Source organism: Castor canadensis, chromosome 4, assembly GCF_047511655.1.
Source record: "Castor canadensis chromosome 4, mCasCan1.hap1v2, whole genome shotgun sequence".
NCBI lineage: Eukaryota > Metazoa > Chordata > Mammalia > Rodentia > Castoridae > Castor > Castor canadensis.
In genome coordinates, this window is record NC_133389.1 from 14233926 (window position 1) to 14306014 (window position 72089).

General features: G+C 38.7%; 1 protein-coding gene and 1 pseudogene across 1 annotated transcript; both read right to left on the reverse strand.

Annotated features, from left to right (window-relative positions):
* Window positions 1-872: 872 nt before the first annotated feature.
* Window positions 873-44886, reverse strand: LOC109693399 (serpin B6-like; annotated as a pseudogene).
* A 13362-nt stretch (window positions 44887-58248) lies between these two features.
* LOC141422434 (melanoma inhibitory activity protein 2-like) lies at window positions 58249-59601 on the reverse strand. The gene has a single exon (XM_074069583.1). The coding sequence runs from the start codon at window positions 59599-59601 to the stop codon at window positions 58249-58251; it is 1353 nt and encodes a 450-aa protein (XP_073925684.1).
* Window positions 59602-72089: the final 12488 nt, after the last annotated feature.

Here is a 72089-nt window from a genome sequence, read left to right on the forward strand (position 1 = left end):
CACATCACTACAACTCACTGATCTTTGCAATGTCATTACATTTTGCCTTTTCCTGATTGATACACTGATGCAACAATATAGTATATAACTTTTTTCAATAGACTTCTTGCAGTTAGTAGTATTCATTTAAGTTTCCATCTTGTATTTTCATGGCTTTATGGCTCTTTTCATTTTGATACTTGTATTAGATTCCTTTCTGTTTTTGTGACAAATGCTTGAGAAAAAAAACTTAGAGGGAAGAAAGATGTATTTTGGCTAATGGTTTCAGAAATTTCAGTACAAGGTTGGCTGGCTCCATTGCCAAGGGCCTGTGGTGAGATAGAATTCATGGAAGCAGGAACCTGTTGCAAAGGAGGCTACTCCCCTCACAGCAGCCAGGAAGCACTGAGGTACAAAGACAGAATGGGCCAGGGAAAACACATATACCCTTCAATATAAACATTATTTTCTTTAGAAAGAAAGAATTTACAAAGGAAACAATCTTACTAAATTGTAGAGCAAATCATTGATGCTGATTTGGCCACATCTGAGCCCAGAATAAGCATATCTTATAAATACCACCTAGATCTCTCAGAATATCATGATGCTGCATTGAACTATAGCAATAGGAAAGGGCATGTGGCTGAATATGTTAGAAAACATCGACAAAAGCAAATGGCCAACATTTTTTTCTACAGGAATACTCAAAAATTTAACATGATTAAATGTAAACTTTGCATCTTCATTTTCAAGTTGGTGTTTTCATCTGTAAGCATGATGATTATATTCAGCTCCCCTCTAACACATGGACGCTCAAGAATGTTGGTGAATATTCCCTTTGAGTAGGACATTTTAAAAGACGATTTCTGACACATCACTTGCATGGGTATTTTCTAATTCTAGAAGGGAAACATTTTAACATTAAATCACCAGGAGAAAATGTGAAAGCTTATTTCAGAACAAATCCAAATATAAAATAGATTTCTTAATAAACTGAAATTTCAGGTTCAAATCAACATACAAGATTTAAATAATACTCAATAAGCAAGAATAAACTTAATTAATCCACTCTGTTTACTTTTCTACAAAACGCTCTATAGTTAAAAAAAATAAAGAATAAACCAGATTCAGAGAAAGACAGACCTTTTGCAAGTTGTAAGGGGCTAACTCTCTGTCTTGTGTAGGCCTCCTTTTTCTCACCTAGGTTTTAAACAAACATTTGTGCTCATCCATCTTTATTATCAAAAGAAGACTGACCATCATTGATTCTGCGTTTATGGCACACAAGGATGTCCTAGGAACTTGTAGGACAGCATTCTCTTCCCTACAATGTAGATGAGCAGAATAGCAAACAGCCACTTCATTTTTTAACAGCAGTGCTACCAAGGAGACAGGCACTCCTTGGTGACCACTTGGAAGAGGAGTATCAAAATGGTGCAGAGAAAGTGAAGAATCAAAAAGAAGGCTTCCCAAAGGGGACACTGGAGGTAAGAATGGAACATGTAGGTCTGATGAGAAATGAAGATAAGGAACTGAATAGGAATGATGCAAATTAGGAAGAGACTTAAACAACATGCTATGCAATTTGAACTTCATCACAAGTGTTTGAAAAGCTGAGAACTACATGGTCAAATTTGTGATCCAGATAGTATACAGTATAGATGATCTGGAGATCTGGGGAAAGAGGCCCAGGTACCTTTGATCACATACAAAGTGTGAAAAAGGAGGGCTGGAGGCATGGCTCAAGGGGTAGAGCATCTGGGAACAGTGTGATACCCTGAGTTCAAACTCTATTACCACCCAAAAAAAAGTGCAAAACAACAAGGGGTACACCCAAGGTTTTGCAGGGAGTAAAGCTGCTGGACTGGAAAAACCATGCAACATCAAATTTTCTGAAGTGATGCATCTTGCATGTTTTAAAGGGAATGTGAACAAAGGAACCAAGAACCACTATTGATAGTGCAAAATACATACCTGGCTGATTTTAAAGGGCATTTCCTTGGTCTGCTTTTTCTCAAACTGAGTATCCCAATTCCCTTTGATGTAGACGGAATTCACCAGAATCAGCTTAGTCAGTGAATCCATTGGATGTGGAGGCACGAAGTTTGCAGTTTTACCTGTAAGGAAAAAATTTAAAAGCCATTAAGCTAAGAGTGTCTGCTAATGCATCTACCAGGAAGATCTTCAAATTAATTACTCTCCTTAGGTGAGTTGGCAAGGTGAAGGAAGTTCATGATATCTCTAAATACAACCATGGGAAGAGATGCTTCTCCTAACAACAACAGTACAAACACTACAACAAAAATAGGGTGTAAGGCAGGGGGCAAGCAATGACTCACATTTATATCCCCTCCTACACAGCAGGCCTAAATAGAATAAAGAAGCTCCACGGACAGCCTGGGAAAAAGCAAGAGATTCTGTCTGTAAAATAACCTAAAAGCAACAGGGCAAAGGCATGGCTCAAGTGGTAGAGCACCTGCTAAGCAAGAGCAGACCTGAATTGAAACCCCAATACTACCAAAAATAGACTAACCATACACCCATGCAATTATAAATACAGTGACGGTCTCATAGGGACAATGGACACAATTACAATAAAATGCATAAAACAATCAGTAGATATGAATAGGTAGAGGATAAACTGTTAACATACTAGATGGAAAGGATTGGTTAGTGCCTATGGTTCAGATAAGGGGAATTAAAGTGTTGCTCAGAAAAGTGAATTGTTGTGTTTAGTTTAAAGAATAATTTATACAAAAAGCCTCAGGTTAAAAAGGGTTTTTGAAGCATCTTGCAACATTGTGTAAATACACAGTGTAATGTGGACAATAACAGAAAGACAACTAGAAATCTTTAATTTTATATTTTAAGCTATGGTAAAAAGAAACATTAGCTAATGTTAAGAATAAAAAATTGAAGTGTAGATATTTCTAAAGAGATGCACTGAATATTGAGAAGCTTTCAAAGGAAAGACCTGGGGCCAAAGCTCATTGTACAGAGCTTGACCCACTTGGACTAGGTCCTGAGCTCCACCCATAGTACTGAAAAAAGAAAAAGAGGCACGTAGGAAAAAGTCTATATGTACCCATTATTTCAAAAATGGATTTTAGAATTTGCATAGAGAAAAAACTCCTTTTCATAACAGACAATCTTTTTGAAAACACTGAAAATCTGACTGTTTAGAATACTATCTACTAAATAGTATTCTAACAGTATACATTCACCTGTAGTCTTATCAGCAACCCAGGTGTTTATGTGTTTTCTGGATGTTTCTGCCTCTTAACAAAGCCGAGCTGTTCCATTTTAGCTAGGTAAAATTTATAACAGGAATCTATAAAATGTTAGGTTAAATGGAGAGACTTGATCTTACAACAAAAAGTAATTAACAACAGCTTTCTTTTTCATAGTTTACTAAGAAAAAAATCAATAACTTTATGATATATCATATATAAAAAATAATAACATATAAGGAGTTAACATGAAGTCCTAATTCTTTTCAGATACACCTATTTCAGCTTTTCAACTAATTAAAATTATAATGTGTATATTTCACAATTTTCATGAACTGCAGAATCTGTTGAAAGAGGACCAAGGAAACCATCAATGAGATAATTCACTAGGCACTGTGAATTCAGCATAAAGACAAAGCAACTGTTAACATTAGGTGTTATATGCACCTAATGACAGAGCATGAAATGCATGAGAAAAAATTGATAGAACCCTGAAGGAAATAGCCGAATCCACTATTATAATTATAGATTTCAACATGCTTGTATCAGAAATGGACAGATTCAGCATGCAGAAAATCAGTGAGGATGAAATTGACTCAACAACACTTTCAACTAATTGGATATAATTGGCATCTCTCCACTAATTCATCTAAAGAGAGCAGATTAGGCATTCCTCTCAAGCACATAGGCAATGCATCTTGTGCCATTAAATTCACATTGACAAACTATAATAATAGAAATCATGTATGTCTGTTCTTAGTTCACTGTGGAATTAAACTACAAATCAACAAGAGAAAGAAGTCTGATAAATTTCCCAATACTAACATTAAAAACATACTTCTAAACAAGGAGTGAGTCAAAGAAGATATCCAAGGAGACATTTAAAAATACTTTGAACTAGTGAAAGTGAAACTCTCTGAAACACCATATTGAAAATGGGGAGCCTCAGAAACTTTCATTCATTGCTTTTTTTTAAATGTAAAATAGCATAGCTTGTTTGGAAGACAGTCTGGCATTTTCTACAAAACTAAAAATACCCCTACTATACGATCCAGTATTGTATTACTTGATAATTACACAAAATGACATGAAACAAAACCTGAACATTTATAACAGCTTTCTTCATAATTGCCTAAATTAGAAATATCCAAGAGGCCCTTCAGTAAATGAATGTGTAAATAAACTCTTGTACATCCAAAAAATGGAGTATTATTCAGCACTGTTAACTCCAAAACATAGAGTGTTATTCAGCTTGGCATGAAGTGTCCTCTCAAAAGGCTTTGCTGAAGGCTTGTGCCCAGCTGGGAGCGCTGCCGAGAGGTGACTGTTTCATTGCTATGCTGAGTCACCAATGGGTTAATCTGTGGATGAGCTCTGCCTCACCACTGGCCTTTAGCAATGGGGTCTACTCACCATGTTCTAAACTCTCTGTGACTATTAGCCAAAATACATCTTTCATCCCTGTAAGGGGAACCCTGTCTCATTTAAAAATCATTAGTGATTGGGTTCTGGGAATGGGCAGAATAGGTGGGGCACAGGGAATTCTTAGTTTACTCTGACTGCCACTATACTGCTTGATAGATGTCACTGTACATTTGCCCACAACCACAGAATATTCACCAAGAGTGAGCTTTGATGTGAACTATGGACTCTGACTGATATTGTGTCAGGTATTCTCTTCAGTTGAAAATAATATAGTGTTCTGGTGAAGGATGCTATTAATGGGAGAGAGGCTATTCATTAATTTGATTTTTATATGAGCCTAAAAGTAGTCAAATAAAAAAAAGAGCTTTGAGATGCACTAACTGCACAATAGGTCAGTCCTGAAAACAACTGAGCCTGTTGAGTGAGCCTTCATACAATAAGTGCTATGGCTGAGTCTGTGATTTAGAACCATAGACGATCGACCAGTGTCAGTCATTCCATATTATACAGTGAAGTGTGTACTTCTAGATGAGTCCTCTGTGCCAGAAATTTCTGTGACTGTGAGAACGTTGTAAGTCTGCAGTGTCAAAAATGATGCTTATGGCTATTGGGCACTTGAAATATATTCATGGGACTGAGAAATTAAACATTTACTTATCAAATTTCAATTAATTACATTAAAATTTTAACGAAGACTTATAGCAGTGGCTACCACTCTGAATGTTTTGGAATATCATCCAAAAAGTTCAAATGATATTTATTTGTTTAATATATGCTATGAAGTTATAATGACATTAATGAACACTTATATTTTGCCATATAAAAGAAAAATGAAATGGAAATTGAATAGATTGAAATAGTTACTTTTTGGTTGCACACTATGGTTTTCCAAAATTACGTTCAAATTGCTTATAGCTAAAATTTTAATTCCTTTTTTCCAAATTCTTTTTGATATGAGAGAATTTTATATTTCTGTTTCAGTATAATAGTAGAGAAAAAATTGTGACCAAGTAGTTATGACACAAGTTTTGAAATTTGTTAACGGTGTGACCTTGAAAAAATTGCTTTTTCTCCTTATAACTCTGTGTTGTTTACTGTACAATAAAGAAGTAGTAACAGCTACACCTTTTGGGTACCTGATGAATAATTTTCACTAATCCTGTTTCAGGTAACAGGACTGAATTCTCAGTATGTTTTGACACTGTATTAATTCTTATACATCATCTCATTATTCATGCTTTGCCATTTAAGCTGGTTCTGTTTATTTGATAATGGTAGTGAATGTTCTAAAAACTCTCACTTAAATAAAATGACAAGAAAGTATACAGACCACTCACATATTGAAGACTTGCCCCAATGCTCCTGTGCCTTTTCAATTTTTGAACACACTTAATATAATTTCTGCTATTTTTGGTTGCCATTTTATGACCATAACTAAACTAAATGAACATCTAATTATATATTGCTATAGGATTTTTGGAAGAATAAATTCATGAGATATAATTAAGATATTCATCACCTCTTGATCACATAATCCATTATTCAAATAAAATTTAAATATAAATGCTTTTCTTAAATTACCATCCAAAGAGATACATAAGAAAAGAAAATTGATCAATTCTTGATGTTTGCTAGATGTTTAGGGAACTAAACAAGACTGATAAAAATATGTAAAAGGAATTATCCAATCACACTCACATGTATAAGCCTTACCCATAATTGACCTTGCCTGATGACCTTCACTTTATGCCATTTGTTATGAAATGATTAGTTTGAAAACCAGTGAAATATCAAATGGTAATGTTTTGATATTCTAAACATGTAAATAATTCTTACAAATGAGTAAGAAAAAAGCATAGAGACCCTTAGAAAAATATACAAAGAGTATAGCTACAGGAAATTCACAGAGAAGATATAAATGCTAGATAAATATGAGAAAAGCTCCTCATTTCCATTAATAATTGAAATTTAAAAAGATAACGACAGGCATTGTTGATGGTAGTGGAAGAACTAAGAAATTTATGAATGCTCTGGCAGGAACACAAATGACTACTGCATTGCTCAACGTAATTTGACCTTGGTGATTGAAAGTGAAAGTTCATTCCCTTCCTCCCTCTAGAAATCCATCTCAAGGAGTAACATATGCACATAGGTGCAAAATCCTATACAAGAACATTATTGTTTGTAATGGTCCACATTAGATACAATCCTAAAAGCTTATCAGTTGAAGGCTTTGCTGCATTATGGTGCATTCATATTTAGAAATGTCAGACATTGGTTTAAAAAAGAGTGATGTTTATCCACTATATATGATGGATAGGATTCAATTTGCATTATGAAGTGAAAGGAAACAAATTGCATAATAATCTATATGATATAATACTAATACACTGGAAAATACAGACACCAAAATTTCTATTCATGAAGGAGGAAACATCACCTTTTTCAAGGCTCTTACGTGGGTATCTATAGTCATGGGATTGTAATAGGTTGATGAGACACCTGTTAAATCTCCTTTATTTGCATCTTCTTATAATAAGAAATTACTTGACCAAAGCTTAGAGTTCAAACCCCAATATCTCCAGGAGAAAAGAAACTACTTGAGTAGATATTTTTTAATTGACGAAGGCCGAAAGCACAGCAAGCAAATAGATGCAGTTTAACCATCCAAAAATAAACTTCAAAAGATTTTCATTGTCTGAAAAAACATTCATTTAAGTGTGTAAAGAGTTTAAATAAATTTGAGAACATACAAAATAATCAACAATAGCTGCAAAGTAATGACTCAAAATCTTCATCCTGACCAACGCTTTGTTTTGACTGATTCACATCCAATTGCACTACCTCTGCATTAGTCCTTTTAGAAATAGCATCTTTCGGAAGGTTCAGAAGGCTCTGAACACGATTTGCTGCAACTCCACTTGACAGACAAGAGCACTGACACAGAGGAGCTATGCTAGGTTAGGGAATGGAGACCTGAGTGCAGGACCACCTGTGTGAGTTCATAGCGCACAGTCTTAATACCACTCCCACCACATGGCTATGTTTATTTCCTTAGTGAAAAGCAAGAGTGACTCATCGAGAGGAAGTCATAAGATTTTCTCCAAAGAGCCTGTTGGCAATCCTAAGCAAGTACTGAGTGTCAGTTTTGTTAATTTCAGTAAGAAGCAACTGGAAACTTTGGCCAATATCCCCACATTCACCTCTGACTTGATAAAAATTAAGTGCTTGAAATAAAAAAGAAAGAAAGAAAGAAGGAATAACAATACATATTTTCAGGATTCCTTGTCTTCTTAAAGAAATGACTACAACAGCAACGTGAGCACTTAGAGCTTTGTAGATCCATACTAGTGCTTAAAAGATGACTGATTAAAGATGTGAAGTGTCTTGAAATCCACTGTCAAAATATGAATTTTAATGCTATACCAAGATGCCTAAAACTGGGTAGTTTATAAAGAACAGGAATATATTTGTCATAGTTCAGGCTACTGAAAGCCCAAGATCAAGATGCATCAGGTTCAATTGCCTGGATTGAGCTGTGTCGTCCCAAAGGGAGGAACACTGTCCTCACCTGGTGAATTGCAGAAGGGTAGCTAACCAAACACTGCAGGAAGCCTGTTTACCCATGCACGAAGGAGAAGCCTTCATAGACTGTCACCTCTTAAGGACTCTGCATCTTCACACTGTCACATTGGTACCACCTACGTTCTTAAAGTACAGCCGACACTTTCATGGGGATACATTCAAACCTTAACAGTTCAGTCTCCCTACATAAACCTCCTCTAATAAATCCCTTTATTGAATTCTTAAATTAATCAGAAATTACTAAGTATCAGCATAAGTGGAAATGCAATTATCCATAATTACCAAAGTATCAGCATAAGTGGAAATGCAATTATCCATAATTACCATTTCAGGTTTGAAATGCTTGCTAACTGTGGTAGTTCGCCAGCAAGCAAGGGTGCCAACCATAAGTCTAAACTTGCATCCAATTCACTTGAATAGGGTGATTGAACACAAGGTGAGAAAGAGAAAGGGAGCAAGTGCTATAGTTGGATCTGAAGATGCCCTTTGTCATACAGTATGATATACATGTGTTGCTTCTAATACCAAAAGATGGGGTCTAGAAGGGCATATGGCACATGCCTATAATTCCACTACTTAGGAAGCTGATGCAGGAGGACAGTAAGGAGGAGGTCAGCCTGGATTGTACACCAAGACACTTTCTCAAAAAAAAAAAAAAATCAAAAGACAAGTAAATAATGGAATCTCCACAGTTTCCTTGGACCTGACTTAAGACTTAATACTTGCTCTGAGAAGTAGAAAGTAGAAGTGACACTTGTCTAAGCTGAATGTTTAAAAAAGTCAGTCAGCCTTCTACTTTCACTCAGTTGTAATTCAACTACCCTGGCATAAGGAATTCCAGGCTGACCTAGGAAAGGCCACACAGAAGGGTTATAGAAGAATGGAAAGACTTCCTTATTTCATGCAGGAGGACAGAAGCATCAGCTGTCAGCCAACACAAAGGCCACAGACTTAAGCAACTTTCATCCAGCTGCCTACTGCAGCACCCACATGAGGGAGCACAGGCCACGAAGAATGGCTGGCCAGTGTCTGTGTCCAGCAAGTGCCCATCCTCATCCCTGTGCCTGTAGCAGAGTTGTGCATGCATAACCATTTCTTTGGGATTTGAAATGTAGAAGGTTATGTAAATTGACAAGTTCATTGTAGTATTTATTGTTTCTGGAAATGGTTTGAGGTACCTGTGTCATTTGGGCAGCTGTGGTTCCCTTCGCCCTCATGTTTGCCAAGGTTGAGAAGATGCTCAAGGGTGAAAAAATACATTTTCTGAGTTGTTTGCACACAGCTTTTTCAAAAGGTTCATGGCAAACTTGCCATTTCCTTCTGACAGATCATCCATGGTGTCAAATGTAAAACACTGAACTTGAAGACTGAATTTCACAAATACAAGTTTCCATGTCTTGAATATTCACTCTACTTATTAATAGCTATAGTTGATAATTTCATTCAATGAGTAAATGGGTACATAGGAAAAACTAAATTTGTGTGTGTGTGTAGACCTAGGTCTATAATGTATGTTTTTAATGTTAAAATTAAAAACTGACAAATAATATTTATAATATAATCACATTTTTTCATAAAGCTATAAAACAGGGTCACATAATTAATACATATTTGCAAGCATAGGGAATGTATGGAGGAATACAATACGACAGTTTGTTTCTTTAGGTGAAATCTGAAATTACGTTAGAGTTGTTACTTACATCTTAGTATTATTTGATTTATTGTATGGAATTGTATGAAGTTATAATTTGAAAATAGTTCAATATGATAAATTCCGCTAACAAAATCTAAGTGATTGAATATTTTATAATGTTCAACGAAGACCCATTTTTCAACATGCTGTATTCATTTTCTAGGACTTTAACAATAACTTATCACAAAATGAATTCTTTAAGGCAGGAGGTTTCTTTTTCGCATTATAGAAATCTGAAATCAGTGTGTGAGCAGGATGGACACCTGGTGGAGGTGCTGAGAGAAAGGACATCCCTGTCTTGTCCCAGCTTCTGGACATTGCGCCAGCAATACATGGCATTTCTTGCCTTGTAGAAATGGAGTGACACTGGCTTCCTCCAAATTTTACCCATCTTCACATCATCTTCTTCTCTATATTTTTCCACTTCTTAAAAGGGTTTTTGTTACTGGATTAATGGCTGACACTAAATCAAGTATGATTTCATCTTGACCCTACATCAAAATAAAGTCTCATTATGAGGTTCCACATGGATATGAGTTCTAGGGAGCAGTATTCAATCCACTGGAACTGGTCTGTAGAATGCATGACCTTCTCCATCTCTACCTTATCAGCCTCGAAAAGTCAGAGATCCACAAGTCCGTGTAGCCCTTGCCATGCTAGCCATTGGTTTTTGCACATGGCTGCCAAGCAGGGTCTCTGTCTGGTAAAATTGAGCAGTCAGGGATGGAATGGAGCAAGAGAGTCATTAAGACCATTAGCAACAGCAGAATCATAAGATGGAAGGGCAGAACAGGTGTTTAGAGATAAGGTCACAAATTTCTTACTCTACTTGTTGAACTTAAAGCAGAAGGGGCACTCTCACCAATGCCCTGTCTTTCCATGGCTGCTCAAGTTGTCTTGACCGGAGGAAGGGCTGGACAGGTAGGGTAGAACCTAAATGAGAGAACAAGTGATGAACAAAGAGAAAGTCAGCAAGCACAACAGAGCAGGCCCAGGACCCAGGCAGGGAGTTCTGGGAGCAGCGCTGTTGGCTCTGGCATCTTTCATAAACACTTACCACATCAACATTTTAACAAGGCACTGAGCACTGTAATACATTCCCAGTGACTCATCTAAAAATGACAGAAATTGAACACACTTGAGTAAAAATATTTGATTTCCACATATATTAAAATTCTGTAAACAATAACAGATGAATAACAAAATAAGAAAACATTTACAAAAACAACTTCAAATGCCAATTCAAGAGCTCAAAATGCATATGCTTGAAACGCAGACTCCAATAGCTCTATTAGAGAGACATTTGCAACTTTACAAGAAAAACATCAATAAACGTTATTTGGAAAACTTTTAATATCAAAGAAAATGAATAAATACTATTTTTGGAATAGAATGTTTTAAATGGTGCACTAAGGCTTCCTTCCCTTGGCAAAGACCAAGTGGAACATATTCATTTATAAATGAAATCCTAAGTATAAAAGGTATTCATTTGTAATCCTGGTAAAGTAGGCATTCTTCCCTGCACTCTACAAGTATGAGTTGGGATGCCAATATTTCCAGAGTTTAATCCACAGTTATGTTTTCAGAAGGAAACAAGACTCTTAGAAAAAGGGAAGAAACTGGGGAGAGCTGAAAGAGAGCAATGAGAATATATAGTTATTTTGAATCAAAAGCTCTATTTCAAAATATTTCCCTAAAGCCAAATCTCAAAAGTACGGAGACAAATACAATGCATGAAGATGAATACAAGACAAATCTGAAATTCACAGTAATAATCTTACATATCTGTCACATTCATGATTGAATACTAATGAAAGTTTTGAATTCCAAAATTCCATAGGAAAATATAATATTAAGAATAAATTAGTAATAAAATTACACATAATACACTTGGTTTTCTGCATTATATTTTGGTTAAGAAATGTTTGTTTTCTTCTTGATGTTGTATTTTTCGCATTGTGAATACTGGGAATCTCTTTAAGTTGGCTACCATATCTGTTTGCCTTATCACATCCATCCTTGATCAGGAAGGAGGTTTTACCTATTTGATTTTTTTCTAGCTCAAAAATGATACCAGCTCCTGTCCTGGTATCTTCTAAGTGGAAAGAGTCATAAAATAAAAAATCAGAATATTCAGAAAGTATATGAATGTTGGTAATGATGAAAAATGTAGCTGCTATTTGTGCATGATACTAGTGACAAAGCTAAACAAAACATGTTGCATAGGTGATTGTCATTTAGATTGCACTCACCTTCTGTTTCTAAGACATAGAGCATTTACAGGTTTTCACTTGGAATCCAACTGCATTACCCTTCTCTTTCCCAGTTTTCATGCATTGCCTCAAGTCCTGTTGATTGCTCTCATTATTGACACTATGCATTTCTGTACCTGTTGCTCTTTAGGGTGCTGCATATCTGTCTCATCTGAGATAACCCTGTGAGGATGTTCTTTGCTTTGAATCCCAATCGTTTTCTGCCTTATGACTTATTGCCTTGTTTTGATGGGAAGAATGAGTCACAGGAATGTGGATTTGATGAAGAAACATGGCACAAAGGGTTTTCCAGAGATGAATCTTCTGGTGGGACTATTGGGCTTTCTGGAGATAGGGGAAATGGGGCTTCATTTAATCTTTAGCTCCTATTTCCAGCCCACTGTGGCCCCTAATGGTCCCTATGGAATCCCAGTTCAAGATGGAATTCCAGCACCAGATCCTGTAGCCGTGAGGCACAGAAGCCAAGGGTGGAAGGATAGCTAATGGAGGGTCATTTGATGGCCAGGACTGGGTAACAATCCACTCATTCTGTGATGGGACTTTAGACCAATGCGCCTATTTCCTTCCTGCCTTTTCATTCCTAGTGGTAGAGGGAACTTCTCACTCCAATATTGAGCCTATTGCTCCTCGTGAGGTGTTTCCCCTCCACAGACACAGGGATAATCTTCCTGTAGGCACTCCTCCACCTGATTTCCCAGAATTCTGCTGAAATCTGTGGAATCTTTGACTCCTCCCTTAGTTTATTGTAAATCACAGTGCACGTTACTGAGCCCAAAGGAAAACAGACACATTGTTTAATATTGGTGTCATTTTCAGATCACATCATCTCAGTCCTTCAACCACACGGGGAAGATAGTTTTGAGTCACACTTTTGTTATCAGACACAATCAGCCTAGAAGCAAAAGTCTCGGACAGTCTTCCCAGACATCAAAATATTAATTTCCTGCAAGTTTTTTTCCCAAAAGCTGAGTTTTACAGGATTAGAGATAAGAAAGTAACTTCTGTGCTGAATTCATCTAGCACACCGAAATTCAAACATGATTTAATGTTCCTCATCTCCTCTTAGCCTCAAGATAAGAGATCATAAAGTATTTACCTACACGGATTTTTACTAAAACAAGATAATCATGAGATCTTATGACTTTCTGTGCATGCCTGAATAGATTGACAGTGTTGAGAAATGGCCAAAATCAGGAGATCAGGGCAGGATGTTGAATCCCATGCACTGTTCTTCAAAAAAGCACAGAGAGATCCTAGGTCAGCTTTCTGTGAGACCCACACCTCTCTCTGGGTGTCCCACTGCCTTGAGGATTTCCAATGCCAGGCTCCCTGCAGTGTCACTTGTTACTATGCAGCCCAGATACTCAGCATTGGATACCTGGGTGGATCCCCCATCCTACTATTATTCCGGCCCTCTTTCTAGGGTTCCAGGTGAGCACTCCCAGTTCTGGTGGTCCCCAGCATCACAGTCACTCTGTTAGGCGTACCTGAGAGAAGGCATCGCCTTCCACATAGGTTTCCTGGCTGGAGCTCCTGAGGACATTCCTCCCTTCACACAACAATCCCAGCTTTTCATCCACTTTCCCTGCCAGACCTTCCTGCAACTGTTGCCTCAAGTGAGGCCATGCTCTTTCCCTAGAGAGCACCTGCCCATTAAAGACTGGTGGGGGACCCACAGAAATTGAAGAGCTTGGGGAAAGGATTTCTCAGACTCTTACACTTTCCAAAGATGCTGGAGCACGTAACTGGATGCCTGCTGCTGGAGCAGGTCCCAAAGCCAGGTATTAACCTCGAGTTATGTGTCAGGGGAGTAGTATGTAAACCACAAAGCAGTGCTGCTCTCTAATATTACCTGGTTGGGGAGAGTGGAGTCCTGAAAGTTGGAGAGCTCTAAAGGAGGCTGGGTTTCCAGATACACAGAGTTTTCTTGATTTGCAGAGGATTGCAGATTCTTGGGCAAGAGGAAACAGACCCCAATTTAGGGGAGTTTTCTCTCTGCAAGCAGTTAAACTCCTCTCTCTAACCTAGCTTCCTTTGTCTTTGCAGAGAACTGAATTGGAGCTTCAGTAATCAAAACATTGCCAGCTCCTAGTACACCCACAGAAGCTGCACATTGCAGAAGTGAAACATAAAAGGAGCAATACTACTCACTTTGTAGTATGGTGCTGACAAACTCACCATCCATTGTGAAATCCCTGTCTACCACTTTGAGCAGTCACTATGGAAGTGGGGAGAATCCTAGACAAACTTTTAAAACTGGGAAGTTCCTCTTAGGAAACTTAAATCCCTAGCTTGTGCCCACCTTTCTCAGCATCAGTGTTTTAAGCAGATAACTCCATGATAATGGAGTTTCCCAGACTTTTCTGAACATGTAGCAACATCACTGGCCTCTACTCACTGGAAGCCAAAGGGGATTTTCTTCATTAATTTTATTTGGCAGCAGTCAAACATGGAGGAATGCTCAGAGATACCTCACTTCCTATCCTCTCCAATCCTTTTCATCCCAGGTTTACTAGTTTCAGATTTATCTTTCTAGTCTTTTTTTCCCAAATGAAGTAACATTAGATATATCCAATTTCCCTACATTTTTTTTAAATCTAAGAACACGTGTTTATCATTTTCAACTTTTCTTTTTCTTTAACACAGGTTTTGTAACTTATTCTAACTTCAGACGTAGACATCTTCCTTATTCTTTTTTCATGGCCTATTTTTTTGAGGTATGAGGGTAACTATGTATACCACTAATAGATAATTAAAATGAGTGATTTCCAAACTTGCCTCATTACAAATAATGCTACAATGAGAGTGGAACTTATCAAACTTTGCATAGAAATTGTCCACACTTGTTAAAATGCAGATTCCAGTGCTGATATTCAATATTTCTAACAAGCTCTCTGGTAAATGATGTAGCTTGTCTGTGATCCACACTTTTTTGTTGTTGTTTTCTTCTTTTTTAAATTAGGATATGTTCATTGTAAAGGGGGGATTCTTTGTGACAATTTTGAGTAGGCTTACATTGTATATTGGTTAGACTGACCCCACCGTCCCCCTAAACCCTTCCCTGCCCCATTTATAGCACTTGATGAGGATTTGTCATTCTATTTCATATATGTATATGATGCACATCAACCGTATTCCCTCATCGTCATCTGCTCCATTCCCCTTCCCCTTCCCATAAGTACCCTCCACACACACTGACTTACTGTGCCTCAGGGAAGGAATGAAACACAGAACATGGAGTGGCACCTGACAAAGTGAAGAAACAAAAGAGCTCTGAGTTTAAATGCATATTTGTGGAAGTCATGGTTGTGAGAACAATACCAAGAATCACAAAGAGTTTGCTAAGTGGCAGTGCCACCACAGCCAAAATGACCACAAGACCCAAGGAAAATGATAAATTCAGACTCTAGAAAACATTTACATGCAAACACACACACAAGTATGGAATTTCAAAATGAGACCCTAATATCTAATTTCCTACCACTACAAGGATATGTTCAATTTAGGGTGCAGGCACATTTTAAGGTGTCAGAGGAAAAGCAAGTCAGTAAAAGAAAGGAGAAGGGTTATATCCAAGGTATATGACTATTTTCTTAAGGAGTGCAGTCTCAGCCACAGAGTCAATACCACTGGCTTTGCTGTGCTGGATAAAGAAAAGGAAGGGATGGTCAGTACAGAACTTGGGAGTGACTGGAATGCGTGCACAGAGAGTCCTGGCATGGGCAAATGTGGCTGCTGCTGCTCCTGTACCTTCCTCAGTCACCTCCACAAAGGCCTTGTGTATGACCATGGATAAACACAGCTATTTCTTAAGCACATTCCAGAGAAGTCAGCCCTGGCTTGTTCAAAGACATCAACCATGTTCCAATCTCGAAGGACATCTTCTATGTTGTAATTTTCCTCCTGTTTAAATCTAAAAGGGAAACTTCTACTTCTCTTTTCTACATATTCTCTAGCCTTCTCAATTCTATGAGTTTCTCATAAGAGAGATCTTTTTTCCTCCTAGAAAAGAAAGTTGGACATTTTAATGTCTGGACTAGTGTTGTCCAATTCATTTTTCTTCTCTGATGTTAGTGCTATTCATCTGTGCTGTACTATTAGAGTAGCCACTAACCAAATATGGACACTGAGGGCTAGAATTGTGGGTAAAACAAGAAATGAGCTGAAGATTAACATTTTACTGAATTTGAATGCATACAGTCAGTGGTGATTAGTGGCAACCTTATTGAAGAGCACATATCTGGAAGAAAGCATAATACAGCTTGAAGTAAGTGATGATTTTACATTTCTTTGCCTTTATTCCTAAATTCCAAAAAGTTAGGAAAAGAGTATTTTCTGAGGCATAAACATATAAGTGAGGTCGTGCTTGGACTGCATTTGTGACAGGATGGTGGTCCTCTTCAAGTATGGGGTTCTATATTACTGGAAGCATGTCAAGGTGGGATTTTGCTTTCATCTGGACTCACTACTAATGGATCCATCACCTTTCTATGTTTGTTTAACTTCCAAATTCTCCCCAGTCTGGCCCTTTCTCTGTCTCCTTTACCAGTGTTTTTGTTATGAGTTGTTGTAAGGCCAGAGCATCCTCCATTCTGATTCAGTTCCATTCTCCCTTTTCTACTTAATTCCTTTAGCCATAGGGCTTGGCTTTCTGAAAAAGTCAATCACTGACCTTCTAAAAGTCTTCACTGATTTCTACAACCTTGTTAGTCAGACTATGGTCCATGGGCCATGCTTCTGCATCACCTGTTAGGTCGTTACGCATGCAATCTCCCGCACCATCACATGCCAACTAAATAAGAACCTAAGCGTAGTAATATTCCCAGAAGATTCATAGAGTCACTGGAGTTCTGTGTCACATGACTGCTTTAGAGCACAAAGCCATGATGCAACGCCTTTGGGAAGAAGCCACTAAAAATAGTCACAGGAAAATCTGTGCTTTGGAATGAATATGTTGTATATGTCATCTTTTTTAATCCTACAATAACCGTTATAAATAATGTATGGTTTGGGTTTTAATGTCCTCCAAAGGCCATACACTAAAGACTTTTGAGAATTGATTGGGTTATGAGAACTCTGACTTCATCTATGGATTAATCCATTAGTAGATACATAGTTTTAGGGCAATATTTGAAGGTGTGGAAATTTAGGATTTAGGACCTATTTGAAGAATCCTTTGGGCATGACTTTGTGAACTGAATTTTGCCCCTGGTGTCTCCTTCTGTTTCTCCCCTCTTCCCTGCCCCTCATTTTCCCTCTGTCCCTTTGCCATAAGGTGGGCAGATTGGTCTACCTATATACTCTCTACCATGATGTTCCACCTTGCCCCAGACCCAAAGTTTAGGAAGAAGTGACCATGAACTGAATCTTCTGATGTCACAAGCCAAAATAAATTGTTCTTCCTTTTAAGTTATTTATAATAGGAAATTATCACAGCAATAGAAATGGTGCTGACACAAAAGGGTACTGCCATTATTTTCTTTAGCAAGAAGCAAGCTGAGGGAGGAAAACTTACTAATTTGTAAAGCAGGACATTGACCCTGATTTGGCTACATTGAGCCCAGAAGAAGTGAATTTTCTAAATACCTGCTCAACATTATGAATACCATCACACTGGATGTAACCATAAGAATGAGAATGGGCTTGACATTAAACATGTTAAGAAAACAGCAATAAAAACAAATTTCTAATAGTTCTTTTCTAAAGAGCTACTCAGCCATTTCACATGATTGAATGTAAACTTTGCACACTCATTACCATTTTCAAGGTGGTGTTTGCATTTGGAAGCTGATGACCGTATTTGGTTTCACCTCCGAAAAAGGGAAACACAAGAATGTTGGTGAATATTTCTTTTACATCAGACTACTTAAAAGACAATTTCTTTTTTTTTTTTTTTTCATTTTTCTTTTATTATTCATATGTGCATACAAGGCTTGGTTTATTTCTCCCCCCTGCCCCCACCCCCTCCCTTACCACCCACTCCACCCCCTCCCGCTCCCCCCCTCAATACCCAGCAGAAACTATTTTGCCCTTATCTCTAATTTTGTTGTAGAGAGAGTATAAGCAATAATAGGAAGGAACAAGGGGTTTTGCTGGTTGAGATAAGGATAGCTATACAGGGCATTGACTCACATTGATTTCCTGTGCGTGGGTGTTACCTTCTAGGTTAATTCTTTTTGATCTAACCTTTTCTCTAGTTCCTGGTCCCCTTTTCCTATTGGCCTCAGTTGCTTTAAGGTATCTGCTTTAGTTTCTCTGCATTAAGGGCAACAAATGCTAGCTAATTTTTTAGGTGTCTTACCTATCCTCACCCCTCCCTTGTGTGCTCTCGCTTTTATCATGTGCTCATAGTCCAATCCCCTTGTTGTGTTTGCCCTTGATCTAATGTCCACATATGAGGGAGAACATACGATTTTTGTCTTTTGAGCCAGGCTAACCTCACTCAGAATGATGCTCTCCAATTCCATCCATTTACCAGCGAATGATAACATTTCGTTCTTCTTCATGGCTGCATAAAATTCCATTGTGTATAGATACCACATTTTCTTAATCCATTCGTCAGTGCTGTGGCATCTTGGCTGTTTCCATAACTTGGCTATTGTGAATAGTGCCACAATAAACATGGATGTGCAGGTGCCTCTGGAGTAACAGTCTTTTGGGTATATCCCCAAGAGTGGTATTGCTGGATCAAATGGTAGATCGATGTCCAGCTTTTTAAGTAGCCTCCAGATTTTTTTCCAGAGTGGTTGTACTAGTCTACATTCCCACCAACAGTGTAAGAGGGTTCCTTTTTCCCCGCATCCTCGCCAACACCTGTTGTTGGTGGTGTTGCTGATGATGGCTATTCTAACAGGGGTGAGGTGGAATCTTAGTGTGGTTTTAATTTGCATTTCCTTTATTGCTAGAGATGGTGAGCATTTTTTCATGTGTTTTCTGGCCATTTGAATTTCTTCTTTTGAGAAAGTTCTGTTTAGTTCACATGCCCATTTCTTTATTGGTTCATTAGTTTTGGGAGAATTTAGTTTTTTAAGTTCCCTATATATCAGTCCTTTGTCTGATGTATAATTGGCAAATATTTTCTCCCACTCTGTGGGTGTTCTCTTCAGTTTAGAGACCATTTCTTTTGATGAACAGAAGCTTTTTAGTTTTATGAGGTCCCATTTATCTATGCTATCTTTTAGTTGCTGTGCTGCTGGGGTTTCATTGAGAAAGTTCTTACCTATACCTACTAACTCCAGAGTATTTCCTACTCTTTCTTGTATCAACTTAAGAGTTTGGGGTCTGATATTAAGATCCTTGATCCATGTTGAGTTAATCTTGGTATAGGGTGATATACATGGATCTAGTTTCAGTTTTTTGCAGACTGCTAACCAGTTTTCCCAGCAGTTTTTGTTGAAGAGGCTGCTATTTCTCCATCGTATATTTTTAGCTCCTTTGTCAAAGATAAGTTGCTCATAGTTGTGTGGCTTCATATCTGGATCCTCTATTCTGTTCCACTGGTCTTCATGTCTGTTTTTGTGCCAGTACCATGCTGTTTTTATTGTTATTGCTTTGTAATATAGTTTGAAGTCTGGTATTGTGATACCTCCTGCATTGTTCTTTTGACTGAGTATTGCCTTGGCTATTCGTGGCCTCTTGTGTTTCCATATAAATTTAACAGTAGATTTTTCAATCTCTTTAATGAATGTCATTGGAATTTTGATGGGAATTGCATTAAACATATAGATTACTTTGGGGAGTATCGACATTTTTACTATGTTGATTCTACCAATCCATGAGCATGGGAGATCTCTCCACTTTCTATAGTCTTCCTCAATCTCTTTCTTCAGAAGTGTATAGTTTTCCTTGTAGAGGTCTTTCACATCTTTTGTTAGGTTTACACCTAGGTATTTGATTTTTTTTGAGGCTATTGTAAATGGAATTGTTTTCATACATTCTTTTTCCGTTTGCTCATTGTTAATGTATAGAAATGCTAATGATTTTTCTATGTTGATTTTATATCCTGCTACTTTGCTATAGCTATTGATGATGTCTAGAAGCTTCTGAGTAGAGTTTTTTGGGTCTTTAAGGTATAGGATCATGTCATCTGCAAATAGGGATATTTTGACAGTTTCTTTACCTATTTGTATTCCTTTTATTCCTTCTTCTTGCCTAATTGCTCTGGCTAGGAATTCCAGTACTATGTTGAATAGGAGTGGAGATAGTGGGCATCCTTGTCTGGTTCCTGATTTTAGAGGGAATGGTTTTAATTTTTCTCCGTTAAGTATAATGCTGGCTGTAGGTTTGTCATATATAGCTTTTATAATGTTGAGGAACTTTCCTTCTATTCCTAGTTTTCTTAGAGCTTTTATCATGAAATGATGTTGGATCTTATCAAAGGCTTTTTCTGCATCTATTGAGATGATCAAGTGGTTTTTGTCTTTGCTTCTGTTAATGTGGCTTATTACGTTTATTGATTTTCGTATGTTGAACCACCCCTGCATCCCTGGGATGAAGCCTACCTGGTCGTGGTGAATAATCTTTTTGATGTGTTGCTGAATTCGACTTGCCATTATTTTGTTGAGGATTTTTGCATCAATGTTCATTAAGGAGATTGGCCTATAGTTCTCCTTTTTGGAGATGTCTTTGCCTGGTTTGGGGATAAGTGTAATACTGGCTTCATAAAATGTGTTTGGCAGTTTTCCTTCCCTTTCTATTTCATGGAACAGTTTAAGGAGGGTTGGTATCAGTTCTTCTTTAAAGGTCTGATAGAATTCAGCAGAGAATCCATCAGGTCCTGGGCTTTTCTTTTTGGGGAGACTCTTGATTGCTGCTTCAATTTCATTTTGTGTTATAGGTCTATTCAGGTGATTAATTTCCTCTTGGTTCAGTTTTGGATGATCATATGTATCTAGAAATCTGTCCATTTCTTTGAGATTTTCAAATTTATTTGAATATAGGTTCTCAAAGTAGTCTCTGATGATTTCCTGGACTTCCATGGTGTTTGTTGTTATCTCCCCTTTTGCATTCCTGATTCTACTAATTTGGGTTTTTTCTCTCCTCATTTTAGTCAGGTTTGCCAGGGATCTATCGATCTTGTTTATTTTTTCAAAGAACCAACTTTTTGTTTCATTAATTCTTTGTATGGTTTTTTTGGTTTCTATTTCGTTGATTTCAGCTCTTATTTTTATTATTTCTCTCCTTCTATTTGTTTTGGGATTTGCTTGTTCTTGTTTTTCTAGGAGTTTGAGATGTATCATTAGGTCATTGATTTGGGATCTTTCAATCTTTTTAATATATGCACTCATGGCTATAAACTTTCCTCTCAAGACTGCCTTAGCTGTGTCCCATAGGTTCCGGTAGGTTGTGTTTTCATTTTCATTGACTTCTAGGAACTTTTTAATTTCCTCTTTTATTGCATCGATGATCCATTCTTCATTAAGTAATGAGTTATTTAGTTTCCAGCTGTTTGCATGTTTTTTGTCTTTACTTTTGTTGTTGAGTTCTACTTTTACTGCATTGTGGTCAGATAGTATGCATGGTATTATTTCTATTTTCTTATATTTGCTGAGGCTTGCTTTGTGCCCTAGGATATGATCTATTTTGGAGAAGGTTCCATGGGCTGCTGAGAAGAATGTATATTGTGTAGAAGTTGGATGAAATGTTCTGTAGACATCTACTAGGTCCACTTGATCTATTGCATATTTTAGGTCTTGGATTTCTTTATTGAGTTTTTGTTTGGATGACCTATCTATTGATGATAATGGAGTGTTAAAGTCTCCCACAACCACTGTGTTGGCGTTTATATATGCTTTTAGGTCTTTCAGGGTATGTTTGATGAAATTGGGTGCGTTGACATTGGGTGCGTACAGATTGATGATTATTATTTCCTTTTGGTCTATTTCCCCTTTTATTAGTATGGAATGTCCTTCTTTATCTCGTTTGATCAATGTAGGTTTGAAGTCTACTTTGTCAGAGATAAGTATTGCTACTCCTGCTTGTTTTCGGGGGCCATTGGCTTGGTAAATCTTCTTCCAGCCTTTCATCCTAAGCATATGCTTATTTCTGTCAGTGAGATGAGTCTCCTGTAAGCAACAAATTGTTGGATCTTCTTTTTTAATCCATTTTGTCAAACGGTGTCTTTTGATGGGTGAATTAAGTCCATTAACATTAAGTGTTAGTACTGATAGGTATGTGGTGATTCCTGCCATTTAGTTATCTTAGTTGTTTGAAGGCTTGATTGTGTGTACCTAACTTGATGTTACTCTCTTCTGTCTTGCTTTTTCTTATCCTGTGGTTTGGTGCTGCCTGCCTTTTCATGGTTAAGTTGGGTGTCACTTTCTGTGTGCAGGATCCCTTGCAGAATCTTTTGTAATGGTGGCTTTGTGGTCACATATTGTTTTAGTTTCTGCTTATCATGGAAGACTTTTATTGCTCCATCTATTTTGAATGATAGCTTTGCTGGGTAGAGTATCCTGGGGTTGAAGTTATTTTCATTCAGTGCCCAGAAGATCTCACCCCACGCTCTTCTTGGTTTTAATGTTTCTGTTGAGAAGTCTGCTGTGATTTTGATGGGTTTACCTTTGTATGTTACTTGTTTTTTCTCTCTTGCAGCCTTCAATATTCTTTCCTTAGTTTCTGAACTTGTTGTTTTAATGATGATATGTCGTGGAGTAGTTCTATTTTGATCTGGTCTGTTTGGTGTCCTGGAGGCCTCTTGCATTTGTATGGGAATATCTTTCTCTAGATTTGGGAAATTTTCCGTTATTATTTTGTTGAATATATTACGCATTCCCTTTGCTTGCACCTCTTCTCCTTCTTCGATGCCCATGATTCTCAAGTTTGGTCTTTTGATGGAGTCAGTGAGTTCTTGCATTTTCTTTTCACAGGTCTTGAGTTGTTTAATTAATAGTTCTTCAGTTTTTCCTTTAATTACCATTTCATCTTCAAGTTCTGAGATTCTGTCTTCTGTTTGTTCTATTCTGCTGGATTGGCCTTCCGTTTTGTTTTGCAGTTCTGTTTCGTTCTTTTTTCTGAGGTTTTCCATATCCTGGCTGTTTTCTTCTTTATTGTTGTCTATTTTTGTCCTGAGTTCATTTATCCATTTATTCATTGTGTTCTCTCTTTCACTTTGGTGTTTATACAGTGCTTCTATGGTTTCCTTTATTTCTTCTTTTGCTTTTTCAAATTCTCTATTTTTATTGTCTTGGAATTTCTTGAGTGTCTCCTGTACATTTTGGTTGACCCTATCCAGTATCATCTCTATAAAATTCTCATTGAGTACTTGTAGTATGTCTTCTTTTAAATTATTCTTGTAGGCTTCATTGGGTCCTTTGGCATAGTTTATCTTCATTTTGTTGGAGTCTGGCTCTGAGTTTCTGTTCTCTTCATTCCCCTCTGGTTCCTGTACTAATTTTTTGCTGTGGGGAAACTGGTTTCCTTGTTTTTTCTGTCTTCCTGTCATTGTCCTTGGTGTTGTTACTGTCCCTGTACTGTGTGTAATTAAGTATTTTCTAGCTTGTAATAATAACAATGGTAATATTGAGAATGGAAGAGTGAGCTGAGATGGAAAGCAAGAAGTTAAAGAAAAGGGGAAAACAAATATACAGACAAGAGGGAGAAAGCAGAACAAGGTATCAGACAAGAGAGTTTCAAAGGTATAAACAGGGAGTGTTAGTGTACTAATCGACAGTAAGCTGAACAGACAATAGAGAGACAGAGAGAGGATTGAAAATCAAAGATAAAAAAAGATAAAAAATAAGTATATGAAAGTAATATCTATTTATAAAAATGATTTAAAATAAAATGGAAAATAGAAAATTAAAAAAAAAAAAAAAACCAAAAAACTTCCAAGTTTATATGCAATGCAATTTCAGTCTTAATAATTTGGAATGCCGTCTCAATCTCCAGTCCTGGAGTTGGTGCCTCAGATGTTGTTCTGTAGTTGTCTCATCAAAGGGGATGCATAAAGTAGAACAAAACTACACTCACACACACACAGAAGAAAAAAAAAAAACCCCACCAAGTGTCCCCAGTTCAAATGCAATACAGTTTCAGTAAGTTTTTCGGCTTGCAGGTGTAATTCGGTTGTTCTCTCATGAAAGGTAGGGAGAAAAAGAAAAAAAAAGCGTCTGGAGGCAGTTCTGAGAGTGGTATCTGCAACTGTGGCTTGCCTGCCTGCTGCTCTCAGCCTGTAGCTGGCGGCGTTATTTATGCAGATCTCTGGGGTGAGCTAGCACTCACCTGGTCCCACAGGCTTTGTTTGCTCAGAGTTCTCCTGTGCTGCGGCCTCTGCCACAGGCTTTCCCCTTTCCAAGCACTGGGAAAGGTGCCACTGCCCCGCGTTGTCAGGCCTGCGTGTTTATTTACAGTTCACGTGGGAAGTGGGTCTTCCCTCCTCTCACAAGCGTCCCCGCTCCTGGTTGCTGGGCGCGCGCCCCGCTCCTGCCAGAGCCTCTCCGGCCCGCCCGGCTCGTTTATTTACAGTCCCGGGAAGGAGTATATTTCTTTTACATCAGACTACTTAAAAGACAATTTCTGAAACATCATTTGCATAGGTCTTTTCTCATTCTATAAGTGAAACATTTAAACATTAAATTTCCAGAAGCAAATGGGAGAGCTTATTTCAGAATAAAGCTTAGTAGAAAATAGATTTCTTAAGAAACTGAAGTTTCAGTTTTAAATCAGCAAGCAAGATTTAAGTAATACTCAATGATCAAGAAAAAATTTAGTTAATCTATTCTGTATACTTTTGTACAAAAATCTAGAGTTAATAAATAAAGGATAAGAATGAAATTCTTGTAGCAATTCAAACATTCAAATTGTAAGGGGAAAACTCTGTCTTCTACAGGTCTCCTTTTTTAACCTAGGTTATATACAAACATTTATGCTCCTTGTCTTTGTTATCAAAAGAAGACTTTACATCATTGATTCTGTGTTTAATGTACACAAGGATGTTCTTGGCTCTTATAAGATAGGATTCTCTGCCCTAGATTGTAGATGAGCAGAGTAGGGAAAGAGATGCTTCATTCGTTAATGGCCATGGTATCACGGAGATAGGCAGAGGCACCATAACTACTTGGAGGAGGAACATCAAAATGGCACAGGGAAGGTGCCACAAAGAATAAGACATCCCAAAGGTGACAGTGGTGGTAAAATGGAACATGCAAGTACTGATGAAAAATAACATAAGGGTATGTATACATGATATAAATTACGAAGAGCCTTAAACAACTGGCTGTGCCATTTCAACTCATCACAAGAGTTTTGGAAAGTTGAGAACTACATGGATAGATTTGTGATCCAGACAGTATACAGTATAGATGATCTAGGGATCTGGGGAAAGAGGTCCAAGTATCTTTGTTCAGATACCAAAAGATGAAAACGGAGGGATGGAGGTGTGGCTTAAGTGTTAGTGCACCTGCCAATAGTGTGATGCCCTGAATTCAAACACAATTAATGCCAAAAAAAAAGGTGTAAAACAGGAAGATGAAGGCCCCAAAGCTTTACAGGAATTGCAGCTGTTGGACTGGAAAAGACAATGCAACATCAAATATTCTGAAGTGATTAATCTTACATGTTTTAAAGCTAATGTGAGCCCAGGATCCAAGAACCACTTTTGATAGTGCAAAATACATACCTTGCCATTAAGCCATGAAAAGACAGGAAGGAAACTTAAATGAATACTGCTAACTTCAAGAAGTCTATTGAAAAAGACTGTATTAGGTATTATTCCAACTGTATATCATTCTGGTAAAGGCAAAATGTATTGATTTCAAAAAGATCAGTGAGCCATAGTGATTTCAGCAAGAAGCAACTGGAAACCATGGTGAATATCCACCTTCAACCTCTGACTTGATTAAAAGAAAGTGCCTAAAATAAAAAAGAAAGAAACCAAAAAGGAAAAAGTACACATTTTCATTTTTCCCTTACTTCAGAAGTTCTAGGTACAACTCTAAACTCAGCACGAAGTGTATTATCAATCCTTACTAGTGCCTAAAAGATGACTGAATTAATTGAAGATGGGAAGCACTTTGAAAGCCACTGCCAAAATCTGAATTTTTAACACTATAACAGCATACCTGAAACTGAGTAGTTTATAAAAAGCAGAAATATACTTGTCATAGTTCAGGAGACTGGAAGCCCATGATCAAGATGGTGTCAGGTGCAATTGTCTAAATTGGGCTGCATCTTCCAAAAGAGAGAACACTGTCCTCACCTGGTGGATTGCAGAAGAACAAGCTAACCAAACACTGCAGGAGCTTGTTCACCTATGCATGATGCAGAAGATTTCATAGCCTGTCACCTCTTGAGGACCCCACATCTTAACACTGTAACTTTGGTACCACCTACACTATTGAAGGTAGCTCCACCTAAACAAAGGGGCATACAAACCCTTCAGTTGAATCTCCTTACTTCAAACCCCTCTGATGACTCCCGGTAATCACTCCTAAGTAATCCAGAATTTACTAAGTAAATACAGACCTACCTCAGTTAATTAATGTTCACTATTTGTGGTAGTTTGCCTGCAAACAAGGGGGCCAACAATAAGTCTAATCTCTGTGCACACATGGCAGTCCTAACACCAAAAGGTAGCTTCTCAGCCAAATGTGGTGGCACATGCCTGTAATGCCAGCACTGTGGAGCCTAAGGCTGCAGGACAGGGAGTTAAAAAGATCACCCTGAATTACACAGCAAGATGTTGTCTCAAAAAAAAAAAAATCAACAAATGGAGCCTCTCAACACTCTTCTTGGACCTGATCTGGCTTTGTAACTTGCCATTAAACAAAAGGCAGAAAAAATGACACTTGTCTAAGCTGAATATTTAAAAAGCCAGTCACCCCCCACTTTCAATATATCTTAACTCAGCTACCATGACATAAGGAAGTCCAAGCTGACCTAGGGAAGGTCACAAGGAAGGTTCCCAGAAGAAAGGAAGTTCTTCCCTTGTCCTTGCAGGAGGACAACCAGTACTAAGACCACAGACCTACACCAGAGCCCTTCATGCTTTTCCAGCCTAGCTGCCTGCTACAACACCTGATGGGTGAGTCCTGGTCACATAGGATGGCCTGGTGGTGGTACCATGCTCTCTCCTGACAACTCCACATCCTCCTCCTGTGACACTGCCATATTTATGTTTTCATTAAAATTCCTTTGAGATTTGAAATGCAGATGGCCATCTCAATTGGTAAATTCACTGTTGCATTCATTGTTCCTCAAATCATCTTGAGTTACATGAGCCATCTGCTTCCCTTTACCCCTATGTAGGCCATTGCCAAGGCTGAGGAGTTGCCATTTGCTTCTGAGAGAGCACCCATGATGGTAAATCTGAAACACTGAACTTGAAGACAGACTTGCATATATACAGGTTTCCATGACTATTCAATATTCACTCTACTTATTAATAGTTTTAGCTGAAAAGTTCACTCATGAGTAAATAGGTTCATAAGAAAAACTATTTTTTTGTGTGTGTATGGAGTCCTCAGATTTAGATTGCATGCTGTCAATGTCAAAATGAAAAACTGACAAAAATATTTTCAATAAAATCTCACTTTGTCAGAAGAATTTAAATCCCAGACACATAATGAATACATATTTGCAAGCATAAAGAATGTGTGGAAGAATTCATTTCCTTGCAGTGGAATTTGAAATTAAGTTATTAGTTGTAACATACATCTTTGTATTATTTGGGTTGTTGTACAGAATTTTACATATTTTTAATTTGGAAGTAGTTCAATATGAGAAATTAAATCACACTTACAAAGTCAAAGCAATTGAATATTTTACACTGTTCAAGTAATTCTGAATCAATATAAAAGATAATCATGGTGTATTTCTAGGGCTATCATAATAAATCATCACAAAACGAATGGTTTAAGACATAGGCTTCTCTCTCAAATTCAGGAAGGAATAAATCTGAAACTAGATTTTTAGCAAGATTGGCTCCTCCTGGAGGCATTGAGAGAGACAGCATCTCTGCCTCTGTCCTAGCTTCTGAATGTTACCAGAAATCTATGCCTTTTCCTTGCTCACAGATGCCTCACTCCAAACTCAGCTTCCATCTTCACATTCCTTATTCTCTTTATGGACCATCTTCTTAGAAAAATATTTATCATTGGAGTAAGGACCCACCCTATATCCAGTAAGGTTTCATCTTGAAATCTTCAACAAGTTATATCTGCAAAGATCTTCTAAATCTCAATAAATATCATTGTGATTTAGTTATAAGTACATTGTATACTTCTAAATAAAATATCGTTTTGTGGTTCCATATGCACATGAATTCTGGGGAGCACTGATCAACTCACTAGACCTGGTCTGTGGAATGCATGACCCTCTCCATCTCTAGATTATCAGCCTCCCAAAGTCAAGGGATCCACAGGGCTATATAGCCCCTGCCATGCTGGCCATTGCACACTGGGCATGGCTGCCAAGCAGGGTCTCAGTCAGGAATAAAACTAACAGATATGGCAGGATGCAAGGTAGTACTTACTGCAATTAACAGCAGCAAAACACAATGTTGGTACTGACCAAAAATATTGCTGTTATTCCTTGGGCCATACTAATGACAACGCAAGACGAGAAAATTTATTTAAAAAATACACCATGTTACATAGGGAATTGTGTTTTTGTAAATTGTAATCAACACTCTTTTCTAAGACATGGTCTTTTTTGAGACTTCTACTTGGTAAACAACTGCATTGCCCTTCTCTTTCCCAATTTTAATGTGTTTGCATCAAGTCCTGTTGAGACTATGCTTTTGTGAACCCATTGCTCTTTGGGATGCTGCATATCTATCTCACCTGAGATAACACTGTGCCAGTTTTCTTTGCTTTGAACCCCAATTTTCTTTATGGCTCATGGTTTATTCCCTTCCTTTGAAGAAAGAATGACTCATTGGAATGTAGTTTGAATAAAGATACACGGCACATAGAGTTTTCCATAGATAAATCTTCTGGTGTGACTGTTGGGCTTCCTGGAAATAGGTGGGGTTGGGAAAATGCAGGGGGTTGGGTGGGAGTTGGAGTTTCACTTAATCATTAGCTCCTATTTCTACCCCAGTGCAGTCCCCACATCCCTTACTGTACCTATGAATACCTAGTTCCAAATTGAGTCCAATTAGATCCCATAGCAGTAAGACACAGAGGCCATGGGTGACTGGGCTGGGATGGGAAGGTTGCTTGATTGCTAGCATTTAGTAACTATCTATTCATTCTGTAGTAGTATTGTAAACTAACACACCTCTTCCATGCCTGCCTTTCACCACTGCCTGTCCAGGGAAATTCTGACTCCAATTTGAGCTTATTGCTTCTTATGAGGTGTTTCTCCTCCATAGGCAGAGGGAGAGTCTTCCTGCAGGTGTTCCTCCACCCATTCTCCAGAATTGTAATGGAATCTGTGGGCTGCTTCACTCCTCCCTTAGTTCTTGTCAATCACAGTGCACATTACTGACCCAAGGATACAACACACCCATTTCCCTTCATACAAATGAACTGTTCCTCAAATCCTAAAGGGAAGAAAATTTGCTGTCACACTTTTTCATCAGGTACAATCAGTTCCCAGAAACAAACGTGTCAACACAGCTTTCCCAAACATCAAAATATTGATTTCCCCTAAGATCTGTTTTCTGAAACTGAGTTTTGAAGGAGTAGGGAAAAAGAAATAAATTCCACATTGATTTTATCCAACACAACAAAACTCACATATGATTAAATGTCCCTCATTTTGTCTTATACAATGATTGGTAATCTTGAATGCGTTGATTTAAATAAAACAAGAAAATAGCAAGATGTGAAATGTCCCTTGTGATTCTCTTTGGAGGACTTAGAGATCTCAAAGGTGTCCAGAGCTGGTCAAAATTGGGAGATCATAGCAGGATGTTGAACCCCATGCACTGTTTTTTCAAAAGGCGCTAAGGGAGCCTGGGTCAGCTGACTTTGAGACCCACAACTCTCTGGGACTTCCCATTGCCTGAGGATTTCAATGCCAGACTCCCTGCAGGGTCACCTGTGACTAGGCAGCCCAGAGCTGAATCACTAGGCGCTCACTGAAGATCCCATATGCCATCGTCAAAACCTTCTCCTTGGGAGCCAGGTGTGCACTCAGGACTTGGTGATCCCCAGCATCACAGTCACCCCTGTTAGACATACTTGAGGGAAGGCATCGCCGTCCACATAGATTTCCTTGCTAGATCTCCACAGGACATTGCTCCCACTCCACCACAATGCCTTCTGTGCACTCGCTTTCCCAGACCTCATTCAGGGGTCCAGTCAGGTGAGGTCACATCCTTTCCCAAGGGAGCACCTGCCACTGCAGAGTGAAGAATGGGACTTCTGGGAACTTGCAGAGTTAATGAAAGGATTTTTGAAGCTTCTGCACTTTCCCAAGGAGTTAAAACAGGTAACTCTATGCCTGGTGTGAGAGAAACTCCCAAAGTCAGATACTCACCTCAAGTTGTAGATCAGAGGTGCCAGGATGGAGACCACAGAGCAGTAGGGCTTTCTGATACTATCTGGTTGGGGACAGCTAAGTCCCTAGGGTGGGGCAGGTCCTGAAGCAGGTTAGGGTTTCCAGATGGGCAGTCTGGTTTCCTCCTTGCAGAGGACTGCAGATTCTTGAGCAAGTAAAAACAGACCTTGATCTAGGGGAGTTGTCTTTTGGTAAGTGATTATATTTCACTCTCTAACCCAAGTTCCTGTGTTTTTGCAGAGACCTGAATTAGGACTTCAGTGACCAAAACAGTACCAGTACCTAGTACACCTGGGAAGCTGCACACTGCAGAGGAGAAATTTAAAACGAATGATCCCATTCTGGGTGCTGACAAAGCCAATATGAAAATTCTGTTTGCCACCTGGAGCAGAAACACTGGCTATGGGAAGAATGTTAGACAAACATTTAAAACTGAGAAATTCATCTTAAAACCTGAAATCCTTACCCTGAGTCAGTTTTCTCAACACAGCACTGTTTTAAGGCAAATAAATCCAAATCGTGGAGGCTCCCAGGCTTTACTGAATGTGCAGCAGCATCTCTGGCCTCTACTCACTGGAAGCAACTTGTGATTTTCTTCATTAATATTGTTTTGCAGTTGTCAAAGTTGCAGGAATGTTTACTGATACCTCACTTCCTATCTTCTCCATTCCTTTTCATCCCAGCTTTACCAGTTTTAGGTTTACTCTTCTAGTGTTTTCTTTTTTCTAAAATTAAGTAACATGAGGATGTATAATCTAATTCTCCTTTTCTACCCATGACTATTTGTGTATCATTTTGAATCATCCTTTGATTTCATAGTGAGTTTTGGAAATCCCTTGAAGTTCTTATGTAGACAACTTTCTTACTCTTAATTTCTTTTTTATAGTCAAGCTATGTATTTTTTGGAGGGCTGGGGCAACAGTTTTTGTTCCACTGATGGACATTTGGCTTGTTTCCAAATTATGTCACACATTGCCATGAATGTGAACTTATCAAGCTTTACACACACACACCATCCACATTGCTAAAAAGTAGATTCCAGTTGCACAGATGCTGAGATTCAGGATTTCAAACAAGCTCACAGAAACACTATGCAGCTGACCTATGGCTCACACTTTCAGTAGCAAAAACTTAGCATGAGCACTGTTTTGTATGCTTGGAATAGTATTTGATGATTAAAATTTACAGAAATGACATCATTGGTTTCAATGATAAATGCACCTAATATCTGGCTTTTTGTTGGCCCATTAACATCCTTATGGATTTTATCATTTTCTTTTTCTCACCAACTGATGTTTTTCTTTTATTGCTTTTAGATTTTAGATCAAAGTTGGAAGATTTTCTCCAGATTACAGAACACATCAATGTTTCCTTCCAGTATCATATTTCAATTGCTGTTCTATTGGACTTTTCTACTGACTGGAAAATATTAACCTAATTTTAATTCATTTTCAATGATTTTTCATTAGGTCTAATTCTATTTATTAAAACTTCATCTTCTTTTTCTTTGTATACTTGAATCTGTTTCTGAATTTGATATTCATTTCCATTGGTCACACTGCTTTAATTATGGAGTTTTAAAAAAATGTATTTAGGTAATTTTAGATTCATAGCAGAAATGTGAGGAGATACAGAGATTTCCCACATACTTCTTGGCCTTGCACCCATTTAGCCTCCCCTATTACCAATTTCCCACATGACAATGGTACATACATTACAATCTCTAAGTCTGTTGAGGAATTATCCTCTAAGATCTGTAGTGAACAACAAGGTTCAACCTTGGTGGTTTATATTCTATGAGTTTGGACAAATGTTTGATGTCATATATCTACCAATAAAAAATATTATAATTATATGTATAAAAATCCTGTGCACTACCATTTTTTTCTTTTATTATTTATATGTGCATACAAGGCTTGGGTCATTTCTCCCCCTTGCCCCCACCCCCTCCCTTACCACCCACTCCGCTCCCTCCCTCTCCCCCCCACCCTCTCAATACCCAGCAGAAACTATTTTACCCTTATTTCTAATTTTGTTGTAGAGATAGTATAAGCAATAATAGGAAGGGACAAGGGTTTTTGCTGGTTGAGATAAGGATAGCTATACAGGGAGTTGACTCACATTAATTTCCTGTGCGTGTGTGTTACCTTAGAGGTTAATTCTTTTTGAGCTAACCTTTTCTCTAGTTCCTGGTCCCCCTTTTCCTATTGGCCTCAGTTGCTTTTAAGGTATCTGCTTTTGTTTCTCTGCGTTAAGGGCAACAAGTGCTAGCTAATTTTTTAGGTGTCTTACCTATCCTCACTCCTCCCTTGTGTGCTCTCACTTTTATCATGTGCTCAAAGTCCAATCCCATTGTTGTGTTTGACCTTGATCTAATGTCCACATATGAGGGAGAACATACGATTTTTGGTCTTTTGGGCCAGGCTAACCTCACTCAGAATGATGTTCTCCAATTCCATCCATTTACCAGTGAATGATAACATTTCATTCTTCTTCATGGCTGCATAAAATTCCATTGTGTATAGATACCACATTTTCTTAATCCATTCATCATGTACTACCATTTTGAATCCCTCGCTTCTTTTCCCCCAGCAGCTAGTAACTGTTGATATTTGCTCTCTCTATAGTTTTGCTTATTCCAGAATATGAGATGTTTGTTTTGAATATTTCAAAGATACATCACTAACAAGTTTACAAAAGAACTGTTTACAGCACTTTACAAAATGAACCCAAGATATAACTTAACTTCAATCAAAGCATTTCCTTTGTCCTGTCGTACCCTATTCTTGCAATTTTTTACTTATCATGGAATTCAGGATACTAATCTAAAAGTAACCCATCTAAAATTTGCTGTTTACTTTTTGAAAAGGTGGATCCATATCAAGGGCTGATCTATATCTTCTCTCTTTGTTCCTTTAACTAGTATACCTATAGTAGGTTTTCCAGGGCTCCAACCTATACTTCTGTATCCACATAACCAGGTGTAACAGCCCAGGATTCTGAATACGAATTCCACTTTTCACTGCAGTCACTCTGACGAACATTTGATGAGTAGTGACTTTTTTGACATAAATCTGGCTTTACATTTTTCAGTCCTCACTGAGAGATTTTCTGTTCCACCACAGGATTCCTTCTTGTTCCCAGTGGGATTAAAGAATTATTTATGTCTTTGCTTTTTTCCTTTTATTTCTAGGGTTTGGTTGGTCTGAGTCTTTGAATCTGAAATGTCATCCAAAGACTCAGGTGTTGAAGGCTTAGTATCCAGGTGGCAGATTTAGAGAAGAAGGGAGGAAAGGACCCTGTAGAGTTTTCAGAGCCCAAACGCCCTTGACCTTGGCTCCACATCCTCAAACCTCTATGAATGAGCTAAGATATATATTTTTGGTGCAGGAAGGTTCTAAGTCTCACCTTCTCCATGTGAGGAAAGAGCCAGAGAAATGAGACTTCATGTTAGAGACAGACCTATTCCTGTTCCCTTCTCCTCGTGCACTCTCGTGCACTGGGCTAATGGCTGCCATTCCTTTAGGAGCTGAGGTAAGTAGCACATCCCCTTAATGAGAATCCAGTCATTGGATTACCATACCTGTCACTGCATTCAGGTATATACCTGACAGCCACTAGAACTCATTACTTAATTCCTGAGCCTCAGATATATCTGGAGTTTTCTGTTGTTGAGATGAAATAAAGTAACTTAGGTAAGATTCCTAATAAGAAACAAAAGAACAATAAACATGCCAGACAGAAGCAGGTGGCAGTTGCAATCAGGAATAGGATGAACCAGCAGAGTGTGGGAAAGGTAGGCTTCCAGTAACAAGAGGGACAGGTGTTCCCTGGATCCTGTGAGAGGATGTGAGAGATTTGTGTGAACAATTTTTCAAGATGGCAAACAGAACTGGTGGACTACAGCTAGCCAGCTGATGGGGAGCTACATGATCAAGGAGGCTTTCTTGCTGGGTAGAAAGAGACATACACATCTGTTGAGAGCAAGGGACTGCATGGCAAGGCATTTGGGACCAGAGAAGTTCAGAGATTTTTTTTTTTTATGCTGGAAGGTTTCAAGCCTCACCTTTTACTTGTGAGGACAGAACATGTGATTTCAGGGACCTGGTATTTCAGGCCTTACAACAGACTAGCAATTGATAACTCTACAAACTGAATATAACATACAGCTAATTTGACAAACAAAGAGCACTTAAGACAGAATGCCTATCATAATTTTCTGTGTGTGGAAACTTACATGGTGAAGGTCTTATTGTATTATAGGTCTAACAGCTAAGAGCATGAACCATTCATCTTCATAAGCACTATTGATATACTCTGAAGGTGCTTTTCCCAGGTGAAGAGAAGAAAATACTTTCATGCTTGGATGGTTAGAGGTTCCCTCAATCTACCTCCTAACCTGCACTGAACTGAGTCCATCACCATTCTGCATTCAGTAGGGGCCTTCCTCTGTCTCTATCACCATGGCCTTTGCTCAGACCTTGTCATGTCTTATTGAAAGATCACCGAAGCCTTCATTCTATCCATCTGCATTCTCATTCCTTCACAGGCATCCATTATAGCCATTGAGATTGACCTTTTGAAAAAGCCATTCACAGACATTCTAAATGTCTTCACTGATTCTCTACCACCTTGCTACTCAGAGGACAATCCATGAGCCAGCAGACTCAGCATCACCAGGAGAGAATTAAAAATGCAATCTCAAGTGCTACTCAAGACCCACAAATTTAGAACCTAATTTAGAATTTTTAAGAATTCCTTGGTGAGTCATAGAGTCACAGAGTCACTCACTCTCACAACTGCTTTCTGAAGGACAAATGCATGATTTACAAATGTTAAGGAGAAACTACTCAACATTTGTCAGTGATGTACTCTGTACATTAGAATAAATGCATTATATATAACTCCTCCTTAATCCTACAACAACCACTATAGAGAGTGATATGGCTTGGGTGTAAAATGTCCCTTAAAGCCCATGTACTGAGGGCCTGGTTTCTAGTTGATGTGCTCTTGAAATGTGATTGGATGTGAGAGCTGTCACTTCATTGATGGATTAATCATTTGTGAATCCATAATTTGTTGACATTATTGGGAGGTGTTGGAATCTTCAGAAGTAGGGCCCAGTTGAAGATGTGGGTCCTGGGAGCAAGCCCTTGGTGATTCTAGGTTTTTACTGACTTCCCCATCTCCCCTTTCCCCTTTATTCCTCTTTATCTCCTCCCATAAGGTAAGCAACTTTAGTCTACACAGGAATTCTCTACCATGATGTTCAACACTGACTCAGGACCAAAGTGATACGAACAAGTCATGAACTAAATCTTCTGAAACTGGAAGTCAAATTCTAACTTTCCTCTTCTAAGATTGTTTTTATCTCAGATATTTTGTCACAGCAACAGAAAGCTGCCTAATCCACATATGTGCTGCCATCATTTTTCATAGGCATAAAAAGTTGAAGTAAGAACAATTATTCACTACTAAAGTAGGATATTGAATCTGATTAGGCTCCAAATTGATCCCAGGATGATTGTTTTCTGAGGTTTGTTCAATATACAGAATACCCTCAGCTTGGATGTAACAAGAACAAGGGAAAAGGGCACAAGGCTAAAGATATTAGAAAAAACTGCCAAAAGCATATTTCCAAAGTTACTTTTCTACAGGGCTCCTCAGATCCTTTAATATGATAAAATACAAACTATACACACATTAACATTTTCAGGTCGGTGTTTTCCTCTGGAAGCACAATGACCATATTCAGCTCCCCTCCACATATTTCTTCTACATAGGTCATTTTAAAAGTTGCTTCCTGAAACATCATTTGCACAGGTGTTTTCTCATTCTATAAAGGAATCATGTAACCATTAAAGTGGAAATCAACCCAGATGACACACAAGACACACTCAACAGTCAGGAACTTCCTGCCCCAAGATTTCTCTCTCCCATTCCTCTCTTGAATATCAAATGACCTTCTTTTGCTGGCTCCTCTCATTACCTCAGGTCTCAACCATGTAGAACCCAGGGATTAATCCTGAATGTTATTTGCTCGTGGTGAACATCAAGCTGATCAGCATGTGCTACCAAAAAGGCCTAAGAATTATATTGAGGAGAAGGCATACCAGATCTGGAAATCTCATAACAGCTCCAAGCAGAACCTCCCAAATGGAATAAAAATAACTCAGTTGTCATGAAAACCCTCCACAGAAGCAACTCTAAGTATCTCTTCAGACACAAAATGTCTGCACCACATTCTACCAGACATTGTCCCGAGACCATTACATCCCCCTTCCAGAGGGCCTGTTTATGTTTCCAAAACGTCATTTGCTTTTCCATATGTTCACTTTCTCCTTCCTTCACCCTACTAAGTGGTATCCTTCTCCCTTCCTCTTGGCTGAACAGCAGATGGAATGCATGAGCTGTCTTGTGATCGTGACTAATGAAGTTAGGTGTGAATGATGACAGAGAAGGAACAGTGCTCTTTCCTTGATAGTCCCATCCGCATCCCATATTAGTCCTAGACTCTGCTCATTCCAGAAGCCAATCCAATTTTCTATAAGGAGAGATGACATTTGGAGTTTCAATGACCATATTCTGGGTTTTCTGCCACTTACAATGGAATGAAATCCTAATGTACATCTTGTTGAATTTCAAGGAAAGAAAATACTTACCATAGAAAATAGGAAGATATACTTCAGAATAAAGTTAGAAAGAAAATTAATTTTTTGAGAACCTGAAGTTTCAGATTCAAATCTTTTTAGAAGATTTAACTAATAGTGAATGATCAAAAATAAACTTAATCTGTTGTCTGTTTTATTAAAAATGTGTAGTTAAGCAAAAAGAGTAGATTCAATCAGATTCAGAAAATCAAAGACCTTCTGCAAATAACTTGTGCAAAGTTAGAAGGAACTAAATTGTCTGTAATTGTCCCTTATACTTACCTGGGATTTAAATTTTATTTGTGCTTATTTATCTTTAATACCAATGAAGAGTGAATACCATTGCTTCAGTGTTTACAGAATATCAGGATGTCTTGGCACTTATAAGACTGCATTCTCTGCCCTAAAATGGTAGTAAGCAGGTGGGAAAAGCACTTCAGTATCTGTAGTGCTAACATGTAGACAGGCAGAGGCACAGGGACAGCTGGGTGAAGGGGCATCGAGATGGCACAGGATGGTGGAGAATGAAAGCAGGTCTCTGAAAGTGACCTCTGGAGCATGAAGGTGAGGATGAGAAATGAAGATAAGGAAACACATAGGCTTGATTCAAATTACAAAGCTCATCACACAACATGCTATTGGAGTTTGAACATTACACAAGAATTTTAGAAACCTGAAAACTATATGGTCAGATCTGTGACACAGATAGTACACAAAACAGATGATTTATTTGGAAGGGGAAAAGGCTCAGAAATGTATACCCTCCTTTGCTGAGATACAAAAATATGAAAAAGTGTACGAGAAAGGCCCCAAGACTTGGCAGGAAGTGAAACTCCTTGGATGACAATGACCATGAAATTCCAAGTTCTTGAAAAGTTTCTTAATGTTTTAAAGCCAATATGAACTCTAGGATCAAGAACCACCTTTGATAGTACAAAATACACACCTTGCTAATTTTCAAAGCTATTTCTTTGGTCTGTGTTTTCTCAAACTGATTATTCCACTTCCCCTTGAAACAGATGGCATTCAGAAGAATCAGTTTAGTCAACTAATAAACTGAATGTGGAGTTAGCAAATCTTTAATTTTACCTGTGAAGAAGAATTAAAGAGCCATTTAGATAAGTGCTTGAAGATGCAGGTACCAGGAGGGATCTTCTGATCAAAAACTCTTCGAGTCAGCAAGGTGGGGGAAGTCCATGATGTCCTACAATATTCCTCGGAAACAGACCTTGCCCTCACAACTACAGGACAAATACCATAGCAAAATTAAAAAAAGAAAGAAAGAAATGAAATGGAGTGTAAAGGCCAGGTGTAATGACTCATGCCTGAATTTGCAGCTACTCAGGAGGCAGAGATCAAGAGGAATGTGATTTGAGGACAGTCTGGTCAACAAAGGAGTGTCAAAGCATCTTTCAACACTGTCTGCCCAAACCATTCAATGTGGACAATACCAGAGAAACAACTAGAAACCCTTAATTTCAAATTTTATACTATGGCAAAAAGAAAAACTAGCTAATATTAACAGCAAAACAACTAAGTTTAGATAGTTATGGAGGACCTGCACTCAGTACTGAGAAGCGTCCCAGATATTATTGATTGTAGCAAGGTCATGCTAGCATGAAGTAAAAAAGTAACTGGGTATCTCAATTACAAAATACAAAGCATAGATTTTTCTAGAAGAGTTCTGCTGAATATTGAGTATATCAAGGTAGGAAATTAGAGACAATACAGTGCAGAGACATGGCTTAAGTGGTAGAGCACTAGCCTAGTATAGATGAGGCTCTGGCTGCAACATCCAGCACCACTTAAAAGAGAAAAAAAGGGGAAAAACTCTTAGATCAAGGTAGACAAAATGAATACCTGTTGTCATTTTTGCAAAAGGAGATTTTTAAAGCTTGCTTTATTTTTTTAAAGAAGAAATCCCCTTTTTATATTTGGCAGTTTTAAATAAACTGATTACATGATTGCTTATTGTACTATTAAATAGGCTAAAAATAAATTTTTACCTTGAGTCTTGTCAGCATCCCAGGCATTTGTGCGGTCTCTGGACATCTCTGCCCCATTAACAGAGTCAAGCTGCTCCATGTTGGCCTGGTAGAATTGTCAGTAGGGATCTGTAAAAGACTAGTATATACAAGCAACATGATTTCACAGCAACATATAACTAAGAACTTATTTCTTCATACTGCTAACTCAGAATATCAATAAACTTATGATTAAACATGTATGTGAAAATCAAATATAAGGAATTAATCTAAAGTCCCAGTTCTTTTCAGCTATATCCAAATTATGGTTATGAACTAATTAAAATAATTATATATGAATTATATGATTTAAATGAACTGCTGAACCCTTTAAAAGTGTTCCAGAAAATCAGTGAGAAAATTCAAAAAGAATTGAGAATTCTTCATAGAATCACAGCAATTCTTAATAAGCATGCACTTAATAACAGAGCATGAAACATATGAAGTTATAACTGAAAAAAACCATGAACAGCTGCATCCTCTGTTACATCTGGAGACATCAACAGTCCTGTATCAGAAATGGGCAGAGTGAGCAGGCAGAAAATCAGTGGGGACAAAATTGACTCAAAAACACTGGAAATTAACTGGATAAAATTAGCATATTTTGACAACTTCACTCAAAGGGAGAATATTATACCTTCCTCTCAAACCCATATGTAATGATCACACACAGACATATTCTGGGCCATAAAATTGCCCTTAATATAAGAGAAATCATGCAATATCTGCTCTCAAACCACAGAATTGTAAACGACAAATCCGTAAGACAAACATGACGGAAATTTTTCCAAATACTAAAAGGTTAAGCAACAAGTTTCTACATAATAAGTAGGTCACAGAAGCCATCCCAAGAGGCATTTAAATGTGATTTGAACTAACTGTAAGTAAAACTAACTGACAACCTGTCATGGTGAAAATGTGGAGCACAGGAAACTCTCTTTCATGGCTTGTGGGAATGCATACTGGGATGGCCACCTTGGATGTGTATGGCAGTTTCTTACAAACCTGAAATCTTGCTACATGAATTTTGAACCAGTTTTCTTCATAATTGCCCAAATTGGAAACAATCAAAAGCCCCTCGGTAGTGAATGTATAAATAAACCGTGGAACATCCTTAAAATGGAATATCACTTAGCAGTGTTATGTCTTGAAAGAGAAGTACCTCCTCATGTGTTGAAGGGTGGCACCAGCTCTCTGCACTATTGAGAGGTAACTGGTCCTAAGAGTGCTAAGTTCATCAGTGGGTTGATCCAATGCTGAGCTCCTCTCTGAATGGATTATTAGCAGGTCAGATTGCTTGGAGGAATAGGGCACTGTAGCCTGTCTTTCAAGGGTATGTCTTGTCCCTGGCCCCCTCCTGTCTCTGCTTCAGAACTGCCACATGGTGACCAGCCTCCTTTGCTACAACCTCCTGTCTCCATGAGCTCTGCCTCTCAACCTACCCTTGTCAATGGAGCCAACCCACCATGGACGAAAGCCTCTGAAAACCTCACCCGAAATACATGTTTCCTCCTATGTTGTTTTTCTCAGGTATTTTGTCACAGAGATGAAAAAGTGTCTAGCACAGCACTAAGAACAAATGAGCTGTCAACTCATGAAAAGACAGGAAGGAAACTAAATGCATAATACTAACTACCAGAAGACAGTTTGAAAAGGCTATCACTGCATTATTCCAACGTATGATGTTCTGGAAAGGGCAAAACATAGAGACATTAAAAACATCAGCAAGCCATGCTGATGCATGCCTGCAATTACAGCACCTTAGAAGCTGAGGAAGGAGGATCATGTGTTCAAGGCCAACCAGGGCTACATAGTGAAACCCTGTCTCATTAATAAATGAATAAAATCAGTGATTGCCAGATGTCATGAATGGGCAGAACCAGTGAAGCACAGAAGATAATTGGTCCACTCTAACATATACAGTCTGCCACTATATGTTTGTCCTTAACCACAGAACCTACAGCAGGAGTGAGTTTTAATATAACCTATAGACTTTGAACGATAATATAGCGATATAATCTCTTCGGTTGTGAGTAATACACTGCAGTGATAGAGGATGTTATTACAGGAGAGATGACATTCATTTACCTTTTATGCAATTGTATATGGACCTAAAATTTCCCTAAAATAGTTTATTTTTAAAAGACTTTGAGATGTGCTAACCACAGAATCTGTCTGTTCTAAAAACAACTGACTTTCTTGAGTGAGGCTTCATACAGCAAGTGCTAAGGCTGCATCTGCAATTTAGAACAACAGACTTTCATCCAGTGTTGCTCATTCCATTGATTACACAGGAAAAGTATTTGCTGTAAACCAGTGCTCTGTGTCAAAAACTTTTGTGATTATGGAAGTGATGCAAATCTGCAACATCCAGAGTGGTCCACATATGCCTATGCAGCACTTGAAATAGGCTAGTGGGACCACTGAATTAAGCATGTGATTTTATATAAATTTCAATCAATTTGAAATCACCACATATGGCCACTGCCTACCATGCTGAATGTTTTAAAATATAATTGACTCTCCCAAAAGTTCAAACTTTATTTTGCCAGCATGTGCTATGAAACTATAATGGTATTCATGAACACCTATGTTGTGCCATATAAGTGAAAAAATGTGGTGGAGATTAAACAGAATGAAATAACTAATTTGTCAGTTGTGCACTGTGGAATGGCTTTCCAATCTTCTCTCACACTGCTTATAGCTGAACATTTTATTCTCCTTTTTCCTAATTCTCTTTATTATATTAAGGATTTTATACTTCTTTCAGTATAGCAGTAGAGATAAAATTGTGGCCAGTAGTTATGAATACAAGTTGTGAGATTAGCTAACACTCTGACCTTCAAAAAATTCCTCAGTCCCTTTATGCCTTCTCATTTTTTTCTGGGATACAAGTTGGTAGTAATAGCTGCACCTCACAGGGTAACTGGGTCCTTGATGGGTAACTGTCCTTATCTTGTTTCAGGTAACATAACTGAATTTTCCGTATGTTTCAGACACTGTATTAATTGATCCATGTATCCCATCCTTTCATTTAGTCCTTCCATTATTCATGCTTTGCCAATTATTCTGCTTCTGATTGTTTATCAATGCCAGAGAATGTTTTAAAATCTCTCAGAGAAAATATGAAAGCAAACTGACCAGTCACGTATTGAAGACTTGCCCCAGTACTCTGTCATCTTTTCAACTTGTAAACACATTTAATATAGTTCTCTGCTATACCACATCACCATTTGGGAGCCATAAATAAATTAAATGAACATCTGGTTATACAGTGGTATTAGTTTCCTAGAAAACAAAATTAATGAAAAATAACGCATTTGGCTCACATTTCATCTTATATTACAACATAAAAAAAGATTTAATTATCAATGCTTTCCTTAAATTATCCACACAAATATGAAAGGATAATCAGTCAATCCTTGGTGTTTGCTGTAATGTTTGTGTAACTAACCTTACAAAGATAAAAATAAGCAAACTAAATTGTACAACCATGGTAACATGAGTAAGACCTTTGCTTGACCACCTTCAATTTATACCATTTGTTTTGAAACAATGAGAGTTTAAAATGAGTTTGAAAAGCAATGCAGTGATTATATAAAACAATAATTGTGATCTCTCAAACATGTAAATAATTCTTACAAATCAGTAAGAAAAATCAAAGCAAAGGATTTAGCTACAGGCAATTCACAGAAAATATATACTTGCTTGACAAATGAGAAAAGTTGTTCAATCACATTAATAATAGTAAAGATAACAATAGGCAGTGTTGATGATGGTGCACGGAATTCTAATAACAATTTTATGAATACCCTGAGGAGGACATAAATGACTACATCATTGTGAAAGGCAATTTGACACTGCTTAATCAAATTGAAAGCTCATTCCCTAGGACTTCAACAAATCCATCTTAGATGTGAACATATGCAGAAAAATCACTTACAAAACATCACTGTTTGTAATGGCCCAGATTAGATGCAACACTAAAACCCATCTATGCAGTAATGTTAGCTACATTGTTGTACATCCATGCTTGGGAATATCACACATAAGCGAACAGAGTGATGTAGATCCACATGTAATGAGAGAGGTAGAATTTAAGATATCTTGTGTAGTGAAAAGAAATGTTATAAAATAATCCATGTGAAACAATGTAGTCATATACAGAAAACCCTACAAAGCAAAATAGCCTTGTGAAAGACAATCCATAGCAAATCCATAAAAGCTCTTGTATTGGTAGCAGGTGTAATGGGGTTGGAACAAAGTTGTCTTGTCTACGTAATTTTATTTACTTACAACAAGAACTTATTTGACTAGTTTTGGTTTAATAAAAGAAGTCATGAACTCATTGTGAAAAAGAAAGGCAGTGTAATCTTCTAGAAATAAACTCAGAAAGATTTTCAGTGTGTTAAAAACAAAAGAAAATATTTAAATGTATAAAAAGTTGGCAAGTGTCACAATGCACAAAATAATCAACAATATCCATATCCAATTGCATGAGCTCTGCATAAGTTATTTTAGAAATATCATTTCCTTTATGCCTCAAGAACTCAGGACAGTGTTTGCTATAAGCCCATTTGACAGACATGAAAACAGAAACAAAGAAAGTCCCTGAGGTTTGTGAAGGTAGACATCTGGGAGCAGGCTCGTTGTAAGAATTCTTTCTAGCACAGTGGACACATGGTTGACTTTATTTCCTTAGTGAAAAGCAGGTGTAACTTACCGAGAGGAAGTCATGAGACCTTTCTCCAAAGAGCTGGTTGGCAGTTCTAAATGAGTACTGAGGGCCAGGTTTGGAAATTTCAGCAAGAAGAAACTGGAAACCTGTATGAATATCCTCATCTTTGCCTCTGACTTCATTAAAAGAAAGTGCCTGAAATCAAAATAAAAGAAAGAAAAAGGACTAACAATACATGCTTTAGATATCCTGTAACATTACAAAATGGATACACACTAAACTCAGCGCTGAGAGCTTTGTATATGCTTACTACTGCCTGAAAATGGTAAGTCTAATTCAAGAAGCAGCCTCTGGAAAGCCACTGTCCCAACCTAGTTTCACTCTTAATACCAAGACAGTACCTCAGCGGGGGACATTAGGACATGCCTATGATACAAGTGTTCGAGAGGCTGAGGAAAGACAGTGGCCCCAGCTGTCTGCCAGCACAAAAACCCCAGGTACAAGAGGCCTTTGCACTTCCAGCCAACTGCCTAGTGCAGCACCCACAGGAGTGAGCCCTGACCACCAAAGATGGCCAGGCAATGGTCCCATGATCCATCCTGACAACTACCTATGCTCATCCCTGTGCCACTCGCAGTTATCTGTATGCAAAAATCTCTTTGGCATTTGAAAAGTAGAAGATCATCTCAATGTATAAACTCACTGCATCATATATTGTTTATAGAAACAGCTTGGAATACCTGGGCCATCTGGGCAGCGGTGCTTCCCTTCACCTCCATGTAGACCTTTGCCAAGGCTGAGGAGATGCTCAAGAGTGAAAAGATGTTTTCCAATTCATTTCCAGCCAACTTCTTCAAAAGGTTCAAGGCAAAGTTGCCATTAGATCCTGTCAGAGCATCCATTATGGTAAATCTGAAATAATTCATTTTAAGACAGAACTGATTTATCTGTGCCCATGCCTGTTAACTATTCACTCTCTTATTAACAGTTATAGCTGAAAGGTTCATTAAATAACTAAGTAACAAATGAAAAATTATTTTTATGGAGCCTTTAACTTTATATTGCATGCTTTTAACATTAAAGGTACAACCTAATAAGGTTCTAATATAATCCCTTTTTTTCAAGAGAGAAATAACGAGGATGCATACATGATTACATGTGGTAAGCAAAGAGAATGTGTGGAAAAATACACACTATTGTTTACTTATTGGGGTTGGAAATAGAAATTAAGTTATTAGTTTTTACTTGTAACATTTTATTGTTTGGTTTGTTTCATGGGAAAGTATGTATTTAAAATTTGAAAATAGTTCAATATAATGAACTAAATCACAAAATTCCACTAAGTGACTGAATATTTTTATAATGTTGAAAAGAGGATCACATTCTGAAGACTTAAAAACACAAAGATATACAAAATACTTATAATGAATTGACCTTTGACCTTCAATTGTTTCTCAAAGAAACTTACACACATAGAAAAGCCCAATCATTCAACATATTTCTAAGAACCTCCTAGTTCACCCAGGCCCAGGCTCTTCATGTCCAATCCTGCAGAAGCCAGGCACTCCTGGCCTCATGGAGTTTTATTACACCCAAATTTTTGACTCAACGCATTTGTTTTCTATGGCGATCTATTGATTGAAACAGCAGATTTCTTGTTCAAGTTCAGGAAGCTAGAAAACTGTGTGTTAGCATGAGTAGCTCTATCTGTGGGTCCTGAGGGAGAGCCCGTTCCTGACACTCTCCAAGCTTCTGAAAGTGGCCAGCAATCCATGGCATTTCTTGGCTCACAGAGGCTCACTCCAAACTCTGCTTCCATCTTCCCATCACCCTCATCTCTGTATGTCTCCTCTTCTTAAAAGGACGTAGTCATTGGATTATGAGCTCACCCTAAATCCAGGATGATTTCATTTCAATATCTTGAACAAAGTGCATATGAAAAGACCCTCTTTCTAAGTAAAGACTCATTGTTATATTCAAAATGGAAATGCATTTTATGGAGCACTATTCAACATAGCTTATATTATGCTTATCTGTCTCCATTACTTCATTTTAAGTCTCTAAAATTCAGGGGACTGAACAAGTCTCTAACCCCAGCTATGCAGGTCATTGGACTGTGGGCCTGGATGTCCATGCAGAGTCAGTGTCAGAACTAAAACTGCGAATTTTGGATGGGATGGGACAAATGGGCATTTTCAGTTCTGTAGGAACAGCAGAATCATAAAATGCTAAGGCAGAGCAGGTCTGTAGGAACAATGTCATAAACTTCACACTCTGAATATGGAGAAACTAGAGCAGAAGGGGTAAACTCATCAGTGTCCTGTCTTCTCACAGCTGCTGAAGAATTCCTAGTTTTTGAAGGGCTGAGTGGATACGGAAGAGTATCAGTGAGACAACAAGTGATGAACTAAGAGTCCAGTTGGTGCAAAAGTCAGCAAACACAGCAGAGCATAGCCTAGATGCATGAAGGGCGTTCTGAGGGAGTAGCACCTAACTAACTGCTCTGTGAAATTTCATAATTCACGTCTTCAGTTTTTATCAGAGCATGCAGTACTCTAAGAAATGCCCAGTGTTTCTTCTGGAGCAACAACTTGGTTAAAACTACTTGATTTCTACATTTATTTATAAAAATAACAGATGAATAAAAAGTAAGAAAATATTTGCTAAAATAAAACCCTTCAATTGTTTGATAAAGAGCTCAAGGAAAAAAATGCTAAGAAACAGACTCCAATTAACATATGTGCAAAGGACCTTAGCAAAACTAAAAGATAACAACAATATTTACAGGAAAAGATTAATCTCAAAGGAAAAGAATAAATACCAAGTTTTAGAGAATAACTGTTAGATTCTGGACTACAGCATTCCTTGTAGGATTTCATTCAATACACAGAACCCCATGAGGTCTAGCTATGGATACCTGCACTTTACAAGCAAAGGAATGGACCTTCAGCTGTGTAAGTGTTTGCCTCTGAGATGACCCAGCATCAAAAAGCAGACCACGGATTGGCAGCCAGGTTTGGATGACTCTAGAGTTCACTCACTTAATCACTATGTACACAGTCTTCTAGAGAGAAAGGAGTGGCAGTAAGCAAGTCAAAGATATCTTTTAAAACGTGAAATTCTTAGGAAGGAAAACTATTCATTTCCAATACTGCTAAGTAGGCACTCCTTCCTACAACTACAAGTGATGCTATAAATTAGGACATCAATATTTCAACATGAAGCCAGAACAAAAAGAAGGGATGGAAATGAAGAACAGAAAGAGGGAGAAAATAAAATGAAATAGGTAGAACATGGTGAATGAAACACCCTTTTTCCAATTAAATCACTAAAAATGTAAAATTCACAAGTACTGATTAATACTTGACTAAAAGTTGCATACAAGGAAAATCTTTAAATACCTACAGGCCTCTCATCCCACCTCTTCCCAATGCCCCTGCTTGCTCACTTTCCCATCCAGACCCTCAAGGATGCTTTGGATGAAATCCTTTCCCCAGAAAGCAGGGAATCACAACTGGATGAAGAAGTGAAGCCCAGAGGAATGTGCAGAGCCTCAGGAAAAGAGTTCCATTTCTCCAGCATTTATTCCAGATCTGAAGCTGATAACACAATACCCTGAAATGGGAGCAGATCCCAAAGCCAGATACTCACCTAAAGTGCTGGGTCTGAGCTGCAAAGGAGGAGCCTCTGATTTGCAAGAGTGTCTGACATGATAAAAGTGAGAGCACACAAGGAAGGGGTGAGGATAGGTAAGACACCTAAAAAGCTAGCTAGCATTTGTTGCCCTTAACGCAGAGAAACTAAAGCAGATACCTTAAAGCAACTGAGGCCAATAGGAAAAGGGGACCAGGAACTAGAGAAAAGGTTAGATCAAAAAGAATTAACCTAGAAGGTAACACACATGCACAGGAAATCAATGTGAGTCAATGCCCTGTACAGCTATCCTTATCTCAACCAGCAAAACCCCTTGTTCCTTCCTATTATTGCTTATACTCGCTCTACAACAAAATTAGAAATAAGGGCAAAATAGTTTCTGCTGGGTATTGGGGGGGGGAGAGGGAGGGGGCGGAGTGGGTGGTAAGGGAGGGGGTGGGGGCAGGGGGGAGAAATGAACCAAGCCTTGTATGCACATATGAATAATAAAAGAAAAATGAAAAAAAAAAGAGTGTCTGACACCAGGGAGGGGAGGGCGGATCTGGGGGAGGGGCGGGGCGGGGAGGGGCGGGGTGGGTTGCCAGGCAGCAGGAGGGGAGCAGGACAGATGCACAGTGTGGTTTCCTGCTGTGTGGAGCACAACAGATTATAGGAAGAGTGGGAAGGGGCCCTGAGGTTAGGGAGCTTTCTGTTTATAAGCAATTATACTTCTCTCTCTAACCCTGTTCAAGTGTCTTTGTAGAGAACTAGTTAGGATTTGAGTGAGTGACCAAAGCTGTGCCAGTTCCTAGTACACCAATGAAGCTGCACATTGCAGAAGAGAAATTAAAATGAACTATCCTACACAGCTATCTAGTGTTAGGAAAAAGACCCTAAGGTGCAGAACTCACAATCCAGGATGGCAACTCTGTGCCAGTTGGAGCAGTCACGCTGGAAGTGGGGATGAGGCTAAACATTTTATGAAACTTGTAATCCTTACTAACCCAGCAGGCAATTCTCAACTTTCTGCTGTTAGGTGAGTGCTGTGTGTTGTTGAGTGTCTTGTGTTGTGTGAGGTCTGGTGTTGTGTGATGACGTGTGTTGTGTGAGTGTTGTGTGAGTGTGGAACTCATCCAGCCTGACATAAACACCGTCCATATTTCTTAAAATGCAGAGTGCAACTGCACAGCTGCTGAGATTCAGTGTTTTTAACAATCTCCAGAGTAAATGATGTAGCTGGTCTAGCACCCACACTTTCAATAGCAAACTCTTAATGAAAGCATTGCTTTGTACCCATGAAATACAATTTGCTAATCTAGATTCCTACTAATGAGATCGCTGGAAAAAATATAAATGCACACAGTGATGTGGCTTGTTGGGTCAAATTCCTTTCCGTAAGGAATGGAATGTTTTTTCCTCTCTCCAACTGTACCAGAGTGTTTCATTCTTTACAGCCTTCATAACTGTTTTACTGTCAAGTGTTTTTTTCCAATATGATACATGAGAAATATTTTTATTTTATAGTGAGATTTAGCAGCTTTTCATATATTTAAAAGATCATTGCCCACTTTTCTGTTTGGTTTGTTTTGTTATGAACGAATCATGATGTTTTCATGTGTGGGGGTTGTCTGTTTCTTCTTGATTCCTAAAATATCTTCTTATATTAGCACAATTAGTCTTTTGTCTGTGATATAAATAGCAAATCTTTACTCCCAGCTTGCCATTTATTTTGACATGGACTTGTAATATTTTGGCAAATAGTGTTATGTCATTAAATTGATTGATGTTTTTCCTTCGTTGTCTTTAGATTTTTGACTCATGCTTCAGAGCACTTTCTCCATACCATGTAATTGCCAGTGTTCCAGCATTTGTGTGGCTTCATTTCATATTTAGATTGCTCATCTATAGGACTGTTAATGCTGTGGGAATATTAATCCAGTTTTGGTTCATTTCAAAAGGATTTCCCATTGTTCCCATCTTATTTATTGAAAGCTCCATCTTTTCACTAGTTATCTGATATACCACCTGTACTGCACAATAAGTAGTTACTGTACTTGAATCTGTCTCTGAACTTGCTATTCAGTTCCATTGGTTGTCCTTTTTCATTACAGACTTTTGTAGGGTTTTATTTTTAGCTGACTTTTTATTCACAGCACAGTGAAAAGAAAACACAATATTTCCCACATTATCCTCACCCTTGCACAGGGAAGCCTCCCCATTATGAACATCCCAGCCAGAGTGGCCGTTTGTCATGATCTGTGAATCTGCAGTGACACAATATCTCAAGGTGCGTAGAGTACAATAAAGTTAATTGCGGAGATGTTTCACTACTCCAAAATCCTCTCCACTGCACTCATGCATCCTTCCCTTCTTTTCCCCCTGCCCCAGGTTCATTAGTAACCGTTGATCTTTTTACTCTGTCTATATCTTTGCTTTTACCACAATGTGAGATGTTCATTTTGAATATCTCAATGATCCATCAGTAACAAGTTTACAAAAGAAGTCTATGTAACACTTTCTAAAAACAAGCAAAGATATAAATAACTTCAACCAAAGGATTTATTTCATGCAGATCTGATTCTTGCTATTTTTTACATAACACTGAATTCAAGATACTAGTCCAAAAGTCTCCCAAATAAATTTTCCAAAGCTTTGCTGTTTACTTTGGAGGAGTTGTAGGTCTCATATTTAATTTCTACTCTATATCTTCTTTTTTTGTTCCCTTAGTGAGTCATCTTCTAGTCATTTGCTGGAGGATCCCATTCTGTAATTATGTGCATGCATTCTTGTATCCCATGCAGTCCAGGATTCTTGGAGCTATGTTCACCTTTCTTAGCAGCTGTCTCTTACCAGCATTTTCATCAGTGGTGTCTTTCTTTGACTTGATACTCAATTTCAGTTTTTTCAGTCCTTATTGAGAGTTTTTGGGGCACCAAAAGAATTCTTCTTGTTTCCAGAAGGATTAAAGGCTTACTTATGTTTTACAGATTTTTCATATTATTTATAGGTTTCTGAATGATGTTTGGGTTCCAATAAGAAGTATCCCCAAAAGACTCATATGTTAAAGGAATTGCAGGACATAATGGAAGAAGAGGCAACTTATAAGAATTTGTAGAGCACCTGATCTTGATTCTACATTCCAGTGCATGCTTGCTTTGGACAATTTTATATGTTTTGGTGACAGAAATTTGCAAGCCTCACTTTCTACATGGGTGAACAGAGCCAGAGGAATGAGACTTCCCAGAAAAAGACTTCTTTTAGTTGCTTATACTCCTGTACCATGCTGACAGCTGCTCTTCCTTTAGGAGTTATTATGGCAGCTCAGGCCCTTACTGAGAATGGGGTCTTGGGCATTATCACACCTGATCTTGAATCCAGGTTCTCCCCTCTGTGAGCCATTAGAACATTGAGAATTAAGTCAATGTCCTGAGCCTCACATTCATCAGAGGTTTCTTGTTGCTGAGAATGAATCGTATGAACTTAGTAAAATACTCAGTGCAAATTAAATTAAGAGATCAGTAGACATTTGTGAATAAGTGAGATCAACTTTTTCCCAGAATTAAGTCCTAGGAAGAATTTGCTTTGTGGACGATTTCAAGAAGCACTGTACAGAATGGTGGGAATACCATCTAGCTGGATTTCATATAGGGAAAATTGGTAGCAGTTCATTAGTGACATGTTCTCATAGCTCAGAGAAGAAAAATACCGAATGCGATGCAAGGCCAGGTGGTAGTTACCCTAAGGAACAGAATGAACCAACAGACAGGTTTTGCTGTGAGATGATGAACAGGTTACACCTTTTACTTCTGGTATGACAGTAATAGAAATTGAGGTGCCTAAGTTTGCAAGCTGGTAAAGACCTAGGTTGAGGACCAAGTGGAATAGAGTGGATAGGGGAACTAGGTGGGGATGCAGCATTTCCTGCTTGGTGATAGGCAGGGATTCACACACCTGATGAGAACAGAGGACTGCATGACTAGGCATTTGGGCCTGGAGAGGCTCAGAGATGTCAAAGTAGCGCCTGGTATATCATTCATTACAGAAGAGTAACAACTGAGTGAAAAATCTTCAAAGGCAATATAACATATAGCTAATTTGACAATAAAGTCTCTAAGGACAGTGTGCATATTATTAGTTCCTATGTATTATGAGTGATGTAGATAAGGTCTTATTGTATTATAGGTCTGTAACAGGTAAAAACATTAAACATATACCTTCATTATTCATTTTTTATATTCTCTATATGTCATTATTCCCCAGAAAGTGAAGAAAACACATTCATTCTTGAAGGGGATTTTCAGTTTATCCTCTCCATCTTTCTACTTTCTGCCTCCACTTATCCGGACTATCGGCAAGTGTGGGCACAGGAACAGAATGTAGTTTATGGGCACTGGTTGTAGCAATCAGAAGGTCTCTCTGCCTGGCAGAATCACATATGCTGATAATCTGCCATGCTGTGTCTTGTCTTCTTTCTAAGTTCAAGTGCTTGCAGAGGAGGCAGAAGGACAAGAGTGCCAAAACCAGCAACCTCCTTCTTATTTTCAACTCACATATGTTAGTGTCAACTTTTGTGAGTTCTTACCTTTCTTTCTCTTTATTTTGTTTTGGTTACTTGAGACAGCATCTTGAAATACAGCCCAGTATGGCCTGAAACTTTAAGTTCAACAGCCTCAGTCTCCAGAATGAATTTCATGTCTCTTGTCATTCTCTCTACATGGCCAAATTGGTGAGTGAGGTACAGTTGGAGAAGTGAAATAGCTATGGAATGAAGAATAGGATTTAAGTCTGTGATATTTAAGAGACCCACAGGCCAGATGACTACCAGGGGCTCAATGCTACCCTCTAGGATAGAACTTAGCCTTTTCCCTTCCTTCTAACCAATCACTGTGGTCCCTATTGTTCAACAAAGCAGTCATATTTCAGGAAGTAACACAACTGATTACAGAAAGCTTAGCTGTTCATTTTTTAATATTTACAAGAAAATAAAGATATCTGATGATTCTTTATGTAGCTGTCTCAAACTACATCCCTCTGAACAGAGCCCATCTATCATCTCTGCTGCTTGATAGCAATATTGAAAATTTCTGAGAAAATGGATAATTTTATATTTGAATAGGCATGTGATCTACTAGTAACAGTGAACACAAGAGATGATGAAAACAGAAAAACAAGAAGAAAATTAGATGATTTCATTGGTATGAGTTAACTGCTCTCCAAATTCTTTGCTAGCTACTGAAGCTACTGAAGCTTCTCAGGAAGCTTGAGAATGGAGGTTCCCTCTCTGGACTTCTAGAACCCATTCCCAAAACATCTTCCAAGCTCTCCAGCCCACTGTCTACTGTCTCATTAACTTGGGTCAAGATGTCAGTGCAAGCTGTGTCTCAAGCCTGAAATTGTGATTGGGAGGATCACAGTGTGAGGCCAGACTGGGCAAACAAATTTCAATAGACCCCATCTCAACCATAGCCAGGTGCACTGGTGGGTACCTGACACCCCAAACTTCCTGGAATGATGAGATCCAGAGGATAATGGTTGCAGACCAACTGAGGCAAAACAGTTTGCAAAGCCCAAACACAATGGAAGAAAGTTGGGCATGGTGAAAAGCACACGTCATCCAGTGGCTGCAGGAGGATAGTGGTCCAAGCCAACATAGTTCCAATCTCCAAAGAAACCAGAGTAAAAAAAGCCTGCAGGTGTGACACAAGTGGTAGAGTGCCTGCCTAGCAAACAAGAAACCCTGAGTTCAAATCATAGTACCACACCATCCCCCCAAAAAGATGTCAGTACCATGAAAGCAGAGAAGAGAGGAAAAGAATATTTTGGCAGCCCAGCATATGGTGAGGTGGCACCCAGTACAAAAATCTGATACTTACAATGCATGTGTCAAGGAGTCAGGAAGGTGGGACCAACAGCTAGAGCCAAGAGGAGAGGTGTTAAGTTCCCAGCCATACCACTGTCAAACTGGCCACAAGACCCTTAGAGTATGACAAATTCAGACCCTAGATAACATTCCCATGAACCCACAAACACACAAAATAAGAATTACAAAACTGGATCCCTAAATTGTTTGGCCACCACTGCACTGATAAGGTCACTTTGGATCATAGAGTAAAAGGAAGTCAGTAAGAGAAAGGAGAAAGGCCGTATCAAATGTGTATGATTAGTTCCTTATGGAGAGGAAAATTGGCCATCAAAGAGAATAGCATTGATTTTGCTGTGCTGGTTAAAGAAAAGGAATGGATATTAGGCCCAAAAGCTGGGAGCCATTAGAGTGAATGTTGAGCAGCTATGGCAGCTGCTGTTTCTGTGCCTTCCTTAGTCAACTCCACAAAGGATTTGCGAATGACCTTGGACAAATGCAAGTCTCTCTTAGATGACATTCCACAGAAGTCAGCTCTGCCTTGTTTTAAGACATCAATCATGCCCAAATCCTGAAGTTCATTGTTCATGGAATAATTTCCTCCAGCTTAAATCTAGGAAGGAAAAATGCCATTTTTCTTTTATACATCTTCTCTGGCCTAATCCATTCTATGAGTTTCTCATAAGAGAGTTCTTTTTCCACCTAGAAAAAGAGAAATAGAGATTTTAAGTTCTGGAGGAGTGATGTCTGAGCCACTTTTCTTCTTTGATATTAAAGATTTCTATCTATGCTCTGCTATTAAGGTGGCCATTAGCCAAGTGTGAGAACCGAGTGCTACAAATGTGAGAAACATAACAAAGATAGCAGTTTTTAAATTTGTATGATTTCATTCATTTAAACATATAGAATCACAAGTGACTTATAGTGCCTATCAAGATGGACAGGACACATCTATAAGTAAGCCCAGTAAGGTTAGGATATTCAAGTAGTTGTTGATTTTATATTTCAATGGGTTGGTTTAACTATTCCAGCAAGTTAGGGAAAGTCTGTTTCCCAAGACTGAAGCCTACACCTAAGGCACAGCTTGGACTGCATTTATGAGAGGATGCCCATTCTCTTAAAGTTAAGGCTTCTGTCCTACGTGAAGCACGTCAAGACAGGACTTCTCTTTCACCTGAACTTCCTCCCAATGGATCCTCTATAGTTCTCTGTTCACTTAACTTCCAAATTTCTCCAGTCTATCACTTCCTGTGTTTCCATTGCCACTGACTTTGTTCAGACATTGTCATGTCTTGTTGAAAGGCCACAGCAGCCTCTATTGTGATTCATCTCCATCCTCTGTTTTCCCAATGAATCCATTGCAACCACTGGATTGGCTTCCTGAAAAAGCCAAACACTGACCTTTTTAAAGTCTTTATTGATTCTTTACTATCTTGCTACTCAGAAAGCTGAAGGGAGTAGGCTCTTGGGCATGTGATTGGGGCATGATTCCCCTGGTGTCTCCCTCTGCCCGTTCTCTGATACAGGAACCAGCAGGTCAAGGACACTTTCCTGTTTGGAGGTTTAAAGGGTTGCACACATCTGATGAAAGCAGGAAACTGCATAGTTAGGCCTTTGGGACACAGAGAGAATCAGAGATGTCAAACCAGCACCTGTGTTTCAGGTCTTATAATATGGCAATAAAATAGCCATGGCAGAGCCAGTCTCCTTCCGTTGCCAAACTGATTCATAGTTTGAGGTGACTTCCCTGCATGTAGTAGAATATTAAGAAATCCTTTGCCTTTTCCTATTCTTTATATTTACTTTATTAATTTTTAAAATAAATTGACTGTGTATATTTGAGTTTCAAAACATGATTCATGGGATTCACAGAGATAATAGTCATCACTATAGTGAAGCAGATTAACGTGTCTGTCATTTCATGTGATATATCCTCATCTCACTTTTTTGATGACAAGTGCTGGATAAAACCCATCTACTAAGCAAAGTACCTAACACACCCTACTTTATTAACTCCAGTCCCAGTGTTGTACATTAGATCTTTTCCTCTTTCCACATGTACTGTACTTTGTGTCCTTTGACTTACACCTCCCTATTTCTGCACATTCTCTGGACATTACCAACCCTGTTTTCTTCTTCATCTCTGTAATGCTGATTTTTAAAAATTCTGCACATGTCTGGGTTATTTTACTTAGTGTAATGTCCTCCTGGTCCATTCCCTAGTCCAGGATAAACTTGAGTAGATCTCACAACTTTATCTTTATTTCATCACTTATATATAATAGAAAGTCCAATGGTCATTTTAAAGTCACAAACTTGGGATCATGTCATAAATTGTTGGTGACCAAGAAATTGGTGGGTAAGGCAAGCCATCATTGAAATGAAATACCTTTGGATAATAAATATGAAAGTCTTTCCCACACTCTACTAAAAGTATCTAGCAATAGGGATAAAGATGATAAAATGAGCAGTAAGTAGAAGTGTGTGTCTCTGGTCTCCTGAGATGAGTCTCCACTGAGAAGAAAGGTTTGGGAGTTTATTCATTTTAGTTGCTGTATAGAATTTCACTGGCATCAACATTAATCATGATATTTGAAGAAGAAACTACTGCATTATTTCTTTGGACATTGTGGCAATGCACATATGTGTAGCTACCTGTGGTGCCTGTGTGCAGGAGTTTCTCTTTCTCCAAGTAAAGTCCTAGCTCAGAGGGAATAAGATACTTCAACATTGAAAGGTGAAGTTTCTATACCTTGCCTTGTTCATAAAAAATGGGAAAACAGACAAATGTACCTTTAAATGTTTGCTAATCCAATGGGTGTGAAATTTTATCTCACCTTTTAATTTGAGTTTCATTGATTATGAGCAAGAATGACGATCTGCTTACACTGTTTATTTTCCAAATTTATTTTGGAATCATCTACACGTTTTCTTTATTTTTACTATGGTTTTTGTACTTTTCTAAATGATTTGAAGGGTGCATTTCATATTTTGCCTGTTATTTTACTCTTTATTGGTTATGTACATTATAAATGTCTCCTGATCTCTATCTTGATTTTCACAACTCATGAGAAGTGTTTGCACGTGTGCCCACAGGCATCAGTACCAATCATTTCCTTAATGGTTTGAATTTTATGAAAACATGTATATCAAGATAAGTCCATGAAAATGTCCTCTATGTTTTTCTGAAAATCATTTAGTCTTGACTCAACTTGATTTTTTTTATACATTGAAAAGAGATTTTATTTTCACATTGGTGGACAATTGCAGAACATACATTTTTTGGTGTAAAGACACAATGCTTTTGAAGTTTGAAATAACCCCACTGCAAAATTACATTCATGAAACTCTAATGACTGTTTAAGCAATAGTGGACTATATACTCACATTAAAATGGTTAAACTATCTAAGATAAAATGAGAACAAACAAAATATCTAAATGAAATAAATTCATATTTAAACCATCTATTTATACGATATTATCCTGAGAATAAAATTTTATTAAGCTTCAATATGATGTAAATTATAATTTAAATAACAGTAGTTAATTTAAACTGAAAATGGGAAGAAAGTCAAAAGTACTTTAAAAAGAGACCTTATTTTCACATTGTTCTACAGTTATATAAAAGACATTTTTTGGCATCAGCACACAGCCTTTGGAGTTTAAAATCTCCCCACTGCAAGATTACATACATAAACCTCCATTTATTATTTATAAAATAGTGGACTAAGTAAACAAGATAACTATGCAATCTAGAGTAAACTGAAAATAAAATATCCTATCAAAATAAAATAGGATGGAATTAAAATGATAAGTTTCCTATTTAAACCATCTATTTATAAAATACTATCCTCAAATTATAATTCTTCTAAGCTTCAATTCAAGGTAATTATTAAATAACAGTAGTAATTGAAACTGAAAATTAGATAGAAATCAAAAATGTTTTGAAAGAGATCTTTTATAATAGTCTAGAATTATGCTAAAAACATTTTCTGGCAAAAAAGACACTTTGGGGTTTAAAACAGACTTACTGCAAGATTACATGCATAAAACTCCAATTATTATTTGTAAAAGGAGATTGAGTAATCAAACTATATTGATATACCATATAGAATAAAAAGAAAATGAAGTATACTATCGAAATAAAATAGGATGGAAATAAAATTAAAAGATTTCTATTTTAATCATCTATTTATAGAATACTAACATGATAATTATAACTCTAATAAACTTCTATTTAATATAAAGTGTAGTGACTAAATAACAGTATTAATTTAAACTGAAAATGAGAAAGAAGTCAAAAGAATTGAAAAAACCATACTTATACAGGGCTTTACACTTATAGTAAATGCATTTTTTAGCATAAATACACATAAAGGCATTTAAAAGCTCATTTCAAGATTTCATACCTAAATCTCCAATTGTTGTTTTGGTAGTAGTTGATCAAATAATCAAGTGAAAATAGAGATACTATGCAGAACAAAATGAAAATAAAATATACTACCTAAATGAAACAGAATGGAAATAAAATAATAAGAATCCTATTCAAATCACCCATTCATAAAATACTATCTGAAGAATTGTATGTCTATTAAATCTTAAATTTAAGGTAAATGTTAATGACTAAGTAAGAACAGTAATTTAAACTGAAAACAACAGAGAAGTCAAAAGTTGTGAAAAGAGATAAAAATATTGCCAAGTGGTCTAAAGATTCAGTAGCAGGATCGTCAAAATGTAAAAATCGACCCTGAAGAAAACTCACTTCTGCTTTTAGAAAATGGGTACAGCAGGGAGATGTGCAGCTCTTGGGGGAAGATAATTGGGGAAAACCCTTGGTAAATGGACATTTCTCATTGGAACTGGAGGATATGGTGGGCCAGGGAAACCCCTTGGTAGAAAATACTCTGTGGAACCTCCACACATGTGTGGTGCAGGTTGGGGAAAACGAGGCCACTTTCCATTAAACTGGATGCTTGGATGCTCTGGGAAGAATGGGCCTCTGATAGGGGGAACAAAACCAGGATCCACTACTTGGCTTTGAACACGCGGAGATGAAACAGGCACATTTGAATTACGTCCCTGTGGAGGAAGAGCTGGATCGGTACATGGTTGATCTGATGGAGGCGTCACAACCCTGTCCTGTTTGCGTGGAGGAGACAGGGTTCCAGTCTCAGGAGGTGCTCTGCAAAGGCCCGTCAGCCTGTCATTGCCTGGTTGTCTTCTTTCATTGCTAATGTAAGGGTCCACAGGATTCTCCCGGCTTCTTGAGCCTTGTCCTTCTCCCTGAGGAAGCAAAGGTGGAGGTCTGAATGGACCTTCCAACAAAATAGGAGGAGAAAGGAAGCCGTTCCTTTCTGGTGAAGGTTGTCCCAGTGATGAGGGATCATGTGGAAAATGCTCTCTGCCACATGCAGCATTTGCAATCCCAGATGCATATGGGACTCTCTCTAAACGTTCAAACTCCAACTCCATTTTAAGTAACTTTTGTCTCTTGCTGGCATTTACTTTCATAAAATACTTGAGTTGTTTTTCAGCAGCCTGGACTTCCGGTGAATTAAAGTGAGCTTTTTGTTCATAACAAACAATCTGCCTTTGATAATAATGATTGGTTCTCTCCAACTTTTCTTCCAGATCTCTGGCTGCATTTTTATAGGTGTCCAGGTCTTCAGCTGCCTGTCTGATCTTTTCTTCTGCATTCAAAAGTTTCTTCTCTATGTCTTGCTGGTAATGATCTTCTGCCATAAATTTCCTGTGAAATTTCGTCCCATTTTCTTCATACAGTTCTTTAAGTTTTTTAACATCCTGACAAAGCTTCTTCTTCTCCACTTCCAACTCTGTAGTTTCGGACTGTAAAATTTCTTGTTCACAGTGGACCTGTTTAATGTGCTGTGTAAGGTCTTCATTGGCTCTCTCGACTTCACAAAACTGCATACTAATTTGGTTCCTTTCTTGTTCTAAAGATTTGAAAGAAACATTGAACTTCACAGCAAACATCTGCTTTCTCAAAGCTTCTTTTGTATGATTATTTAAGAGAGCACCACTTCCTGATTCACTCTTCATTGCTAATTCCACATGGACATCATGTGTCATATGTTCTTCAACAACAGCAGCCCAGACTTTCATCTTCAGCAAGCATTCAGTGAGAGAGCTGATGTGATCTTCTTTAGCATTTACAAGTTGTTCTGCATGTGCCGCACTCACTTCAACTTTCAGTTTCTGTTTAGTAAGTTCACTCACTTGCTCTTTCCATGATTCAGCTTCTCGTAACAGCTGGTCACAGCGCTATTGAAGTTGGGAGTTTTCCTTCAAAGCATGTGTGGTGGAGTCCTTAAGATGTGCTTCCTTGACCTGAAGTAGTTTTAAGGTTGTTTTGGCTTTAGCTGCATTGGATTTGAGATGTTTGGACTCATCCTCTAGACACTGTATCATTTTTGACATTTCCACGTTCAGTTCAACTTGTTTACAGTGTTTCAATTTCTCTTCTATCAGTTCATTTCCTAGGAGGAGCACTTCCTCCAGGTTGGCCTTGGATATCTCCACCTTTTCACAGGCTGCCTGGAAACTGTGTGTTTCTGTTGAGCCGGCATCCTTTAAAGATGACGCTAAGCCATCGTGCTCTTTCTGAAGAAGGCTAAGAACTTCAAGTAACTTACATTTTTCCTCAATTAGTCCTGCAAGCTCTACAGCAAGCTTCTTTTCTCTTCTTGCATAGAGTTGGCTTCGAATGGATTGAAAACTTCTCCACAAAAGCAACAGGAAAGACAAAAGTCCAATAATAGCTAAATATATCACTAGCTCCCATGGAAAACCACAGGGCTTTGTTCTCAGTTCTTGAGGGTCTGTGGTCACAACCCTGCAGAATTCTTTTAGGACCATCCCCAAGTGCTGCGGTTGGGCAGTCTTGGGCCCATCTATGGCTCCAAGCTGTTGCCAAGTCCTGGCTGAGCCTCAAAAGACATCAACTGTCAACATTCTGCCTGGAACCCTCACACTGGAGCAGACCATTGCAGAGCTGGGGGGTTGGTGGGATTGGTTGATGTGTAGTTCCTGATGCCCAGAGGGGAGCTTTACATGGTATTGGCCAGACTTTGTCCAGGAGGTCCACCATCTTATTTAAAATGGGCAAAGATTTCCCTTCAGGTCCTAAAGATTTTCTTATAACCCTCATAGATAGAGTCTACGAAAAAGACTATTCTTCTACTTGTGTGTGGGGGGGGTCCCACTGTTTATAACTATATCCCAACTTAGATTATATTTTAGTCATGCCACAATTTATTCATACCTAACACACCAGACTTAATTCCCATTGTGTGAAAGCGGAATTCCTCTGGTTCCCTTGGATTTCCTAAAAATGCTGAACACAGGGTTTCTTTTTCTTCATTCTACCATTCATATTTTCTTCTTTTACCACTTTTTCTATTTATTATTGAACATCAAAATCTTACCAATAATTTTATTTTATTTTACATCTGTGTATTTATTTTACTCTTGTTGTACTGGGGGTACACTGTGACATTGACAAAAATTCTCACTATATATCAGAGTTGAATTCAATTTTGTTTTTGTTTCTTTTCAGATAATTTCTCTATTGCTAGCTCTCTGTCTGATTTGCAGTACTGGGGTTTGAACTCAGGGCCTCAAGTTTGCTAGGGACGTGCTCTAGCACATGAGCCAACCTCCCCCACCCCCATATACCAGAAAACCTCTTATCTCAGCCTCATTTACTGCAGCAGCAAGCTTTCCCCAAAGATATGGTCTTGTTATATATGAAATTTCAGTATACACATGGACCTGTTTCTGGTGGTTCTTTGGTTCTGCTGTTCCATCTTCTCTCCCTTTGTGAACACGCTCTGTTTTTGAATCCATAGATCTACAGTATGTTGGACATTGCAGCTTAATTCTGCAGACATGACAGTTTTCTTTTTCAAAATTGTCTTTTCTCTCTTGGTTACTTTAAAATTCTGTCAAAAATTCTGTGGGAATTTTATTAGGAGTACATCAGAGAACAGTTTGAATAACTTCAGGGTAAGATACACATTCCTTATGGCAGAGAATCCTCATTTTTCATGACGTTGGTAGACCTCTACAATCATTCAGTTATTATTTCCTTTTACCAAGAAGTATTTATGATGACAATGGAGTCATGCTAACCTTTTTTTCCCACTACTGATAAGAACTGCACTTTGCCACCATTCTGCAGCCTAAGCTGCAACTGGTCTCATCCCTTGCAGAACAAAGCCCACTGGCCCTTATCTCCTGCCACATCGCTTTATCCCATCCCTAGCCCTTGCTTTCTCCCAAATGCTACTTAAGGCTAGACCGGCTAAGAAAAGCTGCTGCAACATTTTTTTCTTCTTGGCCAGCCAGACTGCTTATTAAACTTTGGACATGAGATACCTCCATAAGCCTCCTTTCTGTGCGGTGTGCAGCGTTCTCCTAACATTTTGGTATGTTGGCTGGGAGCAGATAAGCGTCCAGAATCGACCTTGCTCTCCCAATCAGTAAATTCAGGCCCTCATAGGTGGAAGCTGCCTTCCTTAAGCCTGGATAAACTTACTGGGGTTTGAACTGCTTTGCTGGGACCCCTGACCCCAGACTCATGCTGCCATTGCCACTCTCACTGACAGGGAACCTACTCAAGGCCAGTGCACTCCCTTTACTCACCCATCACCAGTTGATTTCCTCGGTCCTCCCTTAGAGAGTTCCCTTGGGTCGTGTGTCATGGTGCAATCTCTCTCTCACTCTCTCTCTCTTTGTCTCTCTCTCGGTTGGGCAAATCCTAGTACTAGGTACCAACTCACACTGGCTGAGGAACCAGGTTCCTGAGGCATGGGTGATCCTCTCGGTGAGGACGTTCCCTTGAGGTCCTCCACTCCTCTGTTTCATCCAGGAAAGCAATATCTTTTGGACACCCACCATGTTCATCCTTGAACAGGGTCTCACCATGGGGAGTGGACCTACCTAACTTCCCTCAGACACCCCTCTGGACTGTCTGTTGGCCAACCTCGAGCCCCTAAGGCTCTCACCTCATCTAAAGGCAAAAAACTCATTTTTCTTTCCAATCAGGCTTAGCCACAATACCAATTGGATAATGATTCAAAATGGCCACTAGATGGCACACTCAACCCTAACAGTCTCAGGGATCTCTACACCTTCTGTGAATGCAGTGTAAAATGAAAGGAGATTCCCTATGTCCAGGCCTTCTCTTATCTCCACTCTAAGCCTTCTCTCTGCACCATTTCTCCCCTGCCCAAGTCCTTCTGGCCAAAAAAAATCCCAATTAAAGTCCCTAACTCTGAAACCTTCCCTTCCTTCAATGCTGCCAACAAACCAAATCCTCTCCCAACCCTCCTCCTTCCCCACGTAAGCAGACTTCCTGTTCTGCTCATGCTGCTTATCTCTTCCTATCTTCCTGAAGGACTTCCCCCATCATGGTGTTAAACAAGCCACTCCTTGCCAACTCTGGCCTCAGGGTGATTCCGGCTCTGGGGAGCTCATGGTTCCTCCCTGTGGGCTGAGACCAAGCTCGGGGTTTATTCAGTGACCTGAGACTGGAGGTTTCATGTTGCTGAAAGTGTTCCAGTACCAGTCAATGGGAGTAACCCAGAGACACAGGTGATTGCTAATCCCTCAGGCGTGTGTCATGCCTCCAGGCTCTGCCTTCCCCTCCCTTGCCTAAGATGTCAAGGTCTCCATGGTCTCACTGCATGTCCTTTGTCTCTTTTCTGCTTCCTCCATGGTCTCACTGCATGTCCTTTGTCTCTGTCTGCCTTCCCCTCTCTGGGCTTACTGGGACCCAGCCTCCCAAGAAAAACTTGTAACATGGTACCTTATGACTTAAGTTATTCCAACTATTTTGCCAGGCTTCTCAATCTAAAGTAATTTTAAATCAGCTGCTTTACAAAAAGCACTTACAAAAAACTGTGGCTCCCATGCTCACACTGTAACTCCACCCCCACAAGGGGAGGAGGGAAAGCAAACAGGGGTGCCTGGGCACAGGATGCCGGCCCCTGGACACAACAAAAACATTGGACATAGCTAAAACTATCTACAGAGAGGACCCAGCACATCCTGGGCCACCAGCCACACGTGGTGATGGCTGCAGCCTGCTGCCACTTCCCCTAGAATAAACGCATACAGAGTACACAGGAAGGGGAGAAGGGCGACAGGCTGGAGAATCAGGCCTAGATAGTCAGGCTCGCTTGTCCCAGGTGTGTGTGGAGGGCACTGATGCCTTGCACAATCCCTGCTCCCAGCCCCACCTCACACCTTGGGGCACCAGACCCAGTCTTTGTAAGCCAAATGTTAGCTCAAGGTTATAGTCCCAGAAATCTCAAAATGGACAGTATCATACTGATATTGGCCTGGGACGCCCTCTGAACGCCCTTCTGTAACTTTACAGGTGATTTATTCCTTTATTAAAAAGGTAGCCTTTATTAAAGAGGCTGCCTGCTGTTAGCTAAAAGGCAAGATCCTAGCATTTTGTTCTTTCTAGATGGGACCTGCACCTTCCAGTCTTCTGGCTTGTAGATGTTAAAAGCTTTGTACTGAGGCCTGGCCTCAAAATGCCTTGGGTGACCAAGAGAAGTGACCTTCACAAGGTTCCTTAAATTACAGTACCATACTCCAATTAGACTTTTTCTACAAAAGTAAAAAAGTAAAATAAGGTCCCAATACAAATTTTCTTTCATCTCAGATTGGCTCCACAATTGGTATTTAGATACTCAAACGCTGACCATTCTTTGTAAGTCACAAGGTAAACATGGAAAGGAGGACCAGAAAAGCCCCGTATCATTGACAAGGCCCATCCTTACTGCTCCACCCTCTGCCCTACCTTCTAAGTTACCCCAATATCCAAAATGTCCTAATGGGTGTTTCCCCTTCAACAGATGATGGTAGGAAGAGGGCCAATCTATGTTCCCTTCCATCTATCAGATTTTAGGAAATTTTTAAAACATCTGGACAGCTCTACTGATGCCCAGAAAAATACATTCAAGCCTTTACCTCTGTGATCCAAACCTTTGAATTGACATAAAAGATTATTGTGCTTCTACTAGACCAGACTCTTGTGTCATTAAAAATGCAGGCCACTCAGGTTAAAAATGATTACCATTTACAATAAGCCCCAATACTAGTGACACCTAGAAATGAGGAAATAAATGCACCTACCTACAGGGGCACAGACAGTCCCCTTAACTGATCCACACTAAAAGGGACTAATGATATAACTCAAGTACTAGAGTGCCACTTTACAGGCATAAAGCCCTGAGTTCAAATCCAGTACAGCCAAAGACACAAAAAAAAAGATATTTGGGGCTACGGAAGTAGCTTAATGGGAGAATGCCTGCCCAACCTGTAAAGGGCCCTAGGTTCAATTCCTCAACATTGCTAAATCAAAAAATAGTAAGAAAGGTAACTGACATTAATGTCACTTCAGCCATCTCATAGTGGAAGAAAGTAGTTTAACCTAGACCAGATCCCTCATTCTTCAAACGAGGAAACTGAGGCCCAGAACAGTTCAGAGACCTGCTCTCCAGAGTGTCACATGTCAATGTAAAATAACTACTTTGCTTTACAGCAATGCCCTAAAAGAAAATCCCCTTACTTTTCTACAACATCTTAAGGAGGCTATCAGAAGACGTACCATGGTGGACCCAGAGTTACAGATTAGAGAGGTTCTCCTCAAAGATAAATTTCTAACTGTCAGCCCCTGATATTTGTAAAAAGCTCAGTCTATGGCTGAAAGAAAAAGTCATTGGATCAACAAATACAACTAGCTATGTCTGTATATTAAAACTGCGACATTACTAACAGAGAGAAAGATAAGAGACGTGACCTTTTTCCAACAACACTAACAGAGTGACTCCGGTAATTAATGCTCACTGTTTGGGGCAGTTTGCCTGCAATCATGGATGCCAACAACAAGTCTGAACTCTGCACACACATGGCAGTTCTAACACCAAAAGGAAGCATCTCACTGAATGTGGTGGCACATGTGTATAACGACATCAATGAGGAGACTGAAGCTGGAGGACAGAGAGGTCAAGGTCACCGTGGATCATGCAGCAGGATACTTCTCAAAAAACCAAGCAACAAATGGAGTCTCTTAACACTCTCCTTTGGTCAGGCCTGGCTTGTGACTTGGTATGAGACAAAAGGCAGAAGAAGTGATACCTATCTAAGCTGAATATTTAAAAAAAAAAAAAGATTGTTCACACTCAACTTTCACTGTGTTATAACTCAGTTCTGCGGCATAAGGAAATCCAAAGTGACATAGGAAAGGTCACATGAAGGTTCCCAGAAGAATGGAAAAACTTCCTTGCTCCTTGTAGTAGGCCAGGGGACCTGGTTATCAGTCGGCACAAGACCACCCAGTGAGATATCATCTCCAGATATTTAACTAGTTATATCTGCAAAGACCCTACATCTAAATAAAGTCTCATTGTGATGTTCCACATGGACATGAAATTCTGGCACTATTCAATCCAATAGACCTGGTCTGTTGAGTGCATATCCCTCTCTATGTGGATTTTCAGCCTTTAAAAGTCACGGTATTCACAGGTCTGAATAGACCCTGCCATTTGGTCACTGGATATTGTACATGGCTCCCAAACACAGTCTATATCAGGAATAAAACAGTTATAAGCATGGCACGAGGCAAGGTAGAACTTAATGCAATTAACAGCAGCAAAATCACAAATGCAAAGGCAGAACAGATGTTATAAATGATGTCATAAATTTCTCCCTTTGCTTATTGAGAACATAGAGCAGAAGGGGCAGGCTCTTCAGTGCCCTGTCTTTCCATAGTTGCTTGAAAAGTCTTGACTTTGGGAAGGTTTGGATTGGTAGGGAAGAACGTAAGTGAGACAACAAAAGAGGAACAAAGAGAAAGTCAGCAAACACAATGGAGCAGACCCAGGAGCCAGGTAGAACATTCTGGGGAAAGAAATGAGTGCTCTGTCATCTTTCATAAACATTTCCCACATAAGTACTTCACTAGCGTATATAGCATGGTAACACATTCCCAGTGACTCATCTGGAAATAATCACAGAAGCAGAATATACTTGACTGAAAAACATTTAATTTCCACATGTATTAAAATTACATAAACAATAACAGATGAATCACAAAAGAAAATATTTGTAAAAAACCTTCAAATGCCAGTTCAAGAGTGCAAAATAAATATGCTTGAAAAACATAGATATATTTTTAAGAGACAGTGCATATTTACAAAAAAGAAAAACAACTGTAATGATTTGAAAAGGCTTTAATCTCAAAGAAATAAGTATAAAAATGGTTTTGGAAAATAATAGGATTCAGATCCTGCACTAGGGCTTCCCTTATGAGACTTCACTTAATCCATACAAGCCAATGAGGTCAGTGTTCTGAATATTGGCACTTACAAGGAAGAAATGGAGCCTTGGTCAGAATCAGTCAGAATCATATGCTCTCAGGACTAAAACTGTTTATTCCAAACTTGTAAAGAGGAACAGATTCATCATGTTGGGAGCCAGAGGAAGTGCAGATAATAGAAAGACTTAAACAGTCCTCAATCATGGCTCCTGGGTTGTCCCTAGCTTCCTTAAAGAAGCGCTTCCATTTATTTGTTAATATACACAAGGGAACAGCCCTTGGGGTCCTCATTCAGGAGGGTGGAGGAAAGAAGCAACCTATGGCCTATTTGTGCAAATTTCTTGATCCTAAGGATGTAACCTAAGAATGGCCAGAATGTATTCAAGCAGTTGCCTCTATGGCTCTATTGACTGAAGAAAGTCAAAAGTTAACTTTTGGAGGTCCTTGCTAGTTATCACATCCCACCAGGTCAGAACTGTTCTTCAGTAAAAAGTAGGAAGATGGCTAACTGACTCCAGAACATTGAAAAATAAAGCCACCCTACTGGAAAAGGATGACTTGGTCCTCACCACTGCAAACTATTCAAACCAAGCACAGGGAAAGCCAGGACCCCATGGGACATGGCTGTCTGGACTTTATTGAATCCCAGACCAAAATCAGACTTGATCTCAGGGAAACTCCCTTTCTGGTTGGACTTAGGCTATTTGTGGATGGTTCCTCTAGGTTTATCCAAGGAAAAAGACACAGTAGGTACTCGGTGGTGGATAGGGTCATATTAAAAGTTATTAAATCAGGGAGGTTACCCAATAATTGGTCTGCCCAAACCTGTGACTTATTCACATTCAGTCAAGTGCTAAATTTCTTAAAAGACAAGTAAGGGAGGATCTATACTGATTCTAAATATGCCTTTGGGGTCATCCACACATTGAGAAAATATGGGGTAAGAGAGGGTTGAATGACAGTGAAGGACAGGACCTAGTACACGATGAGCTGATTATGAGATTGGTAGAAAATCTTTTGCTTCCTGAGGAGATAGCAATAGGCCATGGCCCAGGGCATCAGGGTAACAACTTTGCTGAAGAGGCTGCAAAGGAAGATGTCTGCACTCAGAGATACCAGTACTACACCTCACTCCAGTCATTCCCACCCTGCCGCTAACCCTTGTTTTCACTCCCCAGGAGGAAGCTCAGCTCAGGAAGCTATGTGCCTCCCAGACCTTGTAAAGGAAATGGCTCCTCCCAGAGGGGAGGGAAGGCGTTCTCAAACCTATCATGAGAGAGAGATAACCCAATTACAACAAGGAAGTCATTGGGGTGTCTAGGCCATTCTCAGAGTTTATGTGTGTTCTGGAATCTCTACTCTATTAAAACTGATTACTAAAGGCTGTCTAACCTGGAGGAATGTTAACAAACAAGCCTTAAGGGGCAACCTCAAAGGGGAAGAAATCCAGGCCTCAGGCGCTTTCAAAGTGTTCAGGGAGACTGCAGTGAGTTACCCCAGGTGGGCTCTCTAAAGTATGTACTGTTGTAGTGGACCATCTAACTCACTGGGTTGAGGCGATCCTTCTATCTAGTGCCACTGCCAATGTTATAGTTACAATGTTTTTAGACAATGTAATTCCTGAATTTGGACTTATTTAAAATATAGATTCAGATAATGGGCATCACTTTACAGCCAACGTAATGGACAATTGACAAGAGTATTAGATATCAAATGGGAATAGCATACTCCATGGCTCCCACACTCTTTGGGAAAGATTAAAAGAATAAATCAAATGATAAAAAGACAGCTGACTAAGCTAGTTCTTGAGTCAAGATTACCCTGTACCAAATGTTTACCTCTAGTCTTACTCAGGATTAGGACAGCCCCCCAGAAGGACATAGGAATTTTTCCTTATGAAATTTTATATGGTTTACCTTATTTGGGCCAGCCCTCTGGCTTGCCCTCCTTTGAAACCGAAGGTCAGTTTCTCTGAAATTATGTACTCAGTCTCTCTTCAGCTGTATCATCCTTTAGGCAACACGTACTGTTGCCCACTCAATTTCCAGTGCATCTGCACTGACTGGGAGATTATATCCTGTTCCATACTTGGAGTGGAGAGAAACTCCAGCCATCCTGGGAGGGACCTTATCAGGTGTTACTCACTCTTGAGACAGCAGTACACACCACTGAGAAGGGATGAACCCACTATACATGAATAAAACAAGCTACCAGGGAAAAACAATGGACCATGTCTTCAAGTCCTGGCAACACAAAAGTAAACTTAAAGAGACAGTAATAGGACCATTATTCCTTTTCCATCAGGGTAAATGTCTGACTACTATCAGTTTCTCTCAGACTTCTCCTACAGCTATTGAATTTGATGCATACATTGTAATGCCCTGTGGCAATTCCTTTCATTGCATCCCTAGTATAACTGACAAATCCGTTGGTGATAATAGATATCATACCAATTGTTGTTTAGTACAGATGAATTAGAGAATCAAATAATGTTAAATGAGTTTGAAGAAAAAAATGGAAAATAAAAAGAGGGGGTTCTGTGGGGGAAGCAATCTTTTCCATTAAGTCACCATCCTAACTGCTTTCAGTTCCTGGTTCTTCTTCCAGATTCTTCTAAAGCCCCATTTGTCCACCAATCTGCAAATGTTAGTCCCTCTGCTGGGCCAGTGTCAAATTTCAGCCAGTCTTACAGCAAATTGTGAGCCTGAGCTTGGCCAGATTGTGCAAAGGGGCAGAACACACAGTATTAGGAGTAAAGAGGACAGACTGCTTGTTGTGCCTGTGCACTTTTGCACCGTTCTGCAGAAGTAAATTTTGCCTTGATATGACAACTCTGTTTCTGTGTCTTCAACTGTGACTCTGGTGGTCTTCCGGGGGTCTGATTTCTAACAAGTCTTATTGTTCTACAGAAAACAGATAAGAATGCTAATCATTGATCTTGACAATTCAGTATGACATTCCAGGGAAAAAGAAGAAAAATCCCTTAATATTTGGACAGTTGGTTCTTGTACTTTGTCTCACTCTCCCTCCACCTCCTACCTTGCACTTATCTGGACTCTCAGCAAGGTTGGGCACAGGGGCACAGCTATGCCCAGGAGTTAGATGCCTGCTCACTGCCACTATGTGTATTGCTCAGAGGCTTTCCCTGCACTGGGAGAACCACATATGCTGATTACTTGCCACACAAATCTTCCTTCCAACTCCAAGTGCTTGACAGAAAAGTGAGAAGGATGAGAGCATCAAGTCTAGCAACCTCTAATACTCCCTCTTTCCTCATCTCAGCCCACATGTAAAGTGTCTCCTTTGTTTGTTTGCTTGCTTTTTGGTGTGTCTTTTTGTTTGTTTTTTAGTTTTTTGGAGACATGGTATTGCCATGTAGTCCAGGCAGCCTTTGACCCTCCATCCTACAGCGCCAGCCTCCTCTGTGAATGTCACTGTCACCTTACATGATTCAGACTCATTCTCTCCCAGCCCAAGTTGGAGACTCATGTAAAAAGGGAAGCTACAGAATGAAAACAAGTGTGTCAGTGACATACAGGGGCCCAGAAACCTACTGACTTCCAGGGGCTCAATACTGCCCAGTAGGAAAGAGTTGAACCTTTCCCCTTCAGTCTAACAAGTCAATGTGGCCCATATTGTTGAAATCAGAAGTGGTATTTCAAGCAAGTAATGCAAGTAGCTACAGAAAGATTAGCTTTTTATTAATATTTGAAAGAAAATATGGACATCTGATGTTTACTCATGAAGCTCTCTCAAACTGCATTATGGTAAACAGAATGTATGTAACCAAGAACCACCTTTGACAATGCAAAATACTTTGTTGATTTTTAAGATGTTTCTATGGTCTGGATTTCTCAAACTGATTATCTCAATTCCATTTGAAGTAGAGGACAATCATGAGAATCAGCTTATGTAATGAGTCAACTGAAGTAGAGGCAACAAGTCTCTAATTTTACCTGAATGGAAAAATTTAAGAACCATTTAGCTAAAAGTATTTGCTGAGACATGTCCCAGGAAAGATGTTCAGATCAATCACTCTTTGAGTTGGCAAGGTGAAAGAAGTTCCTGATTTCTAAAGCGCGCCATGTTAATGGATGCTTATCCTCACCACCATAATGTCAATATCACAGCAGTAATAGAGAGTAAAGGCAGGGCATGGTGGGTCATGCTGAACTGACATCTACTCAGAAGCATCGCATTTCATGGTTTACCTGGGCAGAAAGAATTGAAGTATTCTAAATGTATTTTTAAGTAGCATGCATTAATAAATAATGCTTTCATTGTGATGATTCCATAGATGCACAGACTGTACATTGAACAAGTTCACCCTCTTTCTAAATGTATTTTAAAGCTCGAGGCAACACAGTTGGCCATTGGATTATGGGGTTTGATACTGTCCTGATAACTAGTGTTACAATCTTACCATTTCTCTGTAGAAAAGATGTAAAGGAAAATAAACTATAGGACAATGTAAGAAACATATTCCTGTGGAATGTCTTCCATTCTTTTGGAGAAGTGTGGAGATGAAAACAAGAGATGAGTGAAACTAAAAAAGTTAGGAAAACTCCATTTCAACAAACAAGCAAGGCATGGTGGGGCATGCCTATATTCCCAGCTTCTCAGGAGGCCTAGGCAGGAGGATGGAAGTCCACGGCCGTCCTGTAAAAAAAAGCAGGAGACCCTATCTGAAAAATTAACCTACAGCTAAAAGGGGTGGAGGCATGGCTATAGTACAGTGCCTGCCTACTAGCCTAAGTTCAAACTCTAGTACCTCCAAAGGAAAAAAAAAAAGAATACAATCTCTAGTAGGAAAAAGTAGCACAATTTCAATGAAATACATAAAACAATCAGCTAAATGTTAAAGGGAGGATGAACTGACAACCTGTTAGATAGGAAAAAATGATTGGTCCTAATGGTTTAAGAAAAATAGTTAAAGGATGGTCAAAAAAGTGAGAAGTCATAGAAAGTATAAGCAACTGTTTTAATTAAGAACTACAACTTTAAAAACACCCAGGAACATAATAGTGGTAATCCACTGGACATAGGTAATAGCAGAGGTACAACTAGAAATCCTTAATTTCAAATTTTATGCTATTCTAAAAAGAAGAAAAATTAGCTAATGATAAAAAAATCAAAGTGTAGATTGTTCTGGAAAAGATGCAGTGAAATAAGAGGCATCACAGATAATTAGGGCAAAGTTAAGGCTGGGGCCTCGCTCAAGTAGTAGAATGTTTGCATAGCATGCAGGATGCCCTGG

Coding starts and splice junctions, on each gene's coding strand:
- LOC141422434 (XM_074069583.1), bottom strand. CDS start 59,601: ATGAAAGTCTGGGCTGCTGTTGTTGAAGAACATATGACACATGATGTC.